Below are 72089 nucleotides of genomic sequence, written 5' to 3' on the forward strand. Positions count from 1 at the left end.
ACAAAAACCTGTCAAATTCACGGAAAAAACATTGTTAAAGGGACATTATGGTTAAATTGCACTAATAAAAACCTATGAAATTCAATGAAAAACGTTGTTAAAGGGACAAAAACCTCAGAAATTTGACAGTTGTGGTAAGCTAAGCAACCATGACTCACGTCACCACCGTGCACTGCTAAGGCTAACACCCAGGACATCAAAGATGACATCACTGGGCTTTCCGCAAAGCCCTCTAAACATGGCTCTTCAATTAAAACCTCCCTGATTCTGTGGCCTTCTGCGTGTACTCCTATGACTATAACGCATGTACTTCTATGACTGTATGTAACACTGTAACTATGAATACTATCTACTTTGCCGAAGGGCTTGTGCGTGCTATACAAATGAATAAATAAATAAATACGTATTTTAATTCATAATGCACTGGGTGTCACTAGATATTGCATTAGCAGCCCCAGCCTCCTTATTCTACAATTGCCTCTCTTTTAAAACTAAACATTCTCTGGCACCCGCATTGCAGGTGGTTTTAGGAACCTAGCTCACAATACAGAATCTTGTGCTGGCGGATTCTCTTACATAAATAGTAACTATTTACATGACAACAGTTTACCTTCACACATGTAACACACCTCCTTCCCTTTCCGAATCACAACACACTTGTTTCAAAATGGCCACACTATCATTGCCCCACTTCTCAACGTTCATCAATCTGACAGCATTTACCATTGTACCTCTGGACATTGCTCTTTCCTTAACACAAATCTTCCAATCATACCTCTCTTTGGCCATCACCTGATTGCTCGCGATTCATTTCTTCACCACCTCTTCTGCAACCACTGGCCTCACACGCAGGCATTGCCCCCGCTTTCAACTGTATGAGGTGCACAAACTCCATCAAATATTCTGTCACTACCTCAAACACGCTTGGATACCAACTCTTCAAATCTGTGCCTCAAGCACTCACCTTGCTCACCTCTACATTACTTTTGTGAGCTGATAACACCTGAGAAGGGTGATCAGCATCTAATTTTATACAAGATTGCCCGCGTGTCTCATGATAGCAAATGTTCCCCTTTTCGAGTTACTCTCACCCTGCCAGTGGTCCAACATCTTTTGAACCCAAACTCAGCCCTAAACTTTCCCAGAATATCAATCAACACCTCCCCATAAGCATGGGCTGCCACTGTGGGCTTTTGTCATTCACAGCAATTAGGTGTTTGCCTCCAAGTATCCACATTCACCAAAGTATAATCAGCTCTGCTGTCAATTAACAATTTCACGCCCACATTGCTTATCTCAATCTCTACATGCGGCTTACCTCTCTTGGGCATCTACAGCATTCACTATGCAAGTCTCATCCTCATCCTCATCACCAACCTGCCAATGACCCACATCATCTTGCACGCATTTCACACTCCCAAATGTGGACCAATGTTTACAGAACCGGGCCAAATGCCCCTTTTTTCCACATTCTCTACATACATGTTAAGCAAAGCAATGTTTTTCATTTGCCAGATGGGCTGAGTTCCCACACCAAGAACACTTTTCTCATTCATCCTTTCTCCAATTCTTTTAGGCTCTGCTTTCCTCTTAAAGGTTGTCCAATCCTTCTCTCCAGAGCACCTCCCTCGCCTTGTGATTGCAACAACTGATCATTAGTTGATCTCTTAAATGCTCATCTCTGCAGTGATCAAAGTCACACTTGATAGCCAGTCCGCAGGACCATCATAAAATCATCAAATGATTCACCTGTCTTCTCATCTCACACTGCAAAGTGATACCTGGTGAGAAACGTATTCTCTTTCTTTGTAAACTGTTTGTCTAGCTTCCTCAATGATATCTTGAAACTATTTAGGCCTCCACCTCAGCAACAGGCAGATCTGGCAGTTTTCTGAAAACAGCTTGCTTCTCCTGACCAAAATAATGGTACAACAGTGAAAATGTTCTGTCTGCTGCAAATATACCCCCATACAACCCATGCATATACTTCAAAAAACCTTCTCTCCAGTCACACCACTTGATCTGTGACTCACCTGCTGCTGGCCACAAAAACATACATCCTGGAATATTCATCCTTGTATCAGTCAACTGGATTAGTGCTCCTTGTATCAGTCAACCAATACCAGTCACACCTTGATCCCTGCACGAAAACCACAATCAATCCAATAATGCTAGGCTCCATGCAGGACACGATCACCCACCTAACCCCAAAATAGCCACCCTTCGGGGAACTCCTGGGACGTCTTGGGGGTCCCTGACCTAAATATGGTGTCCCCAACCGACCGGCTAATGATGTCAGACCTGGGACCTCCCCCAATGGGCTAGCAGGAAGCACTGGTATCGCCGCACCCCGAATACACCCACCTCGGGTCCCGCAACACATCAACCGATGAGCCAGCAAATTACCTCTTAGCAGCTGTGCATGTGCCTGGCTGAGGCTGCTGTCCAGATGCACTGGGTGTCACTAGATACAGCGTTAGCAACCCCAGTCTCCTTATTCTACAACCACCTCTCATTTTATCTAAACATTCTCTAGCAGAATGATTCCAGCTGGTTCTAGGAACCTAGCACACAATCCAGAACCTGCTGTTGGTGGATTCTGTTACATAACGAATAACTCACCCGGTGGTTGAGCTATATGGCAAACAGGCTATTCCGACCGCCCTCCATTGCTCAGAACTATGGGGTAACTCAAGCGCACTCAGTCTTGTTAGAGTGGAAAATATTTATAAAACAACTGTTACAGCTCCCCAGTTCAACCCCTAAAACCCTTATACACTTGGAACTCGATGTACGTCCAATCAGTGATCTGGCTTCTTTCTCTCCAACATTGTACTGGGTCAGGCTTTGTAGTTCCAAAGATCTGGGGAAGTATCTAGATGCTTTGCAACATCTACCGGGTCTTGAGGGTGGCAAAACCATTCCTTGGATGGCCTATGTGAAAAAAAGCTTGTATGATCTCATTGAGGAAAGACTGTGGAAGGTCACCAAAGAAGAATTAAGAAGGGTGCCATTGTCATGTCAAGGAAACAGATGATTGAAAACACACGGAAAGTGCACTGTGGCTCGAAGTATCTCTGCCTAAATCTGAATTTCGTCTAGAAAGCTATCTCAACTATCTATCTCCCCGTACGCAAGATCGCTTTTTGTAAGACTGCGGCTTGGGACCTTACAGATTGCCACTCTGACCAATCGCTGGGCTGAGGGTGGCTCAAAGGTTTGCCTTGCATGTGACCTGGGAAACGAGACCCAGTCCCACTTTCTGTTCTGATGTGCGGCCACAAAACCACTGAGGGTGAGACAATTATGCCCCCTGCTCAGGGAAGCTGGTGTTTGTTCAACCATTGAGGCCCTGGAACTATGTAAAGGGACCATAAATACATTTATAGTAAGTTGTGTTGCCAAATACGTCCAAATATGTCCATAGAGCCTGGCTTTTAACACGAAAACAGATGGGTCTAGTGATAGAGGAAAAGTGACGCTGAAATTATTTTAACATGAAGTATGGCCATTATTTCTTTAAGTGATAATTTGACAAAGTTACCAATTTCTGTCATTTTTAAGAACCAGTGGGGCTGTTATTATAATCTCCCCATTGGACTCTAAAAAGATACATGTTTTACATCCTCTTTTCATTTTAGTGGGCTCTTTGCACTTTTACCATATATATTCTTTTTAGTTGTCATTAATGTTGATTGATTGCATTTGAATTCTATTTATTCATGTATGTTTTTATCTTTGTGACTTTTGGAACACTTTGGGACACTTTCCCCTGTAAATTAGCACTATATAAAATATATATATATATCTATATATATATTATATATTATGTATATTCTCCTTTCCAAGTGTTCCTCTTCACTCGAATGATGTGTCTATGGACTGAAAAAGCCATATTTTGACATACACAATGTATCTGATGCAGGACCAATCATCTAAAACTAACATCCTTTTTAATGCCAATGGCGCATTAAGAAGTGCTCAGAAAGTCCTGTTTGCTGCATTGCTGGAGATGCTGGAAGTCAGCTGCTGGGAAGTGCTCAGGTCTGTGTACCTTTAACTGCTGGATCAGACTTTTAACTCATTTTGTGGACTATAATTATCTGAGCCCTTCGTGAGGGAATTATACATTATATACAATATATATATTAATTAGAGCTTGTTTAAATTTTCTTTTTTTTAATTCAATTTTTGGCACATCTGCGCACGCATCAAGAAGTGCTCATAAAGTGCTGTTTGCTGTTTGCGGGGTGCAGGTAAGGGTACTTTTGTTCAGGCAGTAGTATCATTATTCCATATCTTGATTTATCGAGTAGTGTGTTGATGTTTTATTAGTTCTGATACACATCCCACGTCCTACAAACTACTTTTCTAAACTCTCTCATCCCTTTTGCTTCTCTACTTGTGTAATCTAAATTGACAATAAGCGACCTCAATGTTGCGTCTAACATTGTTGACAGTGCGGGTGAGTGCAGCCTAGCGGGAATGTTAGTTGGTTGTCAATCGGCGCCCATTAGAGCGGGACATGAGACAAGAGTAACAATGCTGATAGCATCTAAAGGGGTTGCAGACCATGCCAAGAGTGTCTCACTGAACCCGTTGAAGCCAGTGAGCCTAACACTGTTGGCGACCGCTCTCTCCAACGGAAAACCAACCGTACTTGTGTTCCAAAAATCATTAGTAGATCTCTAACAAACAAGAAGGGTGCGAAGACCGCAAACAATGCGAGATCAACAAAAAACCGGATGGCAATCCCCAAATTTTACCCAGCAATAATCACAACTAATCTGCAATTTATTGACAGAGAAGCTGCAGTAATGGCGATTACAGTTTAGTTAAACGCCTCACTCTTGTGTCTGGACTCGACAATGATTGAATCAGTTATTAAACCTTCTACTCTAAGTAAACCTAGTAAACCAAAGCAGCGTACTACTACTGATTGTAAAACAGGAGTCGAGATGACCTAATCACAGAACCAAATGGAGTGCGTCATACCGACAGCCTTTTATGCTAAAATCAATGCCACCTTAGGCAACGAAGTATGTGATCATTGTCTGCTCAACCACAAGAGTGAACATAAACAAAATTGCATCCTCTCATCTCAAGATAATTGAGCAAACAACTATGCTAATTCTATCAAGAATGGCCGCTAGCATCAAACAAAATAATTGAGGGTGTACTTAATACTATCAGTACACCCTCAATAACCAGCAACCAAGTGTTTACCGACAGCACTGCTAGGAAATGTGATGCAGCTTTAAAGACACCCCATAATACTAACCATTTGGAAATGTTCACCACAAGTATAACCACATCTCTGCTACCAACTGCAGAGTGCCTCTCTCCCTCTTGTAGCACCTCTAACATGGCGCTTGAAGAAAGTCACCCAAGTTTTTCAAATGTTAAATAACTAAATTGTGCTATGACGATGGAGAAGGAACTCCCTAAATCCCTGAATTGCCTGACGACTGACAGCATAAATAACAATCCCCTCCCTGAAGATAATGATCACGACAATCTCGATAATTCTACTCTTAGTAACAGCAGCAATAATTCGAGTTTATCTTCCTCGGCCATGTTCCAGATTTTTGAGAATCTGTTAAACAACATCGTTAATATAGCTTTATAGACCTGCAGCAAGGACCGTACCGGTCGTTATGGGCCCTGAAGGCCGAGTTAATCCTTTAACGAGGTATGAGGTAACATAACGCCCGGTACGGCCCTCGCTGCAGGTCTATAAAGCTATTAGAACACCCTCAGTGTGTCATGCAGGTAGTGCTTAAGTGTTGTAAATGGGGTGTTGTGTGTATGTCCTATTGTAGCCCCGCTCAGCTCTGTATTGATTGGAGAAACACCATTCTTTTTCGTGGAAGCTGAGCTTCATTTGTGCACGCCTTTCCAGGCTACTGCTGATGTTGCTTTCAAATCACTTGCAGTTCATTCACTCTACAGACAAAACCATCTCTAGGCGTGTTATGACCCTCTGCGTTCTGTATTTGTACCTGTTACCCAGATTAGCGAAACCCACACTGCCACAAAAACCTGCTTTCATGCACTGCACTGAATGTCGTCTTCTTGCGAGGTAATTAGCAGACGTTTTTATTACCCATCTCATCTGCATTCATTTTACTTCCAAATGGAGTCACGTTCTAGGATGCCTACCTGTGAGCATTGGATTCCATGCAGATGTCTGAGAGCAGCCATTCGCCTTCTGAGCTGTCTTACTGGAGGGAGGCTGAATAGTGTGGCATGGCTCACTTTGCAACGTGCATTGGATGGATTTTGTTAGTAGTGATGGGCACACGATTACATTGTAATGCGGGTGACCTGCCACGCTTTGCAAATGCTACTGTAAAAATCAGAAATGGATATAAACGCTTTTGTTGCGACTTGCAAGCGGAAAGCGTTTCCTTCAGGTGAATAAATGCAACCCGAACTGCGGGCTGTAATCAATCTGTGGGATATACCAGTTAGTATAGCCCGCAGATTGACCAATCAGGATTGCTAAACACCCTACTGTGTTCTAATAACTGTGAGCGACTTGAAAGGAAATTAGATGTACAGTCAGTGCTACTAAATAAATGTGTGAATCGTCAGAGGAAAACCTACAAAGATTGTGAGTTAAATACTGGACCAATTACGACCTATCTTAACGATAACATTATGAATGACCGAGTGAATCCAAAGTTGGAGTCAGACACAAACGTTCCGACTGTAACTGTGATACTGAACAACACCCAAAAGAAGGCCACAGCTGATCACATCATCCTCACAGCCGCTTGCATAGCGAGCATGGTAACACCTATAAGATCTGATAAGAATAGTGATATTAGTGACAAATCACCTAAGTGTAACGTTTGTGGCATTACAAAAAACAGCAAAAAAAGAAAACAAAGCAATTTCTCAAGCTGTAATGTATATATCTAGGAAGCAAAAAGCAAAAAAAAAACAGCTGAATCAGCCATGAAGTGGACCTAATCGATCTATCTGAACCTAGAAACGCAAACAAACTACTTGACAATTATCAAAGTGCTGTGTGTACAGTTGGAATGCCTACCAGCAAAAACATATTGCCTAAAAGCAATATCACATTGTAAGCAACTGATATTCGACAATACCTAAGTGACATCCCGACAGAAGCCAAGATGAAAAAACAAGTTAGAATTGATCTTACCAGGCTGAAGACAAATAAGAAAAACTAACGTAAACTGAAACCCGGGGTTCGAGATTGTGTCCTGCGGGTGGTACACTATCTATTTGAAACAAACATCTCTATCTGAAATGATAAAGACTCTGCCACTGTCATAAACACACCAATGGAGAGAGCGGTTGGCAATGACAGGCATAAATGGTGATTCCAGCAAATTAAATGCTACTTATCAAACACACACCTTGAGCTATAATGCAAGCAGCACTGTGAAGGACAACTTAGAGCAGGTGAATAAACCCAAAGAAGCCGCTGAAAGGATTAGGGTTCTACAACTTAAATTGATACACAGCATTGATTTACATCCACCGCTAAAGAGAGCTGCAGTTTTGTCAATCCTGCATAAACTAGTACCTCTTCGTACAATTACTTCTGAAGACATTGTGGTAGTTGACCAACTCGAAGATCCCAAAAATGTCATATGTAACCTATGGTTCACTTCTGAATGTACAATCAACAATATTTTACGTCATGAAGACCACCTCTTTAAACTGGGTTATCGCTGTATCGACACTGCAATGAGTTTTTATCAAATACTACATCGAACCAAAAATCCCCCAGTTTCTAATACAGAATTTATACAACTGAACAACACCAGAACCACCCCAGTTACCATAAGTGAAAATGCACCGACTTGCACATCAGCTATTGAATTAATAAAAGCTAGCTGTGCCGAAGCTCCCCAGGTTGACACTGACGGCTATTGGCAATGGCTACGAAAAGCCTTTAAATTTCACATTGTGAACAATAGTTGGTAGCTACAACATTGTTTGCTCTTGGAACTCCAGAGGGTACTGCCACTACACTGATGAAGACGGCTTATTAGCAAACCTTGATCACTTCAGCATTGTAGCTGTGCAAGAGGCATGACTAACGAGCGAATGTGATTTCGATGATCGCAGTACCCACCAAATATTGGCCAGTAAGGGACCTAAAGGGCGTCCTAAAGGCGGGCTCTTGATTTCAGTTAAACATCCTTGGATCATTTGAGAAAGCAGTTAGCATTAAATGTAAAATGATTGACCATAAGGAGATTGTCTTGATCAATATATATATGATCCTCCAAATCTTGCCGCACACGCATCTAATACTACAACTGTAAATAAAATACTTAAATCTATTCCAAATGGCATACCAATATTAGTGATGGGTAAAATTATCAGCAATATAGATACATCCTTTGATTCACATAAGTCAACGCGGTGCCAACGCGATTAAAAACAACAAACAAGGGTTAGGATGGGCCGAGGTGTTCTACTCTCATATGTTCAATGGCCACTGTGAAGATCACGCACAGAGCTTAAACACGGATCAGTGATAAAAGTGCATCTACGATACATTGTATATTCATTAATAATACAGCATTTCATCTGGTGAAAGACATGTCAGTCCTGATCCATGACGAGAGTGACCACCTGCCAATCTATATTCTACTCACTGCTTCTATCGCAGAGCCGAGCTATGCACCGAGCTATGCACCTTGTGCACTGTTGTGCTCTTTCATCCAAGCTCTTCATCTCATTCAGTTAATTATTTACTACTTGTTTTTGTCTCATTCTGTCTTGTCTGCTTGCACCCCACCTTGTGTCTGCCCTGTGTCTCCCCCCACTGTGCTTTTCCCACTCCTCACCTCCACCCCTCTTCCTCTCCCCTATTTCCCCCACCTCCCCTATGGTGCTCTTTGTGTCTCCTATCTTCTCTAACTACTTCTCTATTGACTATCCTGCCCTTCTCACTAAGTCTGGTAGGAAGAAGTTCATAAAGGATATCCTGGTCTCCAACCCAGGCCTCCCTATCGATGATACCTATACCAGTAATTCCTCCAGAAAGACCCTCACCAACATCCTCTTTGTCGTTCTTTTGCCAGACCTATGGACTCCTCATATAGTCTCTGTGCTCTCTCCTTTTTCTTCCTCTCCCATTAATGGTGGCACCCGGTGGAAGGCACTGCTGGCTCCCTTGCACTCCTTTAAGGTCATCATTAATGTTTACCTGAATGGCACCGTCTTTTTCCAAGGCCCTCAGCCCAATGTCCCCCTCTCTGATAGATGCTTCCTGCGCCTTATCAATTTCATTTCCTCTCCTGCTGTCCCTTCTCTCCCTTCTTCGGCTTCCTTGCCTCCCCTCTCTGGCACCCTCATCCTTCTCCTTGGCTACCCTGCCATTTCCTCCTTCCTCTTCTGCCCTCCCTCTGGCCCTTTTTACACGTCCGCGGGGAGTAACTCTGATTTATACCCCTCCCTGGAAGTCTTTCAAGGGTGGCAACAGTCTCCATATTGTCACTCTCAACTCTCCCTCAGTTGTCAAACACACCTCTGACATCTGCCGTCTTCTGGAAGAACTCAACCTTGATGTCCTTGGTCTCACCGAGACATGGTTCATGGGCAGCTCTGTCACGAGTTTTGATACTCTCCTCCCTGATGGCTACAAGATCATCTCTGTGCCCATATCCAACGGTTCTGGGGGGTGTAGCCTTGATCTTCCCGGAGTGGATTACTGCCTCTTTCATTCCTATGCAGGCCTACAGCTCCTTCGAATGCCTTGTTTGCAGGCTTTCTCTCTCTCCTGGCCACTCTCTCACCGTGGCTACAATCTAGCGGCCACCTGGTCAGACCACCTCCTTCTGCTCAGAGTGGGTGGACCTCTCCTCCTTCCTCCTGACCTCAACCACTCAACTCCTCCTCCTTGGAGACTTCAACGTCCAGCTGGATGCTTCCTGTCCCTCCCCTGGACTCATTTGTGACCTCTGTGACTTTCTCTCTCTTTCTATTCTTCCCTCTGGCCCAACTCATACTGCAGGGCATACTCTGGATGTTCTGATCTCCACATACCTCACCCTCTCCAACCCTCTCTAATCCTCTCACCACTCCTCTCTCCAGGAGTGATCACTTTCTCCTCTCCTCTCATCTCTCTCTCTCTACCCCTCAGGCTGAGCCAACCCACACACTGCCACCCACCATCTCGGTCATCCAACCCATGAAGTGTGTGTCAGTTGAGGCTTTCACCGCCACTTCCCCCCACCCCCTCCACCTCTGGCTGACTCACATCCTGACAAAGTCCTTTCCATGCTCCACTCTTCTATCTCTGATACTCTTGATGTACTTGCCCCTGTCATGAAGATTCACTTGACTCCAAAAGCCAAGTGCAACTCCTGGTACGACTCAGACCTCATCACCCTTAAACGTAAGTGTAGGGTGGCTCAGAGGAAATAGCTGGCATCTTGTGCATCCTCTGACAAACCGGCCTGCCACTTGCTCCAAAGGCAATACTGACTCTCTGTCCTCACTTAGAAGAGAGCTTACATCCAAGCCCGCATCTCAGCGGCATCTAACAACTCATCTGAACTCTGCAAGGAGCTGGCCAATCCTGCTGCAGTATCTACCTCTACTGTCCCCTTCTAGGCCCTCCGCAAGGCCCTGGCTTCTAATTTCATCTCTAAAACCCAGGACATCTTGTCCACCCTCTCGTTCTCTCCTCCTTCTCCCCCTATTCTCTCCTCCACCTCTGGCCTCCCTGCAGCCACCTCTCCTCCTCCCTTCTCTGGATTTCCTCTGTTCACCCCTGATGAGGTTTCTAGACAAGTCTGATCTTTGAAAGTCTTGTCAAAACAGGTTCTTCCCTGTTCTATAAAAACCATCAAGGACCATATTGACACCATTGCCCCAGTCTTGGCTGACTTCTACAATCACTCTTTCATCACTGGAACCTTCCCTTCCCCCCTGAAGCACTCTCTTGTTGCACCAACTTCTCAAGAAACCCTCAACTGACCCCTCCAGTCCGGCTAACTACCTACCAATCCTGGGCAAACTCTTGGAAAAGCTCTCCATCTCCCAGCTTAATCTTCACACTGAATATGTTGGTTGTCTATATGACCATCAGTGTTGGTTCAGAGCAGCCAGAAGCACAGAAACTGCGCTCCTGAACATCCGTGAAGACCTGCTCTCCAACGTTGATGCTAATCACCCTTTTGTCCTCATCTTACTCGATCTCTCTTCTGCTTTTGACACGGTCAACCATGCCATCCTGCTCAACCAGCTCTGTGATAACCTGGGTATCACGGCTCAGGCCCTGGCCTGGCTGACCTCTTTCCTCTCTGACCGACCCTCCCATGTCCAACTTGGGCCCTTCCTTTCCTCTATCTCACTCTCTACCTGTGGTGTTCCGCATGGAAACGCTCGTCCACCACATTGCTGCTCTCTGCCTCAACTTTCAGTTTTATGCGGATGACAATCAGCTCAATTTCAGGCACCCCTCTGCCGCTCCTTTGCAGGTCGAAGACATTGAAAGAGCTTGGAAGGAGAGTAAGGAGTATGTTTGGAATAGTGTGGAAGGCAGGTTGATAGAGTGCAAGGAGGAAGGCTGGAGGAGATTATAAGGAGCGTCGAAGCAGAGTAAGTAGGAAGGTTGGAATAACTGGGTAGGAGGTTGAAAGCAGAGCAAGATAGATGGGTGGAGTATTCTAAAGAGAGGACGTAATTAGCCTAAATGTGAGTGTTGGAGGAGACCGTAACAGAGGGGATATGAGGATGGCTAGTGATTAACAGGTATTAGGAGGAGGTTAACAGAAAAGAGGTAGAGGGAGGAATAAGGTGTTGGAAGAACAAGAAGGAGGAGAGAGGAAAATGAATTACATATTATAAACAAGCAGAACAGGGTTGAAGGAGGCGAGGGATGGTAGAGGGAGAAGAAAGGAGAAAAGAAAAAAAACTCTGAGATAGTCTTAGTAATTAGACAGTTGTGGAACATTGAGTAGGATGCAGAAGGAGGCATGGAGGAAGAAGAGACTGAGGCATGGGAAGAATGGAAGGAAAGATGGGAAAATAAGAGGCTGTGCTAACCAACCTTTGGGAAGGAGAGATTGGTGGAATGTTAAGGAGGAGAAAGAGGAAAGAAAGAGGCTGTAGAAAAACAGCATAAAGCAAGAGGAAAAAAAGGGCTAGAGGAAATTGATCCAACATCTCATTAGGAATGAAAAGATTGTGATCCTTTTAGGAGCCAGACAGAGAGATAGAGCTGAGATAAAGTGCCAGCACTCTGAGATGGCAAATTGGTGAGAGAGCTCCGCAGGAATGTCCTTGCTATTTGAGATCCCTCTTAATTCAGTGAGAAGCCTTAATCCCAAAATCCAATCCCAGACCAGGCAAATTGCTGCAGAGGTGAAGCCCAGTTCCCGGTGCTGAATTCAATTGCTTCATATCATGAAATGCAATACCTGACTCTGAATGGAGAGTATCCAACAACTCGAGGACGAGAAGCAGACATGAGAAGTTTGATAATCAAATGTCAAGTAGGACGCTTGGGACTACTTAAAAGCCTGAGACTGAAAGTAGATCTTTGTGCATCTCGGAAGGAGGGAGGATTTACAGGGCATTACGGGTGGATGTATGATTACATGCCCTTAGAGGAGAAGCTATCCTAAAATGTGTGTTGTATTTAGCATTTGCTTTATCTTACACATTTCCCCAACCTTGCAAATGCCCCAAATAAACCCTGTTTTATGTTTGCAATAATAGTCTTCATGGCAACACATAGTCCCAATGTCTTTGGTGACATTCGCAGGTAACAAATCTGATTGTTTGTATTGTTGCTTAGATTGATATCCCGGAGGGAAAGAAATCCGAGAGAGTCTCCCATGTAAAGGCCCAAATAATAGTTGACTGAAAAGAATCCATTGGCAACGCAGGGGTTACCAAACAAAAGTTGAACAAGGGTTCTAAACACAACTTGGAAGGTTGTGAAATCTGACAAATTGCCCAGCAAAATGGAACTAAGGGGCATTCTTACACATAATTCTGGCAGAACCTCATAAACTGGCTCAAAGACTCGGACCAGCAATATGGCATATGACTCCATTGCACCGCCTGCTTTACCCTTGCTCATAACAACCTGTTACCATAATTGTATATTGTATTTTATCTGTATCCCTACTATGCAACATCATCTTATCCTGGTTTGTATACCTTGTATTATGTTGATGTACCTATGTACATGTACTTTCTGTAACCAAGCAAGTTGTCTTATGCAGAGTGCCCTGATACCCTCGGGACCGGTGCGCAATACAAGCAATAAAACAAACATAACAAACAAAACAAACAATGAAACAACCACAATTGTGATTAGATTCAGGTGTGGGGACCAACTTGCACTGCCTCCATATGAATCTTCCAAACCTAGTCATTACATATCACTGACTTTGTTTTCAATTACATTTAACATGTTCTTTGTCAGAACGGTGGCCCCAGCGAACGTATAACCGTTTAACATAACATAACATAATCATCACAAAGCCATTGTACTCAGCTGTTTACATAAGAATGGATTATTCTCTGTGTGGACATCACCGTATGATGATGTGCAAACAGGACACCAGTTTAGCTCAACATATGCACTGCGCCCAAAGTACAAAAAATAAACCATACACAGTATAATACAGTTCACCATAATATACTGCATGGCTCAAATAACAATTGCCAAATGGTAAACTAAAAACCACTACACCACTGCTGCAGTGAGAATATTATAGCAGATAGCTCAGGGGCAATGTGCTCCCCTAAGTAACAAGACAAATCCTTGCAACGTGTGTTTTAATAAATGGGAGAGTTTATTCTGCTAAATAGTCTCCCCTTGAAAGGGGAGAAACTATTCTGCTGTAGAGTCTCCCATTCAAATGGGAGAGTTTATTCTGCTATGAAATCTCCCATTTGAAGGTAAATGTGTCTCCTGCTACAAAGCTTCACCTTCAAGATGGGAGAGTGTATTCTGATATACTACCTCCACTTTCAAGGGGGAGGGATTATTCTGCTACGGAGCCTAACTCATCAAGGGGGAGAGTTTATTCTGATACAGAGTCTCCCTTCAAGGGAGAGAGTTTATTCTGCTACAGAGCTTCACCTTCAAGTGAGCAAGTATATTCTGATACAGTTCCTCCTCCTCAAGGAGGAGAGCCTATTCTGATGCAATGTCTCCCCCATCAAGGGAGAGGTTTTATTCTGTAACAGTGTTTACCTTTCAAGGGGAGAGTTTATTCTGATACAGAGTAAAAGGGGGACATTTCATTCACCTATAGAGTCTCCCCTACAAGGGGGAGTGCTTATTCTGATCCACAGTCCCCCCCATCAAGTAGATAGCTTTAGATCCACTGCTCAAGCACTGGTACTATTCCACCTGGATGGGATCAATGCACTCCTCGAAGGCCTCCTGTCATCCTCCCTTGTGCCCCTGAGAAGTTTCATACATGTGACTGCACGCCTCATCAAGGGCTACACAGATATGACCACATTACCCCAGCCCTCATCGACCTTCACTGGCTCTCACTGCATGCAGAAATCACCTTCATGACTTGCTACATCATCTATAAGGCAGTCAGCCTCAAGTCACACAGCTACCTCACAGAGAAACACAGCATCTCCAGTGAATAATGCACCACCAGAAGTCAGGACACCTACAGACTGGAAATTCGCTGCTGCAAAAAGGAGAGGACCAGAATACAATCCTTCTCTTCCTACGCCCCAAGACTATGGAACCTCCTTCCTGTCGGCATCAGACTCGCCCCAAGCACTTACAATACAGAAAGGAACTCAAGACGCACCTCGTCAAGGAGTCTCTTCTCCTCAACACATAGGCCATCACATCACCCCCTGGCCACCTGATTCGCTAGACGCCGCTTGCCCCTCCCGGCCACACAGTACCGTTGTACCCCTCCTGAGTGCCCCTAGGTATCCTACCCCCTGCTGTATATCTGTTCTGTTGTTACCACTGAAAAGCACATCTGGAATATTGTACACCTCTGTAAAGCACTCTGTTATGTATCTGTATTGCTGTATACCTCTGTAAAGAGCTCTGTTGCTTCTCAAAGCTAGGTCTATGCTCAATTAATACCATAATAGTAATAACAATAATAATAATAACAAATAATTATCAAGGAGGAGAGTTAATTCTGCTACAGTGTATCCCCCATCAAGGGTGAGAGTTTATTCTGATACAGAGTCTCCCCCTTCAAGGGGGAGAGTTTATTCTGTTACAGAATCTCCCCCATTAAGCGGAAGAGATTATTCTGATACAGAGTATCCCCCTCAAGGAGGAGAGTTTATTCTGACATAGAGTCTCCACCTTCCACTAGGGGATGTTCATTCTGCTACAGAGTCTACCCTTCATGAGGGAGAGTTTATCCTGATGCAGAATTTCCCCATCAAGGGGAGAGTTTATTCTGCTACAGAGTCTCCCATTCAAGGGGGACAGTGTATTCTAATACAGAGTCTCCTCTTCAAGGGGGAGAGCTTAGTCTGAGACCGTGTCTCCCCTATCAAAGGAGATGTTTTATTCTGCAACAGAGTTTACCTTTCAAACAGGAGAGTTTATTCTACCACTGAGTCTCCCATTCGAAGGGAATGGTTTATTCTAGTACGGAGTCTCCCCTATCAAGGAGGGGGGTATTTTCTGATACAGAGTCTCCCATTCAAGGAGGAGAAGTTATTCTGATATAGAGTATCCCCCCAACAAAGGGGAGGGGAGATATATTCTGTTGCATAATCTCCCCTTCAAGGGAGTTTATTCTGACACAGTGACTCCCTATTCAAGGGGCAGAGCTAATTTGATACAGAGTTGCCACGTTCAAGGGGAGGGGGAGGGGATTCTGCTACATAGTGTCCCACGTTAAGGGGGAGAGTTTATTCTGTTACAGTGTCTCCACGATGGATGTTGAGTCCCTATAAATCTCCATTCCCCAGATGGAATGTCTTGAGGTGTTGGGGAATTTCTTGAATAAAAGATCAGAACCACATGTCCCTCCCACAGAATTTATTCAGGAGTGTGCTCGGATTGCAATGACCGAAAATTTCTTTTTGTACAAAGACTCAATCTACAAACAGCGTAGTGGAATAAGTATGGGCGCAACTTTCGCCCCTGATGTTGCAAAGAAAAGTATATTTTGGGGAGACATAGTTTGCTCAAACAACAAGATGATCTGTGCGATGGTTTGCGAGCTTGGCATAGATACATCGATGATGTGTTCATGGTCTGGAGGGGGACGAGTGAGACATTAATACAATTTCATCAATGGTTGAATACTTGCGATAGGAATATCAGATTCACAATCGAGTGGCACCATACACAAGTCAGCTTCTTGGATTTGTTGATTCAAAGGTCTGGTGTGAATTTGATCACTACTCTTTTCCGAAAACCTACAGATCAGAACACTTTACTTCATTTTTCTAGTTTTCACCCGGTAGGTTTGCGCCAGAACTTACCCTGTGGCCAATTTCTACGTATACGTAGAAATTGCACTGCGAAAGAAGAGTTTAGCAAACATGCAGAAGATTGAAAGAAAGGCTCTTACAGAGAGGGTATCCTAGGTAATTAGTCAAGGACAATCTTAAGAGAGCACTAAATACAAATAGAAAACTGTGCCTGCAACCACGAGAAAAACATAAACATGAAAGGTTAGTCTGTGTTACCACATTTAATCCAGTAAGCAATTAAATTAAAAAGATTGTGAACCAGAATTAGGATCTAATTAAACAACCAGGGAGTTTGTCCCAAAAAAATGTTTTTGCTTTTAAGAAAAATCAGAACTTAAAGCAAAGATTGGTGCATACTTACACAGATGCTAATTATGAACAAACGGTACTTAATCAGTGGGGTTTACCACCCATAGTGGGTCATCACAAATGTGGGAATTGTGTATCTTGTCCATTGACAGAAACACGTTATGAGTTTAGCCATGGGGCCATAAAATGGAAATTGAACTCTCATACTAACTGTCGAACTAAAAATGTAATTTATATCATCAGGTGTCCCTCCAATCTAATGTATGTGGGCAAAACAATGAAAGAGGTTAGACAGCGTAAAGGGGAACATCGTAGTTGCATTCGTAATAAAGTAGCCGATAAGCCTCTAGTTGAGCACTTTATTCAAAACCATCCTAATGATACAGATCTTAAATGGCTTGTCCTGCAGAGTGTTAAACTGCAGAAAAAAGGCGGAGACATAGCAACAGTGTTAAACAAAATAGAACAACGGGGGATATACCGTTTGGATACAGTGAAATATGGACTCAATATTTCTGTGGAGTGGAATGCGCTAGTCACTCATTGATTTCCCTGTGGGTTTCAAAGTCCAATTTCACTAATGGGGTCTCTATATATCTGGTCTGTCTACGTTTACATACTTATTTATGGTAGACTCATCGTGAGCAGTGGGGTTGTGTAATACCCATTGACGAAATCACCCACGTTTGTGATACATGTGGAGCTAATATTCATTTACAGAAATATCCATGACTGATTTGTGGCATACAAATGGGTTTTGTGAATTATTGTAATCAAACCAAGAAATATACTGGTTCAATTTTTGATGCCCTGGTTTGGAGATCAAGTAGGGCGAGATTACAATATATGCTGCCTTTATCCACATCTTAGATATGGCGATCTGTAATATGATTTAGTGTGAAACTGTGTGATTTAGTGTGAAACTCAATCTTGGGCGTTTGCGCCGATGATGTGAGATGCGGGATAAGAATACTCCTTTTTCTAGTTCTAGTAGACATGGAGAGGCTGTGTTCAGTCAAGTCTTCTTTCTATACCCATGATTATGGGTTTAAAATGGGCGTGCTAGTGACTAATGGCTGATATCGTGATCACGCCGGAAGTTGAGTATGCGAGGAAGCCCGGAGGCGAATGTACAGATCCTAAGGTAGGCGCGAGTAAGATGCTAGCATTGCTTTACCGCCAAAGTGGTTTTTGAATTGAGTAATTAGTTGTATACAGTGAGGCAACATTAGATAAACTTCAATATGGTGGAGGGCTCATATATTTGCTGTACCACATGGATGTGGGTATAGAAATATGTTCGAAGGCGTATATGTGTATGCCTTGCACCAAATGGACTTGGGAATAGAAACATGGTGCCCAGCCTAGATGGGCTACTGGTCCCTCGGTGATTAGAGAATCTTAGCATTACCGCAGATGATAAATTACAAATAGAGTGGATAATAATTACGAAGGAAAGGGAGACAGAGTTTCTGAATTCTAAGAGGGTGCAGTGATGACAAAGAATAGGGAGTGTGGGGTGAGCTAAAGGTGAATTTGGTTTGCCAGCATGAGAATAAGAAGAGTTCAGGGGATGATAGATGTATAATAGGATGGGCAAAGTCGATGGGGAGACCATTGATCAATTTTCTTCAAATTTTGTTCAATTCTGATTTATTGCAGAGATTTATTAACACAGAAGATACGTTTGGAATTCTATAACAATAATTTTAGGAAATCCAAAAAATCTTAAAATTGAAAAATGAAAATAACATATGGAGATGTAAGTATGCAAGTACATTCATTAGAGTATGAATCTCCCAGGCCCTGAGAAATTTCAAATATAGTTTCCCTATTATAGGAAATAAACCACGATCTGAATCACCCAATGACCTATTCATACAAGATATCTCATCACGACTTTGGCGGTAACCCTTAAATCCGGTGGTAGCGCTATTACCGCCGGATTTAAGGGTCTGCCAAATCAGGACTTCGGTGGATTTCACCCCAGCTCTTAGCTGGGGGGAAATCCGCCGAAAATTCACGCTCATACCGCCGGCGGGAAATCCGCCGGCGGTATTAGTGCAAAATTTCCCCATTGAGCCCAATGGGGAATGGGGCATTCCCGAATGGGCTCAATCGGGAATGGGGATTAACATTACTGCCGAACTCGTGATCCGGCGCTATTAGCGCCGGGGAGTTCGGCGGTAGGGCTAATACCGCTGGCAGTAATACTGCCGGCGTTACCGCCCAAGTCGTGATGAGGCCCATAGTCTGGAGATTGAAGAACCTCCCTTGAAGAAGAAAAGGATATGTTCTGAGTAATTTTCATCAAAAGCGGTTTTGACGTTTTTGAGTAAGTATAAGTGGTACATTTTAGAATACTAACATTGAAAAAGAAGTCCCAGTTGCAGATCTTGCACTTTTTTGCATTCTTGGTGGGGTCAGATGGTGTTGACTATCACTCAGGGATGTGAATAGGATTAATCCATTAAACAACGTAGCTATAGTGTCATCAAATATCACTAAAAGCACGTTGATCCAATAATTACTATTTAGAATCATGATTTCACAATGATATTGACTAAACAAATAAGAGGGAATGGCCATACAGATTTGTTATATTTGTTGTGTTGAATATTTGTATAGTAGGTTTCTAGACTCTGATATTGTGTATTATTTTTTAGGTGGTGTAACTCAGCCTACTTGTTTTTAATGGGGATGAGGAAACTCCCTATATTGGTACTGACAAAGGTTGCATTAATAAGTGGGCGGAGGTGTATGACGTCCTTATAGACAACCGAAACACGTATATACAGAGAGATCTGTGTGACTAGGAGTAAACGGATAGAGCCATCAAACATTTGGTGGAGGACATTATTATAATGCAAGAAGATGTGTTTTTCGCTGGCTAAATTGGTCAGAAAGATATTTGTTATTTGTTTGTTTTGGATAAGAACAGCGAATGAATGGTAGGAGTGAATCAGTATGAGTTGAATATAAAAATAATTATTTTGTGTTTAAATGTTTTAAGTAAATACATTTTATATTTTGATATGATAATAAAAGATTTAGAATCTAATATGTGGCATTTATTGGTATATGTAAAAAGATAAATGTGTTGATTTGGCTATTAAGTATCCCAGTGGTCCAACTTTTTTGGTATTGCTAGTGTCTCCAGAGTCAAGGGAGAGGTTTCATTCTGCTACAGAGATAACCTTTGAAGGGGGAGAGTTTATTTTGATAAAGGGCACTACCACTCAAATGGGAGGATTTATTCTGATACAAAACGTAACTTTCAATGGGGAGAGTTTATTCTGATACAGTCTCCCCCTTCAAGGGCAAGCGTTTTGATGGGGGAGATTTGATTCTGATACAGAGTCTCACCCATCAATGGGGTGAGTATATTCTGCTACAGAGTCTCTCATTCAAGTGGGAGAGTGTATTCTGCTATGCAGTCTACCCTTCAAGGTGTAGAGTTTATTCTGATACAGTGTCTTGGCAGTCAATGGAGAGGTTTCATTCTGCTATGGAGATTACCTTTCAAGGGGGAGTGTTTATTCTGATATAGAGTCTCCCCGTTCAAGGGGAGAGCTTATTTTGATACAGCGCACTACCCCATCAACTGAGAGGTTTTATTCTGCTACAAACTGTAACTTTCAATGGGGAGTGTTTATTCTGATGCAGTCTCCCCCTTCAAGGGCAAGAGTGTATTGTGATACAGAGTCTCTCCCATCCAGGGGGAGACTTTATTCTGATACAGAGTCTCCCCATCAACTGGGTGAGTATATTCTGCTACAGAGTCTCCCATTCAAGTGGGAGAGTGTATTCTGCAGTTGAGTCTACCCTTCAAGGGGGAGAGTCTATTCTGATACAGACTCTCCCCTCAAGGGGGAGAGTTTATTCTGATAAAGAGTGTCTGAAATGAACAGGGAGAGTTTATTCTGTTACAGATTTTCCTCTTCAAGAGCCAATGTTTATTGTGATACAGTATGTCCTCTTCAAGGGGAAGCGCTTATTCTGATACAGTGTACCCCCATCAAGGCAGGGGTTTTATTCCGCTACTGAGTTTACCTTTCAAGTGGAGATTTAATTCTGATACAGAGTCGCCCCTTTAAAGGGGGACAGTATATTCAGCTATAGAGTCTCCCCTACAAGGGGGAGAGTGTATTCTGATACAGAGTCTCCCATTCAAGGAGGAGAGTTTATTCTGATATAGAGTCTCACCCTAAACAAGGGGGAGGGGAGATATTCTTCTGCAGAATCTCCCCTTCAAGGGAGAGAGTTTATTCTGATACACTGACTCCCCATTCAAGGGACAGAGCTCATTTTGATACAGAGTCTACCGCATCAATGGATGGGATTTATTCTGCTACAGAGTTTAACTTTTAAGGGGAGAATGTATTCTGATGCTGAGTCTCCCCCATCGAGGGGGAGAGTTTATTCTGATACAGAGTCACCACCTTCAAGGGGAGGGAATTCTGCTACATAGTCTCCCCCATTAGGAGGCAGAGTATATTCTGTTACAGAATCTCCTCTTCATGAGGTAGAGTTTATTCTGATACACTGTCTCCACAGTAAAGGGAGAGGTTTCTTTCTTTTATGGAGTTTACCTTTCAAGTGGGAGAGTTTATTCTGATACAGAGTCTCCCCCTTCAAGAGGGAGAGATTATTTTGATACACTGCACTACCCCATCAACTGAGAGATCTTATTCTGCTACATAATTTAACTTTCAATGTGGAGAGTTTATTCTGATGCAGTCCCCTCTTCAAGGGCAAGACCTTAATCTGATACAGAGTCTCCCCCATCAACGGGGTAAGTTTATTCTGCTATGGAGTCTACCCTTCAAGGGTTGACGTTTATTCTGATACAAATTCTCCCTTCAAGGGGGAGAGTTTATTCTGATACAGAGTCTCCCCCATCAAGAGGGAGAGTTTATTGTGTTACAGATTCTCCTCTTCAAGGGGAAGAGCTTATTCTGATACAATGTCTTCCACATCAAGGGAGAGGTTTTATTCTGCTACCAAGTTTACCTTTCAGGGGGCAGAGTGTATTCTGCTACAGAGTCTCCCATTCAAGTGGGAGAGTTTATTCTGCTACAGTGTCTCCATCATCAAGTGGGAGAGTTTATTCTGCTACAGTGTCTCCATCATCAAGGGGGAGAGTTTATTCTGTTACAGAGTCCCCCATTCAAGACAGAGGGCCTCATTACGAGCATGGCAGTAGCCGTGCCTGTACGGCAGGTACAGCTATCGCCATGCTCGCTACCGACACCGCCTCCCACGATTGGGCAATAACCGGCCGCACCGTGAAGCACCGCAAAGGACTATTTGCTGTGCGGGGGACTTGCTCGTGGATTCGGCGCTGGGATTTTGCACGGCTTCCCTGTGGCCCTCGCTCTCGTCGACCTCGTTTCTCCTGGCATTTGTATTGCTGTTGGATAAAGAGGAAGTCTTTGGAAGTGACACCGTCGTGCCTGACCTGCGTCCGAGAAGGAAACAGGTGTTGTGGAGCTAATCACGCCCCCTCTTGTTTGTGCAACGCCCCATCCGTCTCCATAAATTCATTGGCCTCCAGCGCACCCGCGCTGCGCACCGCGAAGCACCACAAAGGACTGTTTGCTGTGCGGGGGACTTGCTCGTGGATTCGGTGCTGGGATTTTGCACGGCTTCCCTGTGGCGCTCGCTCTCGTCGACCTCGTTTCTCCTGGCATTTGTATTGCTGTTGGATAAGGAGGAATTCTTTGGAAGTGACACCGTCGTGCCTGACCTGCGTCCGAGAAGGAAACAGGTGATCTGCAGCGTACCTCTTCCTCCGCCCTTAGGGTCCTCCGCCCTTAGGGTTTTGAGGCTGTTTGAATAGTAATGGACTTGCAAAATATACTGGACAGTGAATATGAGGCAAGCAGTTACTAAAATGTATTTATTTTCTCATTTTTTCTAAAGGTGTTGTGGAGCTAATCACGCCCCCTCTTGTTTGTGCAACGCCCCATCCGTCTCCATAAATTCATTGGCCTCCAGCGCACCCGCGCTGCACACCGCGAAGCACCGCAAAGGACTGTTGGCTGTTCGCGGTGCGCGGCGCTTGGTACTGGGCTGGTTCTATGCTGCAACTCTTATGTTTTAGGTAAGCCTTGCTTGGCTTTGTTTTACTTTTTGTTTTGTTTCTCCCTTGTTTTTGACTGTTTAACTAAGACACAAGTCTAGGTACCTTCTTTCATTTTCCCCTGTAACTTTTAAAGGGAAAAGGGAGGGAAAAGAAAAGGGGGAAAAAAAGGAAAAAAAATAAATAAAAATAAAAACTTCACATGTCCTCTTTGTGAATTTCTATTGGTAAGAGGTTATAGCATGTGAGGTGTTGTACTTTCAAGAACCCAACTTTATGGATTCCCCCTTACTTACTTTAAGGAACGGGAAGCGCTTGAGGGAATCCATTAAAAAATCGGGAATTAAACCATTCCCTAAAATAAAAATGGAGGGACCGGTTATATCTAAAACTAGCCAACAGCCCGGTCTATCTGCTGCTACTCAAACAGCCTCCATCGCGAACTCTGTAGAGCAGTTGACTTCTCAGAATGCTCGCGAACACCACATAGACATTGAATTGTCTGCCTCTTTATCAGAAGCACAAGAAAATACATCTTTCAGTCTCCAAACAGCTAATGATATAGATATTCAAGCTAGTGTTGTTCTGGATGTGACCGGTAATGCTCCAATGCCCATTTCTGACACCTCTATGCTTGCACCAGGCATACTCTCTGCCCTAGAAAGGCGAATTAGCCTTTCACTAGGTCCATCCACTCCAGTTGCATCCTCATGTGGACTGCGAGAACAAGTGCATTTCCATCCGACGCCTTGCCCGCCTTTGGCTTCTTCGAATCAGCCCGCAACATCTAGTAGCCCCTCGAGGGAAGTGTTTGCGTCGAGTAAAATGAGAAGTTCTCCCACTTTTGAATTTCAGTCCCTTAGGAAACTTCAGCGAGATGATCCGACTCGTTCTGGCCCTTTGAATAATCAACTGCCACAAGTGGCGACCTTTGACCCGATCACCTCCCACTCTCCTCTGTCCCGAATACCGATTAATGAAAATTCCTCAAATTCACTAGAGCAGGAACTACATTCATTTCCTGTACTTACTCGCATCCTCAATCTACTTGTTATGGGCCACGAATTTACACATGTGCTACTAAAGGATATAAAAGACTCCATTGTAACTAATTCGATCAAACTTTCAAAAATTGAAGGATTTATGTTAGCTCAAGAATCATGTCACAACTTTCATATTACTTGTCCTGAACGCACGGCTGAGCTTGTAAAGAGGGGCCTGCCAGCTACTCTTGCAATGCATGCTTTGACCTCGCAAAGCACTGAAACGACTGAAGTTACTTATTTGTTAAATGGCATGCCAACCTCTTTTGCTAATGCCGCTGCCAAAGCTCACTTGATGGAGTCTTCTACGACTAGTCCAGAATCAATAGACATTGTCGAAGTGGCGAAACTTCAACACGAGCGAATTCTTCAAATTGAACAATTGCTATTTAAATCTGAGCTGTTCTCTGCCAAATTGTTAAATAATCATACAATAACTTCGGCTGTTATTCCGGCCGAGCCAGCTCCAGACAGTCCTTCTGCATTTACGAACCTACTTGAGGAATCTACCTCTCCAGATTCAATTGAGATGTCGACTAATATTTACCATCCTTCTCGCAGGATGAAAAAATCCTATCAGAGAGCACTGAAACGCAGAAATAAATCAAAGAGGAACAATCCCTCTATTCCTAATAGTAGCAAAGCAGCTACCTCAGTACAATGCTCAGCCAAAAATTGTAACAATGTTGATGTGACACTGAACACTTCGCAAATTGGAAGCAAAGATTTCAGGTTTAACTCGAGCCAATTGAACGAAGAGAGTTTAAATGCTCTTCAAATAAAATCTTCTAAAAAAACTCAAAAAAAGGGAAGAAAGGTATGCAGCTAACCTCTCTTAAACCAATTGCTGAGAATGTCCCTGCGGATCTCACTCACAATGGCGAACTAGCTGGTTGTGAAGGTATTGGTTTTTCCAATATGTTGGTTCAGGCAAACTTAAATACCTTTTTTCCTTTAGTTGAAAATAAAAAAACATCATGTTGTGGTGGGTCCAACAATATTAACAAAGAGGCTCCGGAAGCGATTACCTTATCTTCTATGAGTGTTCCAGCTGTGATTCATCAACCTTTGTCTGTTATACCATTGCTGGAACCCCAGATAACTACCTCGCAGCACATGGTTCCTCAGATGCCTCCTCCAATTACAAGGTTAGACATCTCTAATTTTTCAGGAGTAGATTTAGCAAAGCAATCCGGTTCATCTTTGAACAACTTCCCCTTTGCTGGAGATAATCAAGTTCCGGCTGCAATATCTTCGATAGAAATGAAAGATATTCATGGAAAGTCAACTTCTGAATGCATTCCCTCCGCTCCACAGATCATAATTAATCACGAGTTACGATCTTTTAATGAAATTCCTGAGGAAATGCACACCTTAATTGGCTGGGCCAGTAACCAACATACCAATGGAGTGGCCCCTATCAACCGCTCCTTTTTGATGAACACCCTATATAAAATTCCTTCCTTGCGTAACCTAATTTCCCAAGATATAGATTGGATAAAGTTACCATTAATCAATAACAATCGTATGCTCTGCAAGGTAATTTCGCCCATTATTGCGAAGTTGATTTGGGAGTATAAGTCTGACTTAATCTTTTTAGGATTTGAATTGCAAGCATTTGCTTCCTTTGAAAAGGCTATACAATTTTTAGAATTCATGCCTCCACCAATTTTGACAAAGTGTCCTGTTGCAATTAACTCCACCTCAGCTTCTTCTGAGAATGAAAAAATACTAGGACAGTTGGCTTCCCTTACATCTGCTTTGAATGGATTCTTGGGAATCTTGCCACTTTTGCAAAACTCCTCCCAAACAGCGGGTATGAACTCTACCGCTACGTTAACATCATAATGTAACAAGCTCATTATTCAATCCTGGAATTGTTGCGGTCTGAACAATCTTCTAACTTGGTTCGCAAATAGAAACTTAAAAGATCTTCCTGCTATTCTATTTTTGCAAGAAACCATGTGTTATAAAGAATTTTGTCTCGACGGTTTCACAACCGTTCATAACACCGCAACTCAGCCCGGGTCTGGTCGTCCAGTTGGAGGTATCTCTATTCTATTGAACAATGATCTGGCTTTTGTAATAAACTCAACGCTGTCCTCTCAATTATTCTTAATGACAAATATTGACATTAACATTTTAGGGCTAAAAAAAGTGGTATTGATATCTATTTATTGGAATCCCGCTACGCTTGATATTGAAGAAGCCATCTATATCTTAAACGAAGCATTAACAGAAAGCTTCTGCAAATATCCGGCCGCAGAAGTGCTGATCTGCGGCGACTTTAACGCTTACTTATTTGCATCCGTAAAGATGCCTCCTTCTCATGTATCTTCACATCATTTCAAAACAGCTTATGTAAATGGGATAAAATGGACACAGTTCTTCCTCTCGTGGGATTTAGTAGTCTTAGAACCCCTTCACCCACAATCCTTTTTAACTTGGCGTAGGGGAAAGGCATGTTCTACCATTGATTACATAGTGGCTTCCCAATATCTTTCTGGTATCATCTCTCCAATTACTTCCTTTTTTCCATCGTATGGTGATCATGCCATCCTTTTGGGTGTCATATTTGCAGAAATTAAGTCCTTTGGTAAGTTACAGACTTTGAATTTAGTTCAGAGCGATAGACAACGTTTGTCTATTCGCTGGAATACATCTACTTTTCGCCGATTGACATTTTTAGTCAATCGGGACTAGTGTCCTGACTATGATTATGGGGCGCAATCTGCCCAGGTTATTCTTGCATGGAATTTACAAATGATCAATAACCATTTAATTACCCTTGCAGAACTGGCGCAGATATACCCCAAAATCAAAGACCCGGCTTATATTTTGACCTGTCGAATTACGAAATTAAAATCGGAAAGAAACCGTGAGTTAAGAACTCTGAAAAGAAATTTTTGCTCTAATTCTTGTAATAGTTATCTAACAGCGACAAAGCTATTGCTACGTAACTATAAAAATAATTGTAACGCTCACCTGATTCCCGTAGAGGCGCCGGTCTTGACTGGGCGTATACCGTATCCTCAAAGGTGATGTGTAACACATGGCTGGCTCTTTGGGCTGGACCTCTGTGCACTGTATGTCTGACTCGAAGGGTAAGATGTCTGCAGATAGAAAATATGGGATTAATGAACTGGGTTATTGAATGTCTCTCTCTTCTTCCCTTTCTCTTCTCCTGTAGAACCCCAAAGGTTAACGCTCTCACCTTAGGTAAGTGAACGCCGTGCTCTCCATCTGCCTCGGGGCAGGGTGCTGTAACCAGTTTCTTCACTGGATAAGGGGAGCAGGCCTCTTGACTTCAGAGGACTGCTGTCCGTCGTTTACTGCACGAACGGTAAGTTTAGAGTAATTCTAATGTCTTTAAAAGTCTTTAGTAATGATGTCTCTTGTTTTTGCAGGGTTCCGGCGATGGCGGGTGACGGGCTGAAGTGAGTTGAAGATGGAGCCCGTGTGATGAATGGAAGCGCCTGGAAGCACGTAAGTAAGCGCTTGTTGCCTGCTTCACGATGCGCTCTAACTGTCTTTTTATTTTGCAGGTACAAGTTCGGAGCGGCTGCAGGGTGCCGGAATACCCACTGGGTTAGATGTGGAAAGGAGTAATGGCACGTGAGTATTAAAGTTCTCCAATGTCTTTAAAAGCACCTTTGTTTTGTCTTTCAGATGCTGGATGCAGCGCCGAAGGCCTCCGGAGCGTGCGAAGAGCTGGTAAGCTTTTGTCTTTCAGATGCCGGAATGCAGTGCGAAGACCTCCGGAGTGCACGAAGAGTAGGTAAGCCTTTGTCTTTCAGATGCCGGAATGCAGCGCAAGGCGTTGGTGACAGCCGATGGACCAGGTAAGTGAAGCGCTGTCACTGAAGACCGTAATGCTAACCTGTTCTTTCTTGTCTTTATAGGTGTTGCTGAAGACTGGATTCAGGATGGTAAGCCTTTTTCCTTAGGCCCAGCATCAGATGCAGAAGACACGATGAGCGTTCTGCTGCAGAGGATGCAGAATAACGCAAAGCAAGATTCATCCATCGGGTGTGGTTTAAATAGCCTCCTGTAGTGCTTAGGTGTCTCCTTCCACAGCCACGCCTAGGTAAGAAAAGAGTTCCTGCTTTCCAGAAGAGTTCCAGTGTTCTGAACCTAGGGAGTGGCTCCTGCCCCACCCAACAGGAAAAGTAGTTCCAAACAGAAGAGGATCAGAGGCTCAACTGGCAGGCAAGTAAGCAGCATGGTCTGCTGCAGGTAAGTCCACCCAAGCATTATGAGCCCGGCGCTTCCAGCGCTGGGACTGGGCATATTTATGAGCCTGGTGCCACTGGCGCCAGGACTGGGTCCAAAAGGTCCCAATTGGGACTGGTTGGCACTCGGAACCTGGGTTATGGATCTGCTTCCAAGGGAGTTGGGAAAACCCTGACCTTTTGGAAGCAGAGATCATGACAATAATATAAGAGCAACCAGTGCCTCTTTCCATTTAATAGGTAATCAAAACATGGTACGCCTAATTTGTAAGCACAATATTCGCGATATTTGGAAATTACTTAGGACAGCAAACAAAAATACTATGCCTCCATTCGAATCAGCTATAGATGCCACTGCATGGTTTAAATTCTACGAACAAAAATATCTGTTACCACCACGCTTTCTCCCAGTTGATATCGAGGACCTAGTCATCCGCATTCCTTTGATATGTCCATGGTCCAGCGAGGACATTTTGTTTGCTATTTCCAAACTCAAATCCTCGAAATGTGCAGGCCCTGATGGCCTACCGCCCTGTATAATTAAGGATGACCCTTTGTTTTGGGCCAATATTCTCCTGAAGATATTTCAATCCATCCTTACCCTAAAATATCTTCTGCCCTCTTGGGTTAGTTCAATCATTATCCCATTACATAAAAGGGACCTCTAAATAATCCCCTTAATTTCAGACCTATTGCCCTTATGGTTGTAGCATCCAAAATGTTTTCTCTCCTCCTATTGAAGGAGGTTGAAACTCATATTACTGTCAATCACATTTTAAATAAAGTCCAGACTGGTTTTCGAAAAAATATGGGGACACAGCTAAATGCTACGATTCTTGCACATCTAAAAGCTGAGGCGCTTCGTCCTCATCATGGTCCAATATTTATTGCATCCCTAGATTTATCCTCCGCTTTCGATTGCATTATTCACAGTAGACTTTGGGACAAAATGCTTAAACTGAAATTTCCACCATACTTAGTAGCACTTATTGCGCTGTTACATCATAAGACATCTTTCAGAGTACGCATTTCGCGTAAAGGCAGTTTGACTGACCCAATTCCCACAGCAATTGGGGTTAAGCAAGGATGTAATCTAGCGGCAGTCCTATTTAACTTATACTTATCAGACATCGAAGGCTTATGGGACTCCGCCAAATCTTACTCGGTCCGACTTGGCAAACTTCAGCTGTCTTGGCTGGCGTATGCCGACGATGTGCTTTTATTCGATAGTACCCAATCAGGTTTGCAGACAAATTAGAAACCTTTCAGAACTTTTGTAGAGAAAATAATTTGACCATAAATTTCTTAAAATCTAACATCCTTGTGCTTTCTTCAACAAAAAAAAATTCGTAAATTCCGATGGCAATTGGACTCTGTTGACATTCAAATTGTAACACACACTTCCTATCTCGGCTACAATCTTGCAAACAACACTTCTGCCATCTTCTGGCAAAGAACACTGGTGGAAAAAACCTTACCTCTACAAAATCAAATGAAAATTATTTTCCGTAACTATTGCAAATTCTCCTTACTTCCGCTGTTTCAATTTTACTCTAAAAAGATAGAGGCAATCATTATGTATAGCTAAGACCTATGTTTATTAGATATGTCTAGCTTCTTAAATAAACTTCAAGCAAAACTGTGGAAAGTCACTCTTGGTCTTCCTACTTATCTGCCCAATGCAATATTACTCCATGAATTAGGACTAAACTCCCTAGCAGTGCGTCATAATTGGCGCATTCTAAAGAATTTCACAAAAATGTGTTCTCCGATTGAAAACTCTATTTATGAGGACCTTTTTATCATGTTGAAGGAATCCAAACCAACATCTATTAGAACCTTCCACATGCGCATACTTGCTATATTAGAGGGGATTAACATCTCTTCCGTAGTATTACCATCTAAACTAATCATAGCTCAGAAACGCCTGTTTTGGAATGATTGGGCTGCTACCTGTTCCAAAATAGCATCTTTTGCTTCATTTACTGAATATGAAAAATTCAGACACAAGCAATTGCCAAGATTACCTTATCTTATGCTTTGCCCCAGTGCTGAAATCAGGGCCTTATATATGCGATTTCGATTAGATCTATTGCACACTAAATCGAGAACGAAATATTGGAACAGTACTGCTATTAGTACTCATGATACCATCTGCAGATTTTGCAACAAGGCCGAATCATCTGAAACTTTAAAACATCTTTTTCTTTTATGTCCATTTTTTTAAATTGAAAGAGTAAACACGATCACTGCTTTTAGCTTGATGCATTCAATCTTTGGAAGAGAATTAATCTGGTCGCGTTGTATGTGGGGCTCTTCGAACTCTATAATCATGGCGACAGTACGCCTAGTGAAGATTATTGTTACAGCGTTATCAGCTATTTCAGAGACTGAAAATTGTGAAATTACAACTTTTACTATTTAAGTCTTGTTTGTGTTTTATAGAATATATTGCTTTTTCTTTTTCGTTTGATTTAGTCACAAGTAATGAAGTGTAAATAGTGAATTGTCTTTTTCTACTTTTTTTTTATTTGATGTGTTAATTAAGTGTTAATTATGTATTATACATCACAACGTAGGTTAGATGTTTTGTTTATCTGGCTCATTTTTAATTTTCGTAAGTGTAATGTACGAGCGCTGAACTGTTTTAAATGTAGTATAAGGGAAAGAATGTAAAGATGTAAAGATGTAAAGATGTAATGATGTTTATTGAATGTAATTCTTACGAACAATGTTATAATTTTGTAAAGATGCGTATGCATCAAAAACAAAATTTCAATCAATAAACTTTAAAAAAAATAAAATAACCGGCCCATTACGAGTTCAATGGGCCGGTAATTGCCCATTCGCGGGTGGCGTTAATGCCGGGCTCCCGATCCCCATTCTGCCCCATAGGGCAGAATGGGTGTGGGGAGCATGATCATGGATGCACTGGCACCGTTCGTAACGGTGCCAGCGCCCTTACGAGTTATGCTCGTGGGTGCCGCACAGCCCGCCAGGTAAGACCTGGTGGGCTGTCTGGCACCCGCGACCATAACTCGTAATTCGGCGGGACGGTATGAACGGTGCCGGTGCCTTACCAGCACTGTTCATACCGTCACGCCACCCTTATATGAGGTCCAGAGATCTTATAATGTTACAGAGTCTCCCTCATCAAGTGGGAGACTTTATTCTGATACAGAGTCTCCCCCATTAAAGGGGTGAGTTTATTCTGCTACAGAACCTCCCATTCAAGTGGAAGAGTGTATTCTGCTATGGATTCTCCCCTCAAGGGGAGTGTTTATTCTGATAAAGCGTCTCCTCCATCAAGGGGGAGAGTTTATTCTGTTACAGAATCTCCTCTTCAAGAGGCAGAGTTTCCGCTTAAAGGGGAAGAGCTCATTCTGATGCACTGTCTTCCCGTCAAGGGAGATATTTTATTCTGCGGCAGAGTTTACCTTTCAAACAGGAGAGTTTATTCTGCTACAGAGTCAGCCATTCCAGGGCAAAGGTTTATTCTTGTATTTAGTCTCCCCTATCAAGGGGGAGAGTTTACTCTGATACAGAGTCTCCCCTTCAAAGAGGAGAGTATATTCTGATATAGAGTCCCCTAATAAGGGGGAGGGGAGATATACTGCTGCAGAATATTAACTTCAAGAGAGAGAGTTTATTCTGATTCAGATAATCCCCTCAAGGGGGAGAGTTTATACGGATACAGAGTCGCCACCTTCAAGGGGAGGAGGAGGGAATTTTGCGTCATATTCTATTCTGTTACAGACTCTCCTCTGCATGAGGTAGAATTTATTCTGAGACCGTGTCTCCTCTTCAAGGGGGAGGACATATTATGATACAGTGCCTCCACAGTTAAGGGAGAGTTTTCATTCTGCTATGGAGTTTACCTTTCCAGGGGGATAGTTTATTCTGATAAAGAGTCTCCCCCATCAAGGGGGAGAGCTTATTTTGATACAGTGCTCTACCCCATCAACTGAGGGGTTTTATTCTGCTACAGAATTACATTTTCAATGGGGAGAGTCTATTCTGATAGTCTCCCTCTTCAAGGGCAAGAGTTTATTGTGATACAGAGTCTCCACCATCAAGTGGGAGACTTTATTCTGAGACAGAGTCTCCCCCATCCAGGGGGTGAGTTTATTCTGCTACAGAGTCACCCATTCAAGTGAAAGAGTGCATTGTGCTATGGAGTCTACCCTTCATGGGGTAGAGTTTATTCTGATACGGTTTCTCCCCTCAAGAGGGAGAGTTCATTCTGCTACAACATCTCCCCCATCAAGGGGGAGAGTGTATTCTTTTACAGAATCTCCCTTCCAAGGGAGAGAGTTTATTCTGATGCAGTGACTCCCCATTCAAGGGGGAAAGCTCATTTTGATACAGTGTCTACCGCATCAATGGATGGGATTTATTCTGCTACAAAGTTTAACTTTCATGGGGAGAGTGTATTCTGATGTAGAGTCTCCCCATCAAAGGCGAGAGTTTATTCTGCTGCAGAGACTCCCCTTCAAGGGGGAGAGTTATTCTGATACAGAGTTGCCACGTTTAAGGGGAGGGGGAGGGAATTCTGTTACATAGTGTCACCAATTAAGGGGGAGAGTTAATTCTGTTACAGATTCTCCTCTTCATGAGGTAGAATTTTTTCTGAGACAGTGGGCCTCATTACACGGTAGGCGGTAAGGGTTTACCGGTACCGGTAAGGGCATCGGTACCGGTAAACCCTTACTGCCTTACTACGAGGTCCCTTTGTGGGGCCCGACCTTAACGGCTGGTGTAGACCAGCCGTTAAAGTTGGGACCCGCAAAGGGACCTTGTTGCTAATTACGGTACCACAATTTGCGGTACCGTAATTAGCCCCTTCCCCATTCCCTTTGAGCCCTATGGGGCAAAAATGGGAATGGGGAGGGGCCATGGAGAAAGGGGGAATTATCGCCCCGCCAACATTGGAATGGGGTGGTAATTCCCCTTTTCTCCATGATGGTACCGGTATGGTACCGGCGGCAACCATGGTGGTAATAGCACCATGGTTTACCGCCTACCGTGTAATGAGGCCCACAGTGTCTCTACAGTCAAGGGAGAGGTTTCATTCTTCTACGGAGATTACCTTTCAAGGGCGAGAGTTTACTCTGATACAGAGTCTCCAAGTTCAAGGGGAGAGCTTATTTTGATACAGCGCACTACCCTGTCAACTGAGAGGTTTTATTCTGCTTCAAAATGTAATTTTCAATGTGGATAGTTTATTGTGATACTGTTAAGGGTTTCAATCGGGCCACACACACCTTGGTCTCGGGCAAGCATGTAGCGCACAACTGAGATGCTTTTCTCCTTATTTTATGCAGATACAATTTGAGATGGTACACAACTCATATCACACCCCCTTTTCAAATACCCCCTGTCACAATGGAGCATGAAGCAGGCTGGTTGGTAAAATGTATTATTTATTTATTTAAAAATTCAAAATAAATCATACACATTTTAATATGGGGCAGCAATCACCAATGGGGTGATAATTACAGTGAGAATGGAAGAAATGCACTTAATTTAACCTTTTAGTGGAACATATACAAAACACTAGGGAATAGGAGCACTTTTTGATTTAGGAAAGATAGCAACCAACTTAGGATTTCCCCCTGCAATGTTCCCTCAACCCACAAATAATCAATTCTGAATGGATAGAAAGACACAGCTGGTAATCAGGAATATGAGGCAGAAAACAGAATCAAAATCTGACCTTCCCTCACCAAATAAGAGTGGAAAACAGATTTTAAACCCCTTGCAATGTTATGAAGTGACACTCGGAAATGGACACATAAATAATTAATGTGTGGTTAAAACTTTAAAGTAAATACAATTTCTCACTAAGGCAACAATGCATAGACACTAGCAATCACCAGCAATGGATTAGCAAGAACATACAATTGAAAACTGAGTGGAAAGTTTAAAACGGATTGCAGCAAAATGACACGTATAAGAGTTGCATTTCCTTTCAATTTCCGTCTAAATTCACCCAAACGGTTTTTAATAAAAACGGGTGAAATACTCTAATTTAGAGATATATATCACAGGTACAACACAGAGGTGAAAATAGGTCTTTAGCTGGTAAATTGAGAGAGATTTGGATGGTAGAGTGAGGTTCGTTTTTAGGAAAATATAGCAGTGAAAAAGAGAAAATCGATTTTTAAAAGTGAAAGGCTAATTTTACTTAAACTAGATTATATGGCTAAGAAAAGAGGAACGCCACCCATGAATATAAAAGTTACGCTGCAGTTGTAACCCTTCACGCAGTGTACCTTTTTTCTTTAGGGAAAATGAATTTATTTAAACACAATATCGCTAATGACTTATGATCTATGCAAGACAGAAATGAAGAGAATAGGGGCGCTAACACTTGGAGATCAAGGGCAAGAACACAGAAAATTCTGACAGTTTTAACAAGTTACCAGGATACGGATAGGATGACTTAGAGAGTGGGACAAGGACAAATGCAAGGCAAGATAGACTATGGATTGCTATGGGTTAGGGATAATACTTACAGTCCACTTTTAGTTTGGGATTTGGACCGTCAATGGTTCTGGTCACTACGCAGCAGCGCACCTGGCAAAGGACAGCTGGGCAAAAGACAGCTGGGCAGGTTCGGGTCACCGGATGGTAATCATGGTCGCTGGATGGCACAGGTACCTCTGGATGCATTTAGTGCGCAAGCAGTTAGAGGACAGCAAGCAAGGCTGGTTCAGGACGCAAAAGGTACCACAGCTTTCCCCTTTTTAATGGAAGATTAGTGGGTTAATTCTGGATCAATGGCCTTGCTGGGAATAGGATCAGCAAAGCTTGGGTTTTGCAGTGGGCCCTGGAGTAGGTTCAGCAATGCTTTAGCCTTTTAGTTGGAATCTGGACTTAGCAGGATGAATGGGACAGGAATGCCGATACAGGAAAATCAGGAAGAGTGTGTGTATTTAGAGTCTTGTCAGGACTCTTATGTATAATGCATAGTGGCATCATCAAAGTATATGGCTGGGCAGGCTTAGCTAAGCACACCTCTAACTGACAGGATTGGTCAGGGGTGCTAGTATCTGCCCCGCTCTCAGCTGGTTGGATTTCAAAGCAGGAGGGCAGAATTATGGTGTGAGTTTACAATGTTCAAAAACCTCCCACAGTTCTTTTAACCAAAATTGATTTTGCCACAAATGGTACATTTATACAGTGGAAATCTCTTAGCAAATTATTGTTAGGAAAGATTTCATAATTGTAGGTATTTTTTCTTCCATTTGGCAACCCCCAAACTTTTTGCTGCTGTTTTACACCCTGATCTAGACTTTGCCAGAGAAGCGCAGCCTTCCGCCGCACTCCTCTGGGCTTTCGCTCAATTCTTACGGGGAAACTGACATGCCCTTAAGCCAGTCAGTACCTGGAGACTTCGTTTCCCTTAGTCCTTTTCTCATGTTGCAGCTTTTGAGCAACATGAAACAAGAGTGCACCGTAACTTACATTACCGCGCTCTTGGGTCTCTAGTCATTCCAAAGGCCCTAGAAACTCTCGCTGGACTTATCATGAAATGTGCAAGTGTGTCACGGACGGGACTGGTGGCAGCTATCGTTTCTTTGTGTTTTGAGCCGCTTTTTGCCATTTTAACCGCGCTTCCTGCGTTTGGCCCAAATGGGTGGCCTGGCCTCCAAAATGGCCATGCCACAAGGTTCTTTGTCCTGTCCGCTTACCGTCTTGCCCCTTCACCTTCCCCCAGGTCGAGCCGACCCAGGGCAGTCCTTATTTGGTCATGCACTTTCCCGCGAAACACAATGCTTTTGCCGGCTTCTGCATGTCTTGTGTGTGCCTCCAGGATGTGGGCTGGGATGTCTGTTCCCAATACACATCCTGGGTGCCAGAGAGTCTAGAGTGCCCTGAATGCCTGTGACCACCGTGATCCGTGATAGGTCCACGTATGGTGTGAGTGTTTGTGAGCGGATCTCCCATTGGGCCCTCTCCGTTTTGGCACGAAGGGAACTCTGGAGGCTGAAAACCCCACTACCATGTCGATCTCCTGAGTTCTCACAAACAAAGGGTAAGGAGCTAAATATCCTGGAACTAAGAAGCTGAGTCGAGGAATCGCTGGTGATCCGCTGAAGGTTTGGCACCCTGCACTGCTGTCGTCCTGCGAGACCACTCGGCCTCTGATCGAACAAGAAGGTCTGCAAAGGCGCTTCGACCCTTTAGAATGGTGGGAACAACTATTCTTGGCATCTTCACCAAATCCTGTACGTAAGCCTTTGGAAGCGTCCCTGGGCCATCCAGTGGACTGACCAGCCTACACAGGAACCTTGCTCTGTCACCGCCGTCTGGCTTACTGCTAAATTCTGAGTCCTCGGCACTCTCACACAATTCGTACACTTGGCGTTCCCAGGTCTGAAGTGAGACATGTGCTTTGGGACCGGAATACACGCGGTTGCTGAGTTGCCCTACTGTGGTAACAATCTGTGCGTGTTCGCTGCATTTGGGACACCCTCTACCTTGACTCATGCTGTTGCGGAATCTTCACGGCGTCGAGACATCCTGCTGATTGCATCTGAACCTGCCAGTACCGAAACGGAACCGGAGAAGCCTGGGTCTGCCTGCATCGGGGACCGGTGAGTAGTCAATACCTTAACCGGTCGCCCTCCCGCAGGAGCCTGTTGCTTTCCTTCGCTGTCGTAAACAGCAACCCTTTTCCGCACTCGCGCCCTGCTTCTGCCCACAAGTGGAGGCCATGCTTGAGTAGCGGGGATCTGTTCATCATCGTTTTGTTCACCTTTCTGAACTGCCTGATTTCCCTGACGAGACTCCCCTTTGCCCGTTGGCACCCGCGTCTGCAGGTACTTTTGAGCACAAGGCTCCACTCTTTGTAGGGCTCAGACTTCCTTCTAGTTAGGTGGCCTTTGATGTCGAACTGGGTTTAACGATTACTTGCACTGCCTGTTTTCCTCCCCATCTAGGTGGTCTGCATATTTCGTGCTTCTAATTCCTTAGACCCCTTGGTCTTGTATATATATTGTATTGCTTGTGATGTGTTGGTTTATTGGAGTTTTACCGTGATTCTTTACTATGGTTGATGTTACAAAGGCCTTGTAATAAATGTGTCTATATTTTTAATATAACACCTGTCTGGAGTAATTTTTAAGCGTCCTTGCTTTGTGTGCTCATTGCGGGCTTTCAGTCACCCTCACCACTCTTGAGACCTAGTCTTGACCGCCACCATCGCCACCCTGATTGGTCTGGCTTGTCCAGAGGTTACCCTGTTCCACGAAACTAGGCTGGCCTTCTGAACCTCTGCCCCTCCAGGACAGAGTTCAGAAATCCATTTTAACAATTATATACACAGGTTACATATTTTGTCTAGAGCAATGCACTCCAACTCTGCAATCCATGAGACATTGTTTCGCCCTTCTAATACTTTTTGGTAATTTTGAGTATGAACAATTCGGCCTAAAATTTGCATTGGCATCACAAATACTTTCCTTGTAATCCCTGATTCTTTGCCATTTCTATTCCCAAGGTGTGAGTGAATTCTACCATGTCTTAAATGAAAGTCCATAAAAACACTTTTAAACTGCAAAATATTTACATTTTTACAAAGTCTTGCTGCAGAGATAACACTCTTTACATTTTTATTCATAAATAGTCTTTGGATTCAAATGGCAGTCCATTTTTTCTTTCTTCAGCTGGCACCAACTGTCATTTCCTCCAGAGCAAAGTTGGGGTTTCCCATCTGGATTGAATGTTTATTGCCCCCTCCCCACTTCACAATTCCTTGTCCTGGAAATTCCATTGTCAGTGGGTTCAGCCTAGCGTAGATCTGTCCAACCTAATAATTATCACTGGGGTGTTAGTATCTGCTGAGAGAGGCCCTCCTGTTGGTAGCATCCCCCCAAACAGAAACCTATTTTTCTTTTGGAACTTGCAAAATCCAGCCAATATAGTTTAACAGTTTTTCTCAGAGTTGGTTTGACAGGGCCTGTCATTCAGAAATCATGCCTGGTTTTGCTGAAGCACAATGAGATATACTGCACATGGCAGGGCCTTATTAATCACAGTCGTTTAAGGAAAAACAGATGGAAATAGCATCAGCAGCATTATTTTCAAAGTAAAAAAGTTTCCTTTTTAATGGGGATTTTGTGTTTTCAGCAAAGCAGTGCTGCCCTTTTTCACTTTATTCCATGTGTATAGGTAAGAACACACTGGCACTCTCCCTCAGTGTGTCCCTTTGTTCCATTCTGCCCCATGTATGCTTGGCAAGACGGTGCAGCCATCTTTTTGTTGCTGCAAAATGCAGTTTTAAGGCCATGGTGCTCACAGGAGCCAGCGCAACCCTTTTGCTGTTTCTGCCCAAATGCAGCTTGGTTTTGGTGAAATTCTGTTCAGTGGGTCAATGTAGCCCACAGATCCCCACCCCGACTCTTCTGAGATCCTTGTCGAGGGAGAGTGGGGCAAGGTGGGCTTCATCACTCAAGAGTCCTTCTTCCATCAGAGAGCGGAACACCCCGATCCTCTCACTGTCTCACATTGGAGCGTGGAACGACACCCCCAGCTTTCTCTTGGATCTTACTTTATGGTGCTGAGCGTCACTCCTAGATTTTCTTTGATTCACTGGGGAGGTCCTCCTTGATCTTTAAATAGGCGCAACCAGTACAAATCTATTAAATAAATCAGAACTGGTTACTTCATATTCCCACTAACTGCCTTCCAATAGGGTTGACAGCAGTGGTACACGCATTAATTCATTAATGACAATTGATAGTGAAGAAAAATACTCCCTTATACTTATGAATAAATCATTCCCTTCTGATTCTTCTTTTTCTTATTCTCATGCTTCAATTGTCTCCACTATTTGATTCTAGTTGGTCTCCTCAATTTGCTGCAAAGTGTGGCAAGGTTGACAACTCTTTAGCTGATTAATATGGACCCATTTCTCTTCCGTAAATTCGCCCTTGGGGATACGTATTCTGTAGGCGACAAGTATTTTTATCTACAATTTCAAAAGGACCACGCCAGCTGGCTAAAAATGTACACTCTTTGGTCTGGTTCCTTTGGAAATTTTACAAGTAGACCCTGTCTCCTGGGTACGCAAAAGCATGTTGAAAGTATTTTCTTAGATTCTCAACATACTCGTGAGTTGTGGAGGCGTGTATCAGTGTCTGCTCCTGTGTTCTATAGAGCAAATGCTGAGGTAACACCATCCTGCGTCCAGTCATCAGCTCAAATGGGGACATCTTGGTTGCAGAAGAAGGTGTAGATCTGATGGCCATCAGAACAAGCGGTAATCAGATGTCCCAACTTGGCCCAGAGTCTGCCACAAACTTTTTTAGAATGCTCACAATTGTTTTATTGTACCTCTCAACTCCACCACTAGAGGACTGTGGTATGCAATGTGAAGTTTCCTTTTTACCCAAAGTATCTCCCACATCTTTGTCATCACTTCGCTGGTGCAGTTACTACCTCGGTCTGACTCAATCCTTTGGGGTAGGCCAAAATGCAAGAAGATGTGGTTGATCATCAGGGCAGCTGCTTTTTCTGCCTTGCAATTTGGGGCCGGGAGACATTCCACCCATTTGGTAAACAAGCATGTTACCGTTAACATGTACTAGTTCCCCCTAGAGAAGTAAATCACGGGCCCGATGAAGTCTTCTTGTAAATCTGACCAAGGCGGTGCCATCCCCCTCTTCTGGAGGGGAGCTTGGTGTGTGAGTGATGTTGGCTGAAATTTTGCACACACAAGACACCCCTTCAAGTATTGGTCAAGGTCCTGCCCCATGTGTGGCCAGTATGCAACCTCTCACAAGATTTATAAAGTAGTGTGAAACCTCTGATGACCAGCTGTGGCTGCGTCATGGGCGTGACTTAGCATCAGGCTTCGGAATGAGGTAGGGACCACCCACTGGTCACAGCCAGATATGGATATCCTTACCAACAAACCGTCTTGAATTCGGAACATTTTTGGACATTTCATCAACACCCTGAGGTCCTCTTTTCCAATGTAATTGATATTCTCAGGGTCCTGAATGTGTTGATAAAATTTACCAATAATCGGATCACCTTTATGTGCCACAATCAAATTAACATCTGGGGTCTCCTTACTCCACTTGGCAGTTTAGAGTTCATTGTGAGCATTTGTCTGGGACCTAGTGATTGCAGTGACCTGGATTTCCCCCAACAGGGACTCGATCCCGAGGAGATCCCCCTGGATGGCTCTGGTTTTGGCCAGCTGATTAACCAAGTTGTTTCCAGTTTTCTCTGGCCCCTCTATTCTGATATGACCCTTGATCTTTTTCCAGTAGATGGTCATTCCACTAGAGGTGACCAGATCATCAATATTTTGGATTAGCTTGCCATGTTTAAGCAGTTTATTTTTAGCACATAGCATGCCTCTGATTTTCCAATTTACCAGGTGCTTCACAAACCCGTTCCGGACATAATCTGAATCGATGATTATGACCAGTTCGTGGACTTGGTGTTAGACGGCTGTGAGGATGGCCCGATGAACTGCCATCAACTCCACCACCTGACTACTATGGGGACTGATTTTGTACCCAGCGGAGGGTTGCGGGGCATCATTTACCAAGGCATTCCTAATGCCAGCCACCAGTTAATTTTCCCCGTTGTTGTCAACATGGTAGGAGCACCCGTCCACATAAACTGTGGGCATTCCCTCACACTTGTCTTCTTCGTAGACTTTGGGCCTCATTCCGAGTACGGCGCTAACCAATGGCGCTATTAACGCCTTGGTTGACGCCGTACCCGGACCGGCAGCGCCTTGGTGGATGGCGGAATCACTGCCCCATTCCAAGGTTGGCGGGGCGGTAATTCCCCATTCACCAAGGCTCTTCCCCATTCCCAAATGAGCCCCCATAGGGCTCAATGGGAATGGGGAAGATGCAAATAACGGTGACCGTTATTGGCTTGGAGGCCCCTTTGCGCCCTCGACTTTAACACCTGCTCAAAGCAGGCGTTAAAGGCGAGGGCGCAGAGGGAACTCGGAGTATGGCGGTAAGGGAATACCGCCACCGGTCTCGTTACCGGTGGCCGCTATCCCTTACCGCCATACTCGGAATGAGGCCCTTTGTGTGGGGAATTCAGGTACGCCTCCATGGTGTCCTTGGTTTTAAGACTTTCGTCCTCGAGACAGTTTTCTCTGGCACAATCATGCAAGTCAGCCAGACCTTGCGCGAGGGGACTCTTCTTGTTTTGGCCATATGTGATCTCCACAGGAAAGCCTTGCATTGACAGAATCCAGGAAGTAATTTGGGAATTACTCACATTTCCGGCCTTGATTATGTCACTTTGCAGGTATTGCAAAGGCTGATGTGGAGTCTCCACTATGGTGTGTTCCCCCTGGATGAACGGACGGTAATTTTTCAATGCCCACACCATTGCCAGGAGTGCCTTCTCACAATCATTGAATTTTTCCTCTACAGAGGATAAAGTCTTGCTTGCGTAGGAGATGACTTTATGACCTTGTCATGCTTTTTATATGCAGTTAAGCATGTATTAGAGAACCCTGTCTCCAAGAAGAACTCCTCTTTTCGGACAGGATAAGCTAGACAAGGCGCTTGTGAGAGGCTTCTTTTGAGTTGCTTTACTGCCTCGGCTTGTTCTGGACCCCACTCCCACTTGAACCCCCCTTCAACAGATGGATTAGGGTTCTTGTGATCTCTGAGTAATCCTCAATGACCTTCCTACTGTAATTAGTCAGTCCAAGGAGGCTTCTTAGCTCCTGCAGAGTCGTGGGGTCTTTAAATTTTAGTAGTGCTTCCACTTTCTTCTCCTGGGGACAGAGACCCTCAGGAGTTATCTCATATCCCAAGAAGTTGACACGGGTTCTGCACTACTGTGCGTTTTGGAAACACAGTTTTGCACCAGCAACCCTCAACTGTGTCAGAACATAGCGGATTTCCGCTATGTGTTCCTCTACAGTTGAGCTTTTTATCAGGACATCATTCACAGAGGCCAGGTTAACCCTTTCACCCAAGTCAGGCATGGCCTTATGTAGGAAAATGTTGAATTCATTGCCGGAGTTGATGTATCCGAAAGGAGTCCGGGTCCAGGTGTACTGCTATACCCCGAAGGTAAAGGTCAGCTTGTATTGGTCCTCCCTACTGACAGGCACGGTCCAGTACCTATTGGTCAGGTCAATGGCAGTGTATACATTTGACCCCTGGATCTGGGCCAGCCCCTGATGAATGTAGGGGAGAGGCCATCGGGACATGTGGACCCGTTTATTCAGCTCCCTCAGGTCAGCACAGAGTCTCCACTGGCCGTTCGGTTTTAAAATCCACACACCGGATTATTAAAGGTGCTGTGGTCTGGACAAATTCTCCCAGGTTTTTAATGATTTCCATCAAGGACTCCATGGATGCGAGAGGCAAGCGGTATTGCTTCACAAACTCTGGAGTAATTCCAGGGTCCGTGAGAATTGTTGTAGTGTGGATTTCGGTGCGACCACAGTCATACAAGTCCACCGCAAAGAGATCTTGAAAATCTAAGAAAACCTGTTTCAACTTTTGCTTTTACTGCGGAGTCTCACAGGCATCAGCTAGGTTGACCCGCTCTTCAACCATTTGATTGAAGCCTGAAAAGAATTCCGGCTTTGCTATCTCAGTGGCCTCCTCCAGCTGGGTAGAGAGGTCCCTGGTTAGAACATTGACCTGGACAGAGGGTTTCAGGTAGGAGAGGCAGTCATTGTGGACCTGAAATATCACCTCATCCTGCCTGATGTCACAGGTCACCTCTTCCTCACCGTAAGGGCAGGAATAGTACACCAGGGAATTCCCCCCTTGCCGGGTGAAGATCCTGTCTGGTGGCATGTCATTGTCACTATCACTGTCAAAACAGTCATTGGGGATTGGTCTTATCAGTTCATTACCTAGAACAATGGAAAAATATCGATCATCAACCGCCATTCCAATAATGGTGCCTGCGCCCAGAGTGATACACCTAAGGTCCCTGTTACCCATCAATATTAGAATGGTGTTGTGTTCTACATTGATTAATGGTGTTGGGTTTTACCCCAAACCATGCTGTTGGCTTTGAGGTGTACATATGCGTCAGGATTTTGCAGTTTCTGTCCTCTTTTAATTTTTAATTCAAGTGGGAATAGTCATGTCCGTCGTGGGATGGTGACCTCCTCTCCAATTTGAACTTCAACTGCATACAGCAGCAACTGGGCTGACCGAAATGCTTTTTCTGAATCATCAAAGTCCATGGGATTACCCCTTAGTTGGGACAAGGCTTTGTAATTTATCAGGGCCAAGTCAATGGCAAAACGATTGAGAATGTCACTGCCTAAATAGAACACAGCAGGGACATCTCGCACAACCCAACAATTATGTACTATGCTTTTGGTTCCTATAGAAATTTTGAGCATACACCTGCTAGGAAGGAGATGTTTCGAATTGGGAGTTTCCAGGCCCATTTCCACTTATCGATCAATTTAAATTTGGGGATAGCTGGATCGTTTGGGAGCTTTCGGAACATGGCTTTGCTGATGAAGCTCTTACCGTTGTTCACGCACACTCGGGCGTGAACAGATTCCTTCCCCTCATTTAACTGAATAGGGATGAATAACTGTTCTCTAATTTTCTGAATATCAGCTAAACCTTGAGCTGGTTTCTCATCACTTTTGACTATGGAATTGGGATTTTCAGATTGGGAATTGGTATAGAATTTCAAAGTATTTCCTTCCAGTGTGGAATGCCACTTGAAACTTGAAGGAAGGTTGATTTTCAGGAATGGGGAGGGGTTCCCATCACTGTTTGTTGTCCTACAGCAATTGCTGTCACGTCGGTATTTGATTGTTCTGGAAATGAAACTCAATATTTTCAGGTTTTTGTTCAACCATGTGGCATGTGCCATTTAAACTAACATGGTTGACACTCTGTTTCAATTTTATTGGTCCTTTTAGTCTGAGTCCCGAAGGACGGTGTTCACACAGTCTATTAGGGGAGACAACCTAAGCACAATGTCATTCCCTAGTAGACAGGGTGTGCCCTCTGGAGTCACGTCTATGAACGGGTGTTTCACATTGTGTCACCCAATTTTTATTTACAAATCCACAGTCCCCTCACCAGGAATTTCATTCCCATCGAAGTTCTGGAGTTGTCCAGGAAGAGGGGTGAGAGGGATCTGGTATATCTCCCCCATTCCTGAATTTAGCTGCTTAAAGGCCCTTTTTGACAGAAGAGTGGCTTGGGATCCAGTGTCCACCAGCGCCGAAAATGTACATTGCCCTTGCACTTGGACTGGGGCATAAAATCTACCCTCTTTCTCCTCCAATGGGCAAAGGTAATGTGCATTATGGGCAAGCTGGGTGGTCAATTTCCTTATTTCCTAACTCCGACACATGGGTAGTTTGGGCGTCATTCTGTGTTGGAGTTTGGGGATCTGAAAGAAAAATTTTACATTCTGATATTTGGGGAGTTTCGGGCTCCCCTTTTTCTGATTCTGGGCCACCCCCCCCGTTTTTGGAGGCAGGCAACAGAATTGGTTTGTGAGGTTTGAAATTCCTCTTTTACTATTGGGTTTCCTGGATGCTCATTCTGGGGGTCAAGGATGGGCGATTCTGACTCAGTCCCCACACCCACCCAGTCTTCATTTAGATCTCTTGGGACCCATTTTTCTTTGGGAGGAGTACCCCGTCCCCGAAGGAGAAGATCTTTTTCCCAGAACCCTCTAAGGATTCTTCCCCTTCAAATTGGAGGACACTAACTTCCTCCACAAAATGGGCCTTTTTGAGTTCTTTTTTTCTCCTACCCACCCTCTGTTCCTTGGGTTGCAGATTTTCAGGGGCAGGAGATTTTTAATCCGGTTCCTGGGTGTCCAGGGGCTTTTGACGAGTAAGGAAGGAAGCTTCCTTTAGGGCTTTACACCACCCTTCCCCCTGTGCCTCCTCCTCTGGAACCAGTGAGTTGTAAGGGTTCTCGCCCTGTCATTGTTCTGGGGTACCAGACCCTTGGTTTGTGGGGTTCTGAGCCGCCATGTTCATCTGAGGGTTCTGTTGAGCCCTCAACATGCACCCCAGATCCTGTGTTAGGTTCTGGACCTGGCGCTTCAGTTGGGACACCCGTTCCGGCTGGTATGGGGGTCTCTGTTCCAATCTAGGTGAATCACGGGAAGGGTAACTATCCCTTCTCCCGTAGTACCCTGGATATTGTGAATGTTGGTAACCCTCCACCCTTGGTCTCCCCTCTCCCGGATTGGGTTGTCTGGGCTCCTGAAAGCGGGGAATGAACAGAGGGTTGTCCTGCGGGTTGAGGTTTTGTGAGTCCCGGGGGAAGAAATTTAACCCAGCATTTGGGGAATTACTGCCCTCCTGAAGGAAGTTAGGAGGGAAGTTTCCAGGGCTAGTACTTACCTGATTGGACCCTCCTTGGGCTGGGGGAGTCCATACGTACCCCAAGATTGGTCGGTTGCCCTTGTATCGGGGTCTGATATAATCAGGGGAGTTAGGGGTCCCATTAGTGGGATTACCTCGCTGACTGCCACCTGTTTGAGATTGCCCTGAAGGCCTTTTAGGTCTCTGATTTTACTGATTTTGTTTAGGCAAATTTTTAGGTCCCCCCCCATCTCTAAATCTAAAATGAGGGCAACCTTCACCTCCGCCACCTAAGCAGCAGCATGGGTGTTGGCTGGTTTGGGATTCTTGGCCAGATTTTTATTTTCTGCAGGTTTTTGGACCTTATAAATGTGGGTCGCCTGCTCTATGACCCAGTCCAGAGATCTTTTGTCATGGAAACCCTCACCAGCTGGGTCATAATATACTTTGGGAGTGCATGAAAGAAGGTGGTTACAAACTCCCTGCTATCCGTGCGCACCCTCCTAGTGGTTTGTGGAAAGGCGCATTTGAGCTCCTGCACAAATTCTCGTGGGGCCTGATCTTCCCCGCACTGCAGATTGCAGGCCGCTTGGCGAGCCTCTTGGGGGTTTCTGTGGCCGGAAAATTGTTTCAAGATGGCCGCCCTCTAGGTGGACCATCTTGAATGGTTCTAGTCCTCCAGTCCAGCAAAGAAGCTGGAGTAGTCAGTTGAGAAGGTCCATTTTACATACTCTATGCAGTTCTAGTTGTCTTTCAGATGAAAAGTGTCCATCACCTGCTCGTAGAGTTTCAAGTGTTCCCAAACAGAATATTTTGTGTTTTATGGTATGAGGTTATGACACTCCTAGTTGCCTTAATCTGCCTAATGGAGTCTTTTGTCATAACTCTCTTGGATTTGTTTGCCTTCTTTGGCTTAGTCACCCAAGTCCATTCGCCCTCAGACTCAGAGGTGCTACTACTTGAGGTCCCCTCATGATCATCTGGGCACTCCCTTGTCCTGTGAGCTTGAGAGGGGCTCGCAGAATGGTGGGGCCTAGTTTCTCCACTCCCATGGTGCTCAGGAGAGTAGTCTTCGGACTTGTCCCTGCTCATAGGGTTGGCAGAGTATCCCCCACTGCCCTAATTGGGTAGAGGTCTTTAGGATGCTCTTTTTGGGACTCATTTAATTCGGTTTTTCATCAAATTGAACCAACTGGTCCCTTGGAAAGTAGTATTTCTGTGGATCTAATTCCCTGACTCTCCCCTCATAGGTGACTTCCTTGTCAGAGACATCAGCCTTAATGTTTGGGTATCTATACAGGGACGCCCGTCCATCACTTTCTAATCTGTCAGTTCCATCATGCTTGGCCTATTAAATTCTGATGGCCTCATTGCTTCCGGCTCATGTGAACCGGCAGCCATGAAGTCAGCAGTGCAAAAAGTGTTAAATGGGATTGAGTCCCTTAGTACAGAGGTCCTTATGCTATGATCAGGGGTTGCCCTGTCCCTCTCTACCTGTTCAGGGTCCCTTCAGTTAGGATTAAATCTAGCAACCTCTTTCTTCAACCTTGCTAGTTTCTCCTTCTCAGCCCCTACTTCTTGATAATAAACAAAGATCTTAGGCTTTGCTTATTATCAAGGCTTTACTGGCCTCTATGACCGGCTCTTGTGCTGCCATTTATTTGTTGAGCCCATAATTCTTTTCACAGAGGGCCTCATTGCGGGTCATTCCGAGTGAGGAGGTAAAGGGTTAACGGTGCCGGTAATAGTGCTGGAGCCGTCAACCCCTTACCGCCTCATTACGAGTCTGCTCGCGGGAACCTGCTAAGGGCGCCTAGTTTTATTAACGGGCCCATTGTTAGCACCCTCCCCATTCCATTGAGCCTTATGGGGGTTCAAATGGGAATGGGGAAGGGTTCCTCGAATGAGGAATTACTGGGCCCTTCAAGGTCGGAAAGGCCCGGTAATTCCTCATTCGAGGAACCCGGACTCGGTACACGGTAAGGGGGTAGCCATGCCACTAATAGCGGCATGGCTACTTCCTATCTTGTAATGACCCTCATTGTCTCTCTGCGCTTCCTGTATGGTTTGAGAATAATGAGACAATTTCTGTTGCAGGAGTCTCACCTCCTGAATTTGTGCATCTTTAGTTTGGGTGTTCTCTTCCAGAGCACCTTTTAACCATCTGGTGTTCTTCAGTAGATTCCCATACTCTGTTTTGAGTTCATTTAGTTTCTGGAAGGCTAACTCACTTCCTTGTAACTCTTTTTTCTAACTTGCTTATTTCCTGGCCTAGGGTGTCTTTCTCCTGACTTCGGGTGCCCCTCTGTTCCGCCAGGTCATCCCTTTGTTTCTTGATGGTATTGGATTTCTGGCACTCTTGATCGAATTCTGCTTGAGAGTGGAGGTGTCCCGTAATTCATTTATTATTTTCCTCTATCAATTTCTCTATCTGATCTTGTAGGGTAACTATCTGCTCTGCACAAGCTCTATTAAAATGTATCTGTTGATTTAACTTCTGTTGACTCTCGTGCAGAGAGGTAACCTTTTCCTTACACTCCTCTTTCAATGCCTCTAATTGGGTCTCTTGATCTGCATTATTGTGCTGTTGGAGAGCCAAACCTTCTTTTAATTTTATGACATAATTTCCAGATTCTACCTCCAACTCTTGGCTCTTCTGTAATTTTTGTTCTGCTAAATTTAGATCAGTTTGAATTTTATTTAATGGTTCAACTTGATTCTGCGCAAGATTTGTGTTTTCCTCATGCCTTTCCCTCATCACTCACATGTGGAGATACATGTAGGCCGTGATTCTTACAATTTTGATTTGCTTATCTTTAATTTTTGGGGTCATATATATTTCACTCAAAGCTTGGTGTAACAGGCCACCGTCCTGCCACGTGTCCAGGTTCATGGCGGTGACCTGTTGTGTTATTTCTTGTAGCCAGACTTTTTCATTCTGTTCTGGCCACTCACCTTTGAGAAATAGCTTGTGCAGAAGGTGCTCCCTAGCCATATTGATTTCTACTACAGTCATTTTGGACATGTTCTTTCTTTACTAATTTATTTATTTATGTAAGGGTAACCTGTATTCTATTGCTTTTCTGTCTATGTTGGGGTTGATTTAGCTTTCATTTTTAGACACAGGCCCGGTACTTAGAGTATTTGTTTTTGGGAGGCACTTGTACAGTGTAACACAATATTCCAACCATACTAAGTATCACTACCTTGCAGGTTATTCTGTGTGTTAGACTGCCACGTGTGGTAACCAAACTCAATCCCGGCTAACAAGCCCCCAAATGTGTGAAGGATTTCAATCAGGCGACACACACCTTGGTCTCGGCCTAGTATGTAGCGCACAACTGAGATGACTTTCTCCTTATTTTCTGCAGATTCAATTTGAGATGGTACACAAGTCGTATCACACCCCCTTTTCAAATACCCCGGGTCACAATGGACCATGAACCAGACTGGTTGGTAAAATGCAATATTTATTTATTTATTTTAAAATTCAAAATAAATCATACACATTTTAATATGGGGCAGCAATCACCAATGGGGTGATAAGTACAGTGAGAATGGAAGAAATGCACTTAATTTAACCTTCTAGTGCAACATATACAAAACACTAGGGAATAGAAGCACGTTTTAATTTAGGAAAGATAGCACCCAGGTTAGGTTATCCCCCTGCAATGTTCCCTCAACCCACAAATAATCAATTCTGAAGGGAAAGAAAGACAAAGAAGGTAATCAGGAATACGAGGCAGAAAACAGAATCAAAACCCGAACTTCCCTCACCGAATAAGAGTGCAAAACGGATTTCAAACCCCTTGCAATGTTATGGAGTGACACTCGGAAATGGACAAATAAATAGTGAATGTGTGGTTACTTTAAGGTAAATACAATTTCTCACTAAGACAACAATGCATAGACAAACAGTCAACAGCAATGGATTACCAAGAACATACAATTGAAAACTGCGTGGAAAGTTTTAAAAAGATTGCAGCAAAATGACACGTGTAAAAGTTGCATTTCCTTTCAATTTCCATGTAAATTCACCAACATGGTTTTTAATAAAAATGGGTGAAATACTCTGATTTGGAGTGTGGTTTATGGGCTGGGGGATAGATATATATCACAAGTACAACATAGAGTCTCTATAGGTCTCTATCTGGTGAATTGCGTTTTGGAAGGTAGGGTGAGGTTCATTTTTAGGAAAATATAGCAGTGAAAAATAGAAAATCGGTTTTTAAAAGTGAAAGGCAAATTTTACTTAAACTAGATTTAATGGCTAAGAAAATAGGAACACCACCCATGAATATAAAAGTTACGCTGCAGTTGTAACCCTTCACGCAGTGTACCTCTTTTCTTTAGGGAAAATGTATTTATTTAAACACAATATCGCTAATGACTTATGATCTATGCAAGACAGAAATGAAGAGAAAAGTGGCGTTAACGCATGGAGATCATGGGCATGAACACACAGAATTCTGACAGTTTTAACAAGTTACCAGGATAAGGATAGGATGGCTTAGAGAGTGAGACAAGGACAAATGCAAGGCAAGACAGACTATGGATTTCTATGGGGTAGGGATTATACGTACAGTCCGCTTTTTGTTTGGGATTTGGGCCATCAATGGTTCTGGTCACTACATGGCAGCGCGCCTGGCAAAGGACAGCTGGGCAGGGTGTGGTCACCGGATGGTAATTCTGGTTGCTGGATGGCACAGATACCTCTGGATGCAGATAATGGGCAAGCAGTTAGTGGGCATCAAGCCAGGCTGGTTCAGGATGCAAAAGGTACCACAGGTTTCCCCTTTTTAATGGGAGATTACTGGGTTGATTCTGGATCAATGGCCTTGCTGGGAATAGGATCAGCACTGCTTGGGTTTTGAGTAGGGTCAGCAATGCGTTGGCCTTGTAGTTGGAATCTTGACTCAGTGGATGAATGGGACAGGAACACCGGCGCAGGTAAATCAGGAAGAGTGTGTGTATCTAGAGTCTTGTCAGGGACTCTTATTTATAATGCATAGTGACATCATCAAAGTATATGGCTGGGCAGGCTTAGCTAAGCACACCTCTAACTGACGGGTTTGGTCAGGGGTGCTAGTCTCCACCTTTCTCACAACTGGTTGGATTTCAAAGCAGGAGGGCAGATTTATGGTGCGTGTTTACATAGTTCAAAAACCTCCCACAGTTATTTTAGCCAAAATCTGATTTTGCCACAAATGGTACATTTATACAGTGGAAATCTCTTAGCAAATTATATACACAGGTTTCATTTTTTTTGTAGAGCATAGCACTCCAACTCTCCGTGAGACATTGTTTCGCCCTTCTAGTACTTTTTGGTAATTTTGAGTATGAACGATTCAGCCTAAAATTCCATACCTTTATACACATGTGTGGATTATCATAAGGGATGTAAGTATAACAATTTGCATTGGCATCACGGATACTTTCCTTGTAATTCCTGATTCTTTGCCATTTCTATTCCCAAGGTGTCAGTGAATTCTACCATGTCATAAATGAAAACCCATAAAAATACTTTTAAACTGCACATTTTTTACATTTTTACAAAGTCTTGCTGCAGAGATAAAAGTATTTACATTTGTATTCATAAATAGTCTTTGGAAGCAAATGGTAGTCCTTTGTCTGTTACTGGACCATTTTTTTCTTTCTTCAGCTGCCACCAACTGTCATTTCCTCCAGAGCAAGGTGGGGGTTTCCCATCTGGATTGAAGGTTGATTGCCCCCTCCCCACTTCACAGTTCCTTGTCCTGGAAATTCCATTGTCAGTGGGTTAAGCCTAGACCAGATTCTGTCCAACCTAATAATTATCACTGGGGTGTTAGTATCTGCTGAGAGAGGCCCTCCTGTTGGTAGCATCCCCCCAAACAGAAACCTATTTTTCTTTTGGAACTTGCAACATCCACCCAATATAGTTTAACAGTTTTACTTTCTTATATTTGGTCCTGAATTAAACAAGCCAGTTGAATAAAATAGTATTTTCCCCAGCAACCCCTTTCACATTGTTAGGTAATGGCAGGCTTTCATTCAACAATTTACTTTTAAAACGGGCTTTTCTCTCCTTGAGCTTAAAAAGCCCATTTTACATGTGTGGTGAAAAGCTGGAGTTTCTTTTTAAATTCGGTTTTGCATCTCCCTCTCGATTCCCACACTGTCTTGCAGCTATAGTTATTTCCTTGTATGCAGGAGTTTTGTTTGAAGCACAGATGCATTGAAATTGACATGGCTCAGATAGCCGGAGTTTCTTTGAACTACTGAGCTTTGATACTTTGTAAAGAAAATGAACGTGTTTTCCCGTGCGGGTAAAAGTGGAGTTCCTTGTTGATTCCATGTTGATTTTTCTCAGAGTTGGTTTGACAGGGCCTGTCATTCAGAAATCATGCCCGGTTTTGCTGAAGCACAATGAGATATACCGGGCATGGCAGGGCCTTATTAATCACAGTGGTTTAAGGAAATACAGATGGAAATAGCATCAGCAGCATTATTTTCAAGGTGAAAAAGTTTCCTTTTTAATGAGGATTTTGGTTTTTCAGCAAAGCAGTGCTGCCCTTTTTCACTTTATTCCATTTTCTATAGATAAGAACACACTGGCACGCTCCCTCGATGTGTCCCTTGTTCCATCCTGCCCCATGTATGCTTGGCAAGATGGTGCAGCCATCTTGTTGTTGCTGCAAAACACAATTTTAAGGCCTTGGTGCTCACAGGAGCCAGCACAACCATTTTGCTGTTTCTGCGCAAATGCAGCTTGGTTTTGGCAAAATTCTGTTCAGTGGGTCAATGTAGCCCACAATACAGTGTCTCCCGCATCAAGGGGGAGACTTTATTCTGATACAGAATCTCCCCCATCAGAGTCTCCCATTGAAGTGGGAGAGTGGATTCTGCTATGGAGTCTATCCTCCAAGAGGAAAGTTTATTCTGATACAGATTCTCCCCTCAAGGGGGAGAGTTTATTCTGATACAGAGTCTCCTCTTCAAGAGGCATAGTTTATTCTGATACAGTGTCTCCTCTTCAAGGTGAAGCACTTATTCTGATACAGTGTCTCCCCCATCAAGGCAGGAATGGTATTCTGCTACAGAGTTTACCTTTCAAGGGGGAGAGTTCATTCTGATACAGAGTCTCCCCTTTCAAGGGGGAGAGTGTATTCTGCTACAGAGTCTCCCATTCAATGGCGAGAGCTTATTCTGATACAGTGTCTCCTCTTCAAGTAGGAGAGCTTATTCTCAGACAGTGTCTCACCATCAAAGGAGTGATTTTATTTTCCAACAGAGTTTACCTTTCAAAGGGGGGGTATTCTAATACAGAGTTACAGAGTCTCCTTCTTCAAGGGGGGGAGTTTATTCAGCTATATATTCTCCCCTACAAGGGGCAGTGTTTATTTGGCTAGTCTCCCCCATCAAGAGAGAGAGTTTATTCTGATACAGAGTCTCCCCTTCAAGAGGGAGAGTGTATTCTGATACAGATTCTCCACTTCATACAGAGTCTCCACTTCAAGGGGGAGAGCATATCCTGAGACCGTGTCGCCCCCATCAAAGGAGATGTTTTATTCTGCGACAGTTTAACATTCATACGGGCGAGTTTATTCTTTTAGAGAGACTCCCCTATCAAGGGGGAGAGTTTATTCTGCTACAGAGTCTCCCATTCAAGGGGGAGAGGTTATTCTGCTATATGCATCCATAAAATGGGAGAGTGTATTCTGGTTCAGAGCCTCCCCTTCAAGGAGGAGAGTTTATTCTGATATAGGGTCTCCCCCAAACAATGGGGGCTTATTCTGTTACAGAATCTCCCCTTCAAGGGAGTCCACCGGGGAAGGCCGCAGGGAAAGGCGTCTTGCCTGTCTATGACTGTCTCCCTCCTCCATACCACCTAGGAGTGAGGGAAGCAGGCTGCCCAGGATGCCCATTCATTCACCCCTACCTGTTGCATCTAGCCCCGAAGATCGAGCGAATGCTTTGCCAAGATGGCCACCACCATCGACATATGCCAGCACTGTTCCTGCTGCTGGGAGGAGTGCCTGATGTCTTCCACCTGATTGGTCCCGAGTTTCCACAAGTCCTGGGCCTCCCCGAAGCCGGCATGTGAAGCCCCTTCAGTCTGCCAGGGAAGGCCGCATGGAAAGGCCTCTTGCCTGTCCATGCCTGTCTCCCTCCTCGATACCACCCACTAGTGAGGGAGGCAGGCAGGCCACCCATGATGCTCCTTCATTCCTCCCCTACCTGTTGTATCCAGCCCCGAAGATCGAGCGGATGCTTCCCAAGACGGCCGCCGCCATCGACATACCCCAGCACTGTTCTGCTGCTGAGAGGAGTGCCTGATGTCTTCAACCTGATTGGTTCCGAGTTTCCACAAGTCCTGGGCCTCCCGGAAGCTGGCAGGCGAAACCATTTCAGTCCGCCGTGGAAGGCCCCAGGGAAAGGCATCTTGCCTGTCTATGCATTTCCAGGGCTGGGCGGAGGCTCAGCACGACACTCCCTTCTTCTCTACCCTTGCCCTACCTGCACCGACAAAGCTCTTGAGACTCATTCCCAACCCACAAGGTAAGGGGCATGCCGACCGCAAAATCAGATGTTTTATGCAGGCCACCCTCACTGTCCCGACTTCCCTATCCACCTGATTATATCATGCTATGCACTCCCGACCAGACCTACTTCACCCCCACCTCTACCATGCTCCCTTCTTGAATCTCCTGTAAATAGTCGCTCCGCTTATGTATCCTATTCCATACCACACCGCAACGCTCCGACTTCCACCTGATACAACATACGCATCCTACCTACCTGTTCATTGGAACCCAAACATGCTACTCTGCTACGACTCCACCGTAAGCCAGCCACCTGCAAATGACATTTCTCAGACCCTATAAGAAAGACTCTATACCTGTTATAACTCCCTGTATATGTTTTTTTCACCTCTCCAAACTGTATACTTGCACCTACCTTGTCCTATGTACGCACACCTGATGTAGCTCCCCGTAACATGAGCAGAGGCTTTACCAGTCTGTATAGTTATACCTACATTGTCCTATGTATGCACATCTGATGTAGCTCCCCGTAACATGAGGAGAGGAGCTACCAGTCTGTATATTTGTACCTGCCTTGTCCTATGTATGCACTCCTGGTGTAGCTCCTGTAACAGGAGGAGAGGCTTTACCAGTCTGTATAGGTATACCTACCTTGTCCTATTTATGCACACCTAATCTAGCTTCCCGTAACATGAGGAGAGGCTTTACCAGTCTATATATTTGTACCTACCTTGTCTTATGTATTCACACATGATGTAGCTCCCTGTAACATGAGGAGAGGCTTTACCAGTCTGTGTAGTTATACCTACCTTGTCCTATGTATGCACGCCTGATGTAGCTGCCCGTAACATGAGGAGAGAATTTACCAGTTTATTTATTTTTACCTACCGTGTCCTATGTATGCACGCCTGATGTAGCTCCCCATAACATGAGGAGAGGATTTACCAGTTTATATATTTGTACCTATCTTGTCCTATGTATGCACGTCTGATGCAGCTCCCAGTAACATGAGGAGAGGCTTTACCAGTCTGCATATGTGTACCTACCTTGTCCTATGTATGCATGCCTGGTGTAGCTCCTGTAACAGGAGGAGAGGATTTACCAGTCTGTATAGGAATCCCTACCTTGTCCTGTTTATGCACACCTAATCTAGCTTCCTGTAACATGAGGAGAGGCTTTACCAGTCTATATATTTGTACCTACCTTGTCTTATGTATTCACACATGATGTAGCTCCCCGTAACATAAGGAGAGGCTTTAGCAGTCTGTATATTTATACCTACCGTGTCCTATGTATGCACGCCTGATGTAGCTCCCCATAACATGAGGAGAGGATTTACCAGTTTATATATTTGTACCTATCTTGTCCTATGTATGCACGCCTGACGCAGCTCCCAGTAACATGAGGAGAGGCTTTACCAGTCTGTATATGTGTACCTACCTTGTCCTATGTATGCATGCCTGGTGTAGCTCCCATAACATGAGGAGAGGCTTTACCAGTCTGTGTAGTTATACCTACCTTGTCCTATGTATGCACGCCTGATGTAGCTGCCCGTAACATGAGGAGAGAATTTACCAGTTTATTTATTTTTACCTACCGTGTCCTATGTATGCACGCCTGATGTAGCTCCCAGTGACATGAGTTGAGATTTTCTTAGTTTGCCACGTAGTATGATGTCACGTATGATGAGTTTTTACTATAAAAGTGTTATTTTTTATGTGATCCATTGACATTATGCCATGAGACGGCTGTTGATGTTTGTTGTACTCCCTGTTTTAGACAATTGAGAATAAAACGGATTACTTTTGCCAACTTCCTGAGTCGGTCTTATTATTGGTATAAGAGTTATTCTGCATCTCCATGCATCTAACGACGCGTTACCTCATTTAAAAGGGCCTAACGGTTCACGTGGTAGCATGTCGGATGGTTCAAGACCCATCAATGAAGTAGAACTCCAGCATTTCGGACGATCGAGCACCCTTCGCCACCCAGCTGGAAGATCGCTGGGTTTCTTGTAGAGAGCGGCCGACATAGAATTCTTGCAAGAAAAATTGAGAAAGGTGGGACAAAATCCGTCCTGGTTTCCACACGCGCTTTATGGACAGAAACTGAAAGTGGTCCATTGGTGAGGGGAGCCGATACTGAGGGCCTTGAGCTGAACGAGCGAACGGTGAGTAGACTGAGGGGAATGGCAAATTGTGGGGATGGGATTGTGGTAGTTTAGAAAAGTTAACAGAGTTGATTATAAAAGTAACAAAGAGAATTTTTAAAGTGTAAAATAAGAGAAAAGAGATAAGGCCCGGGATTCCTAGCTCAAGGAGTTTTAGAAGAAATCATCTCACACTCCCAATCAGGGTAAAGTAGGCAGTGAATAAACAGGTTTATGTTAGGAGATGATTTACACTCTAGTCGGCGTATTTTAGGGGCGAGGTGATGAAGATGAGTACCATGGTTTAAATGTAAAAGAGTCGACTAAGATGTCTGTTTGTGTGCTTTGTGATTGAAAAAAGGTGTTGAAGAGCGACAAGAATAAGTTGTGTAAAGTTGAAGTAAAGATAAAAAGTTATTGCCTATTTAAGGTCATTGTCAGCGCCGACCAAGAAGTAGGTTGAGGTAATTGAGAAACAGAGGGTTTGAGCGGCGAGTGTTGGAGTGTGCTCATATTTGTTGTTTGTATAAATGCATCTGTGTAAAACACTGGTAAGTATGGATAGTCAATTGAGACGTGTCACAATGGGAGCTATTACTCCTCTGATGCACCTATGCAAGACATTGCCAAAACATATGCCCAAGCTCAAACAGTACAGTGCAGAGTGGGTAAAGGGCACAGCAGATAAAATGTTTATGCCATGGCCGCAAGGGGGCTCTCTGTCAAAAGCGGTATTGCAACACAGGACCACATACTTGCACGCTCCGTACACTGGGAAGACATTGAAGAAGAGGTTAGCTATTTGAGAGCTTTGGAATATGTATCAAGAGGAGAGAGAAGATCTGCCGCCTGAGGAGTGGATGCTTACTCAGTGTAGGGAGGAAGGTGTTGAGTCTTCTGCTCCTCTTACCTTGCCAGAAGTTAATGGCGAAAGTATAGAAGACGTAGGATTGTATCAGTTAAAGAAACTGAAATCGGAGACAGGGTATAGTAATCCGATATATGAACCACCTGCCTATACCAGTGACGAAAGTCCAGAAGAGACCAAAAGAAAGGAGGATATCTTTAAGATCTTGCAGAAAAAGGAGGAGAAAAGAGAGCTATCGAATATGACAACAAACCAAGAACGAGAGTTTAAGAGATGGAAAGTAGAGAAGGATAAAGCTGATGAGGTAACGCTCGTACAGAACAAATGAATGGGAGGGCAGATATTACTCAAGCTTGATGGGAAAAACATCAAGGAAGTCAGGCAAGGAAGATCGAGATGAACAGGACAGAAAAGGCAGAGAACAAGAAGAGAGATTGAAAGAGGATGAACTGAACACAAGAGAAAGAGCAGGCAGAGGCAAGAACAGATGTATCAGGAAGAGCACAAAAGAAGGAAGCCGAGGGAAGGGAGAGCAATCCCTAGTAACAGCGGGTGGATGCAGGTGGATCTATCAATTAGAGAAAATGACAGGGGAAAATACTTTGGCAATAGGGGACATTAAGGGTCTCCTAGCAGCCATTCTTGGGGAAAGAGCTGATGACATTTGGACGAGAGCAGGCTATTCAAGTGTCACAGCACAAAACACAGCGCACGATGGAGCACCATTTAATAATTGTAGAGCAGATGTCTGGAGAGCTCTCAGGGTGCAGTATCCTAACACATCAGATATGGGTGCAATTATGACACGTACGATGAAAGAAGACGAGGATCCATATGCTTACATTCAGGACATTCAAGAGCGCTGGACTCTTGAAACTCGCGAGCCGTGGGGAAAACAGTGGCAGTATTTTACCATAGTTTATTTCAGGGGTTGCACGTATAGGTACAGAGGTTGCTCAAGAAACTAGTGGGAATGGAAGTGGAGCCATGGGCAGAGATACCGTTGACTATAGTGCATCACTTTCGGCTGTTACAGGAGAAAAATAGGAAGCGAGAAGATGCTAGAAAACTTGAGGAAGCCAAGTTAGTTTTGAAGAAATTGTCAAAATATGCCATAGAAGGGACAGTATTGACAAGTGGAGAAGGAATGGGAATACAGCCAGCTGTGGGTACATCACAGGTGAATAATCAGCGCCAGATGGGCTAAGGAGGGAATGGATGTGTGCCACAAGGCAGAGGAATGGGAAATAGAGGAAGGGGTGGTAGTCATAATAATCAAAGCGGTTTTCAGAATATGCAGAATGATAATCGAATGTGCAAGGAGGATTTAACCAAAGGGGACTAGTCAGAAGGGCTCCTCCTGTAGGACATGTGGGATGACACGGCACATTCCGTGTGGATGCGGGAGCCAAGGGTATGTACAGAATGGGCAATTCTCAAGAGGGGGGACAGCTGATCCTCCAGAATATAGCTCACAAGCTAGGGATGGGTTTGCCCAAGATCAGACAGTGTAGCAGGCACGAGCGCCGCAAATGCAACAGGCATTGCAATCACAGCAATTACCATTGAATGCACTGAAAGGGCAGTCGCAGCAGGCATCCATCCAGATACAGCAGAACACAAACACGGGACAATTATTGACACCTAGAATAGGGGTGTCACTGTGGTGGGAGGAAGTCCTTTCGCAGGTACAGGGGCTTGTATGTATCCACAATAGGACAGCTCACAGGGCGACTTGATGTGTTCAATACTATCAGTGACACCAGACATCCCAGAGGAACCGAGGGTTGATGTGACGATAGGAGGCAAATCTTTTTCTTTTTTAGTAGACACTGGTGCAACTCGCTCATGTATATGAGAGGGAAAGTACCCAACGTCGGGAATTGCTCAGAGATTCTCTGGAGCTACTGGTCGAGTTCCTTTTACTGGCAAATTACCAGTCTCCATAGGAGAGTGTGACATGTCTGCTCCATTATTGTATTCATGGCAGACACCAGTTAACGTTCTAGGACAAGATTTAATGACGAAGCTTAACATGACGATTTCTTTCACTGATGAAGGCATAGTGTGCTCTACTCCAGGGATACATTATATGAATGTGGGTGAATTAATATTGGCATTTACAGGGAAAATGGGTCTGTGAGGGATGCCACTGGAACCAGGAGTTTTTTCTTTTCTTCATGGGGTACGCATTCTGTTGACATGACTACCCGGCTTAGTGGGAAGGATTATGAGATTACCTGATGAATTCTTGTTCAGGCCACATATACCAATGGATGAAGAGGGGGGACAGACTATTCCCCAAGAGTTAGATACAGCCATAGAACAAGGGGAAATGGCAATGCTCGAAGAAACATATGATGAGGGCAGGCCATCGAGAACAGTGATTGCCATTGGGGAAGGGTGTAGACTGACTGACGTCACTGATGATGACATGTTTAGAGATGATCCAACAGATATTAAGTAATGTTTGAGATGAGTATTACATATTGGATTAGAATAGAGAAAAGAGAGATCCCACAGCGAATGGCGATAGTGCGACAGCGTCTAGCATTTTTTGGTGAAGACTTAGAAAAGGTGCCAAGCGCTTTATGGACTACATGCCCCTATGATATAGGCCTATTGAAGGGAGTAGGGGAGGTTAAAATAAAGACCGTACCCCATGTCTTGAGATGTGGATGAATGGATTTTTAAGACCATTTGAGCAGTGATGGAACAATGTATTCTGGTACCGTTGGAATCATTGTGCAATACAGCGGTGTATCTAATCAAAAAATAGAAGGGGGGTCATGGAGATTCATACAAGATATGAGACCGATTAACAAGATTGTAGAGGAAGAGTTTCCTTTAGTTTCTAATCCAGCAACGATACTATGCAGTATCCCAGTAGAAGCACAATATTTTACGGTGATTGAAAAATGCGTTTTTCTCAATCCCATTGCCCAAGGACTCACAAGACTTGACTTCCTTTCCGTTCTGCCAAATCCATCAGGAACACACTTGTTTGCCTCAAGGGTACTGTGAGTCCCCGTCAATCTTTAATAGGGTCCTTCAGATGGACATAGGCAATATTGATTTGAAAAGCATTGTGATATAGTACTTAGAAGACATTCTGATTTATAGCACTACAGAAGATAAGTGCAGGCAAGACTAAATTTAGTTAATGTCTATCCTAGCAGACAAGGGATACAAGGTATACAAAGAGAAGTAACAGTACTTTCAAGAATAGGTGTTGTACATAGGCCAGTTGATCTCACATGAGGGAAAAAGGGTCACGTGTTCAGAGAGGAGACAGAGCTATAATGTAGATGCCACACATATAAAGGGCTCCCATAGTAGTGGAACCACAAAGGGACCAGTCGTGGTTAAAATGATAAACATCAGATTTAATAGAATTACGACCTAAAAAGTGATTAAATAGTGCGGTCCACAATACATACAATTCATAAACATTTTAACACAAAACAAACAGTCGTTACGTGATAAGCTAGGATTAGCTGATTGACAGTGTATCAAAACAGGGACACACTCAACATCAGGAGGTACGCTTTACAAATAGTGCAACGTACCCTACAGTAATTAGAATTAGTATGTCAACAAATTGGTGACTCTGGTGACAGTACAGAGTATTAACTCGACATGTTTCAGTTCCTACAGTTATTATGGAACATTCATCAGGAGGTATACAGGTGACCACGTAACCAAGACAACATTCAAAAGAAAAATAATGACATTTGAGGTATTCGTAGCATCTGCAAAGTAAAAGACAAAAAAAAGCGCAAAACATAAGCTTAAAATTAGCCATTATGGTTGCATGTTCAAAATACATGAACCAAGGTATCTAAATAGAGGGGAGTAAATACCTCCACTGATGCCTGTGGGTGCTCTCTACTCGAAAGGTAGTAGGCGGTGTAGGACCAAAGGTCGTCCCTACCTAGGATATAGAAAAAACATCCAAATGAGCGCTGAGTAGTAGCTCACTACAAAAGCAGGATCTGTGCTTGGGCTTAGTAACTAGTGAGACTAGTGTAGCATGAAAAACCATATGAAGAGGAGCCTGGGTGAAGGAAGCCCAGTGCTGGGAGACGAAACGAAATATCCACAGTGTGCCCCATATATTGCCAGAAGCTAAGATAAAGTCGGTGACTAAGACCTAAAGAGGTTATTCGTGGCATAGTCTCTAGTCTCGTGCGTCCCCAGAAGCAAGATATCCCAGTGTGGAGGGATCTCAAAAACCGAGAGGCGAGGTGACCAAGGTATGTAGCTACACGGAACAGAGCGTACCGTCCATAGAAGACGGCCAGTGACACTCAACAGTAAACAACTGATCATCAGGCAATACCTTCGATTTGGTAGTAAGAGCGTCGGTCGTGACCGAATCCAACGGATGGCCCCAGGATATGATCCTGCCACCAGCGCTAATGCTGTGTAGTTCGTACGGAGAGCGCCGTCTGCTACGGAGGCAGCAATGCAGCAGGACTGGACGACCGATGCGCGAATGGTAGTCAAGGAAATCCAGTAGTCCTACAACTATGTCGGGTGAGAAAAGAGATGTAGAACAATGTGGTTCGACACGGCAGCCATCATGGAATGGCTCAAACCGAACAAGGAATTAATAATAAACCACTGAGAAAAGATAAGTACTGAAAACAAGCTAACAGAGGAGACACAAAAGCTGTGACAGTAGGATCGGTACTCCTCGTGTAGATCAGGAACCATATAAAACGTAAAAAAATATTTTAAATTGAAATGTACAAAAAGATATATTTAATCGCTAGAGACAGTAAAGGAAAACAATTAAATCATCCTGCCGGCCTGTAGGGGGATAAAGGTGGACAGTATGCCTTACAGGTGTAAAAGACATAGTAGGGAGGACACGAACACAAGTTCCACTCTGCTAGACTACAAACTAAGCAGCACACAGAATACATAAAACGATGGTAAGGAATCAGGTGAGTGTGAGCGATTAGATGTTGTACCATTCAATAGAGTCATTAAGGCTCCTGATGTCACTCTGCAGAGTATATATCATCTTTTGTTCCATATAAAGCAATTTTTTCTCCCGGGTGGCATAATTAGATCCTTTAAGTGATAACAGTATTGTCCATTTGAAATCCTCGTGATGATGCTTCTGAAGATTGAAATGTTTCACCATGGGGGCATTTTCAGTTCTGTTCTTGAGACAGCTCCGGTGTTCCATGATACGAGTTTTGGCTTTGCTGGTGGTTTTCCCTACATAGTGCAGTCCACATTTACAAGTGATCAGGTACACCACAAATTCGGTGTTACAATTAGTCAGATTTATCTGTGTCCAGAGCTTTGACAGGCCAACATCTACATTTTTAGTTGTAGAGGTCAGTTTACAGACCCCGCACGAGCCACAAGGATAGTGACCGGTAGGTTCAGGTAGACCCCATAGGGTGGTTAATCTGGGTTCCTGGGTAGAAATAGGTTTAAGTTTGCTGTTGCTAACCCTGTTACCTATCGTCGTGCTCCTTTTATAAGCAAAAATCGGCACATTCATAGTAGGAGAGGTAGTTTGAAAGATTTTCCAATTCTTCTTGATGATGTTGGTGATATCAAAGCTCTGGTTAGAAAAGGTATTCACACACACAATACGATCATCTTTAGGTTTAACTGGCTTTGGTTCCAATAGTGCTTCTCGATTGTTGTTGAAAGCCCTTTTGGCTGATTTTTTCACCAATTTTTTAGGGTACCCTCTCTGTCTCAGTTTTTTCACGAGAATGTTAGCCTCAGCCTCGTATATTTCTTTAGTAGAACTATTCCTTTTAAGGCGTAGAAACTGGCCAAAGGGAAGGTTATCACGAAGATGTTTAATGTGATGGCTGGAGTAATCCAGAAGGGAATTTTTATCGGTGGGTTTATGATAAGGCTTAATTCTCAGGACTCCATTGGTTGCAAAAATGGTTAGGTCAAGAAAATTAATGAACTCATTGCTAGACGTCATTGTAAACTGAAGGTGAGGATTAAGATTGTTAAGCCAGTTGAAAAAATTGTTAGCTTCAGTCAAAGTGCCTCTCCATATGACCAAGATGTCGTCAATGTAACGACTCCACTTCACGATGTTATTACTGTAGGGATTGAGGTTGCTATAGATGTTACTTTTCTCAAAGGTCTCTACGTACAAGTTAGCAACACTCGGAGCCATAGTGGCGCCCATAGCGGTCCCTTCAATTTGTTGGAAAATCTTGCCGTTGAACTCAAAGTAGTTGCGTTTTAATGCCAGTTCAACGCACCAAAGGATAAACGAGGTGGGGACCGGATCATTATCAACGCGGCCCAGAAGTATTTCTTCAATCGCATCAAGGGATGCTTGTTGGGGAATATTGGTGTAGAGGGATACGATGTCAAAACCCAGTAGCAACTGGGTATTTGTATCGAAGGCCAAGTTTTCGTGACTGTTAATAACATCTCGAGAGTCTTTTAAATAGGATAGCATTTTTTGCACAAATCCTTTCAAGTAATGGTCCGCAAAAGTAGAGAGGGGTTCAAGAACAGAATTAATCCCTGCCACCGATAAAAATTCCCTTCTGGATTACTCCAGCCATCACATTAAACATCTTCGTGATAACCTTCCCTTTGGTCAGTTTCTACGCCTTAAAAGGAATAGTTCTACTAAAGAAATATACGAGGCTGAGGCTAACATTCTCGTGAAAAAACTGAGACAGAGAGGGTACCCTAAAAAATTGGTGAAAAAATCAGCCAAAAGGGCTTTCAACAACAATCGAGAAGCACTATTGGAACCAAAACCAGTTGAACCTAAAGATGATCGTATTGTGTGTGTGAATACCTTTTCTAACCAGAGCTTTGATATCACCAACATCATCAAGAAGAATTGGAAAATCTTTCAAACTACCTCTCCTACTATGAATGTGCCGATTTTTGCTTATAAAAGGAGCACGACGATAGGTAACAGGGTTAGCAACAGCAAACTTAAACCTATTTCTACCCAGGAACCCAGATTAACCACCCTATGGGGTCTACCTGAACCTACCAGTCACTATCCTTGTGGCTCGTGCGGGGTCTGTAAACGGACCTCTATAACTAAAAATGTAGATGTTGGCCTGTCAAAGCTCTGGACACAGAAAAATCTGACTAATTGTAACACCGAATTTGTGGTGTACCTGATCACTTGTAAATGTGGACTGCACTATGTAGGGAAAACAACCCGCAAAGCCAAAACTCGTATCATGGAACACCGGAGCTGTCTCAAGAACAGAACTGAAAATGCCCCCATGGTGGAACATTTCAATCTTCAGAAGCATCATCACGAGGATTTCAAATGGACAATACTGTTATCACTTAAAGGATCTAATTATGCCACCCGGGAGAAAAAATTGCTTTATATGGAACAAAAGATGATATATACTCTAAAGAGTGACATCAGGGGCCTTAATGACTCTATTGAATGGTACAACATCTAATCGCTCACACTCACCTGATTCCTTACCATCGTTTTATGTATTCTGTGTGCTACTTAGTTTGTAGTCTAGCAGAGTGGAACTTGTGTTCGTGTCCTCCCTACTATGTCTTTTACACCTGTAAGGCATACTGTCCACCTTTATCCCCCTACAGGCCGGCAGGACGATTTAATTGTTTTCCTTTACTGTCTCTAGCGATTAAATATATCTTTTTGTACGTTTCAATTTAAAATATTTTTTTACGTTTTATATGGTTCCTGATCTACACGAGGAGTACCGATCCTACTGTCACAGCTTTTGTGTCTCCTCTGTTAGCTTGTTTTCAGTACTTATCTTTTCTCAGTGGTTTATTATTAATTCCTTGTTCGGTTTGAGCCATTCCATGATGGCTGCCGTGTCGAACCACATTGTTCTACATCTCTTTTCTCACCCGACATAGTTGTAGGACTACTGGATTTCCTTGACTACCATTCGTGCATCGGTCGTCCAGTCCTGCTGCATTGCTGCCTCCGTAGCAGACGGCGCTCTCCGTATGAACTACACAGCATTAGCGCTGGTGGCAGGATCATATCCTGGGGCCATCCGTTGGATTCGGACACGACCAACGCTCTTACTACCAAATCGAAGGTATTGCCTGATGATCAGTTGTTTACTGTTGAGTGTCACTGGCCGTCTTCTATGGACAGTACGCTCTGTTCCGTGTAGCTACATACCTTGGTCACCTCGCCTCTCGGTTTTTGAGATCCCTCCACACTGGGATATCTTGCTTCTGGGGACGCACGAGACTAGAGACTATGCCACGAATAACCTCTTTAGGTCTTAGTCACCGACTTTATCTTAGCTTCTGGCAATATATGGGGCACACTGTGGATATTTCGTTTCGTCTCCCAGCACTGGGCTTCCTTCACCCAGACTCCTCTTCATATGGTTTTTCATGCTACACTAGTCTCACTAGTTACTAAGCCCAAGCACAGATCCTGCTTTTGTAGTGAGCTACTACTCAGCGCTCATTTGGATGTTTTTTCTATATCCTAGGTAGGGACGACCTTTGGTCCTACACCGCCTACTACCTTTCGAGTAGAGAGCACCCACAGGCATCAGTGGAGGTATTTACTCCCCTCTATTTAGATACCTTGGTTCATGTATTTTGAACATGCAACAATAATGGCTAATTTTAAGCTTATGTTTTGCGCTTTTTTTTGTCTTTTACTTTGCAGATGCTACGAATACCTCAAATGTCATTATTTTTCTTTTGAATGTTGTCTTGGTTACGTGGTCACCTGTATACCTCCTGATGAATGTTCCATAATAACTGTAGGAACTGAAACATGTCGAGTTAATACTCTGTACTGTCACCAGAGTCACCAATTTGTTGACATACTAATTCTAATTACTGTAGGGTACGTTGCACTATTTGTAAAGCGTACCTCCTGATGTTGAGTGTGTCCCTGTTTTGATACACTGTCAATCAGCTAATCCTAGCTTATCACGTAACGACTGTTTGTTTTGTGTTAAAATGTTTATGAATTGTATGTATTGTGGACCGCACTATTTAATCACTTTTTAGGTCGTAATTCTATTAAATCCGATGTTTATCATTTTAACCACGACTGGTCCCTTTGTGGTTCCCCTACTATGGGAGCCCTTTATATGTGTGGCATCTACATTATAGCTCTGTCTCCTCTTTGAACACGGATCTTTGTCCTCCCGGACTTAGACAGAGTATACGTTGCTAACCTATTTCAGTCAACCGTATACCGGGCTTCCTCCCTATTTAAGTTGTTGGAAAAAGGGTCACACCTGAAAGAGCTGAGGCGATCATGAAAACAGCAAAACTGCACACAGTGAAGCAAATGCACCAGTTTTTGGGCCTATGCAATTATGTTAGAGCATGGGTGATCGATTATAGTTTCTACACAAGACAATTTTTGCAAGCTCTAAAAGAAGCATAGATAAACAATGAGAAAAGAGTATGGACTGAGGAAATGGAGGGAGAGTTTGAAGAATTGAAGAAAGCGATTTGTACAGCTCCCCTTTTAGGAATTCCCAATAATGCTGAGGAGTTTTTTTTGTTTTCACACACGAATGGGACAGTCATGACAGCAGTACTTACACAGAGGACTACACTAGGGTATAAACCTCTGGCATATTACAGTGGGATTTTAGAACCCGTTATGAACGGACACTTTCTTTGCGAACAGTGGCTGGCGGCAGCCGCATTCGCAATTGAGAAATCTACCAGTATTGTAATGAGGTGTTCTAAGACGCTTTTTGTGGAGCATGCTTTGATTGCTGTTTTGGAGAAACCTAAGGGTACATTGACATCTCAGGGAGCTTCTGCGTATGAGGGGATCATATTGAATCCAACGATTAAAATAGTCAGATGTAGAATAGTGAACCCTGCCACGTTTGTAGCTGAGCCTGTGGCAGAGGGCGAGCATGTGCATGATTGAGCAAACACGAGGACATTTACGATGACATGCCGCGTGTACAAGATAATGCGTTAGCAGGGGCAGATTCTCTTTATTAATGGTTCCTCGAAAATCATCAAACTAGTGGAGAAAGGCATTCTGACGTAGCTGTGGTGAGCCAAAGAGCAAACAGATAAATTGAGGTTGTAGCAAATGCAAGACTACCGTCTCACTTTTCAGCACAAGCAGCAGAATTGGTAGCACTTATTGTTGTGCTCGAAAATCATGCAGGGCAGGAAATGAAAGTGTACAGTCACTCCGCCAATGTGACGTCAGCTGTGCACGCAGGACTAGGATGTTGGAAAAGAAGGGCTACCTCTGAGCGGATGGCACTGCAGTGCAACACGCAGCATTGTTGGACAGGCTTATAAAGGCACTAAAACTCCCAGTAGCCATAGCGATAGTTAAATGCGCAGCAGATACAAAGCAAACTGACTTTATTTCTCACTGGAAGAAAGTCGCAGACATAGAGGCCAAAAGGGTTGCATATTCGCTAGATATTTCAAGTTTTGATACTACAGATGTAAAGGAGAAAGTAGCCACGATTATGGTAGCAAATAAAGGCTTTCATCATTTACAGTGAACACAGTTTATGGAAATTCAGGGCAGTGCACCACAGTAAGGGAGGATAGCTCAGGGACAACATGCTCATCTTGGAAGTAAGACGACACGGAGCAACACAGGATCGATCCCCGGGTATACGCTTAGAAACCTCTGCATATTAAGCGCGTCATAAATAACCTATCATATCATCATCAGGAAGAACACGAATTATGGAAACGAAGTGGGTGTTCTTTATCCCCCTCAGAAGCATTATGGAGACAAAACAGCACTGGAAAGCCAATGATGCCAGTAGCATTGTTAAAGGTAGCGCTTGAACAGCTGCACTCCCATGTGCATGTAACTAGGAAAAGACTTGCAGCAAATATTGCGGAAGACTGGTTTGTACTGAACCTGTTAGAATATGTTGCATTTTATGTAGAAAATTGCATAGTATGTCAAAAGATTACCTCTGGGCATACACTGCGAACAATTAGAGGAGTGATTCCTCAATGGAATGGTCCTTTTCAGCATTAACATATTGACTATGTTGATTTGCTGCAAACATGTGTTGGGTATAGGTATATGATAGTGGTGGTGTGTCCCTTCTCCATGTGGATCGAAGCAGGTCCTTGCACACACCCTGATACCACTTGGACATCGAATGTTTTAGTACGAGAAGCCTTTCCAAGATCGGGAGTGTGTGAAGTGCTGAGATCCGATTATGGGCCACATTTTGTTAATGAAGTATTTTAACAGATTAGCCTATTATTGAACATTAAGATCAAGTTTTCTTCTGCTTATCACCCGCAAGCGAAAAGACTCTGTGGCAGACTCAATGGTCTTCTTAAATAGAGCTCAAAAAAAGCTCAAATTGACCCTGAAGAAGGGATGGGTATATTGCCTACCTCTAGCCTTGTATGCATTAAGGAACCAGCCTGGGTCAGACCACCACCTCACACCCCACAAGTTAGTGTCAGGGAGGTGAATGAGAATGCCTTTGTCTTCTCCATCGAGGACCAGAAGTGATGCCCAGAAGACTGCAGAAATGTTAGGAAATGAGTTATGTGCATACTTGACATGTATGACCGCTAGTATCTCTGTCATTTCAGATCAACTCAAGCACCAGGGGGGTCAGTTTCAGAACACAGATGAAGACCATTCAGCAACCAGAATTTCTGAACTACTATCTGTACCTAGACTTTTTGCTGGAGACACAATATTGATTCAGAACTTCACCAGAAAGGGGCATGAACCACAATTTATTGGACCTTACATTGTGGAGAACGTTACTCCCTCAGCAGTGAAAGTCCTAGGGAGAGGTGCTTGGATCCATCTGAACAACGTTAAACTCCATGCTGGCGAGACCATTGCACCCCTAATGATCGATTCAGAAGCAAAACAAGAAGAAGAAGTTCAGCGCATGCAGACCAATCAATGATGAGGAAGAAGGACACTAAGGTTGCTGAGTAAATAAATGCAAGTGTGCATTTAGACTGCGGCTCGCCCCGGACAATCTTTATAGATATTATTGCAGGAATGCAAACTCAGTTCTTGAGCCCCAGGAATCTTTGAAAAATTGAACTTTAGAAAGTTGTTGACATGTTGTGGATATGTTTGAGCGGCAACATCTACTAAGAGATTAGAAGATTCTTTTCAAACAACACACTTGTTTGGTTGAGTCTATGGGTCTGACAAACGACGATGCCCATAGGCTCCTACTTGTTGTTTTCATATTTATTCTTCAAGCTTATCCTGCTCTTGTTGGGCGTAGTGTCGACATACGTACTTTTCTGCATGATCCTAAAAATGGCTGTGCGATAAGGATGCTGCTTGTGGCAATAGTTGAACAGATCCTGCCGTTACCTGATATACCAGAATTGCCTGATTAAAAAGGTTTTTTCCTTCCTTAAAGCAGTATGCAGGCACAATGAGGAATGTTGAAAATGGTATCGTTTTTTAAAGTGAGCAAGCCCAACAACGTTCAGAGAATCGTAAATGGTCGGGGTTAATGTATTAGCTTATAATATATGAATGGTCAGCATTTATCCTTGTTTTCCTGGTTCTTTTGATCCATACTGTTTACTTAATTTGTCCAAGCAAAGTAGAAGTCCCCTTGATTCTTCCCACTCCAGTGACTCACGTAGAATTGTCTATTAATGATAGGCAAATACCTTTTGTGATTTTCCCCACTCCAGTAGCTTGTATAGGGTTGCCTACTGCTGAGACAAATGTTCCTATGGCTCTCGTTGGAAAGAGAACTCTTTCTAGTATGCTTCTTGATTATTATACAAGCCCTTACTTGGTGAAAGGTAGACACAGGAGAAGCAAACGGGAAGATGATAATTAATTAAATAATTATCAAGACAGTACAGCACACTTGGGTAATAACATGTGCTATCAACACATGAAAAAGGTGTGAGTGAGAATGTCCAAAGAGAGTTGCTATGTTTGTGCTCTCATACCATATGCAACGGGACCAATATATTTATATCTGTAGAAGTAGGAGTCCAAATAGCTCATTGCGTGACGCACCTTGTACTCTGACAGACAAGAGGTCAGTTCCATGGTCAAACAGCATCCTTGGTATGGGTGACTGAGAAGACATCTCCAAGAGAAGATGACTATGTTCAAGATTTAAAGACAAGAGAGAAATCAGAGACAAGAAATCGAGTGATACAATATGAAACACCTGGAATAAATGGAGCAGGGATCAGAAGAGAAGAAACCAAAATGCTAATTTGTCAAGGAAAGAACCATGAAAAAATATGAAGATGCAAGACAGAGGTCAGCTACAAATCAAGGGAGCAGTGCTGACTTCAGAAGGATGGTCTGAAAGCCTAATCATAAGTAAAGCATTAGCACTAACAGGATATTATGAGCCAGTAATAGATGCTGCAAAGAATGAATGCAATCATCATTAGGTGAACTTTGTGAAGTTGCTGACGTGGGTCGATGATAAAGGAGAACCTTTGCAGATAGTACCCCTAGCTAGGTCATCCTTCTGTTTCAGAAACAATGCCACCAGAAAGGTTGGAATTAAATCTGCTCTGTGACCGACTTTTCAATGTACCATGCATGTAGGATGGAACAGTAGTGCTTATGGATCACTACTGGGCCTGTGTATCCAGAGGTTATATGAAGTTGACCAAAGATTGGGGAGGGCTGTGTTCCACATTACTTATTCATGTTCCAGCATTATTGATTCCAAAGAGTGACCTGAATATTGGAGAGTTTCCAAAAGCAGATGCTTATACTAGGAAGAGAAGATCATTTGGATTTCTCAATCAGACAAAAAGGAAGAATTACTTTTCAGATAAGTCAATAGAAGCCTTTGATGCTATTGCGTATGAACAATGGTTGTTCAGTCAGACTGCTGCGGTATTCACGACTATCTTTATGTCAGGGATCCAGACGATGGAAAATACAAAGTGGTTGCAAATCACTCGCTGGGACCTCCTACAGATGATCAACACTACTATAAAGGGATTCAACGCTATCAAGGAAGAATTGAGAGCCACAATACCGATGACTCTCCAGAATAAGTATGTCCTGGACATGATTACAGCAATGGATCAAGGTGCTTGTGCCAACATCAGAGAATCATGTTTCACATTCATACCTTCTCACAATGACAAGAATGGGACATTGACAGTGGCCATAACGTTGCTAATGAACTTGCACATCAAGATGGAAGATGAAGAAGATTTTGCAGATGACAGCTGCTTTGCATTGATCTTTGCATTGGTGCTACAATGGATGGCGAATATCTTCAAGTTTCTTGGAGCACTACTGGTGATGATCATGTTTGGATTCTGTGTGATCAGGGTAATAATCACATAGTGTAAGAAGACAGCAAAGAAAGCAGTAGAAATGAAGGTCATGATCGATGTTGAGTCTGGGTTTTGACCCAAGGAGCTGACAGATGAAGAAAATATATAGAAGCAAGCATTCTAGCACTTCAGAGAACAAAGTTCCTGTATCCGAGGAACCACAAGACGTATGTGGGACAATGAATTTACTGCAGCCCAAATGGGCAATGTAGTCACATAACCTGGAATGTTGATGACCATGTAAAATCAGCAGTATCTCTGAAAGGAGTAATGAAGATATGGACTCCAAAGAAGCACTTTTTCAGACGAGGATGTCTAGATGTGAAGACGGATGGGGGAGTCATCGATGAATCAACCAGAGGGGGAGTAGATGAGGAGCCAAATGCACCTACCAGCAGTCCCACCCCTATTCTGCCTATATGTTGGAAGCCGGAAATTGTGATATGCACAACGCCAGTAATGATACATATACCGCAAAAGATCTTCGAAACAAGGTATCCATTGAGAAAGCCCTATAAAATGTATAGAGAGATGTGCAGAGAGATGACGGTCTCTTAAGAGAGATCCCTGAAAATGTGTAAAATGAATAAACGAAAAGATGGGTGGCGTCACATGAGGTGAAGACGACACACTAAAAAGAATGGTCAAAGAAGAGAATGTATAGACCTTTTGGAATCTGATGATGAAATAAAGAATGGAGTAACCTTTCATGTGCAGAATGAAGATTGCACGTGCGAAGAGAACTGAAGAAAATATAAATTGTTATATAACTATACAGATGCTGCAACACAAGTAGACTAAGTAATCATGAAAGCTGGCTATACGTAGT

Source organism: Ambystoma mexicanum, chromosome 1p, assembly GCF_040938575.1.
Source record: "Ambystoma mexicanum isolate Mex_15411 chromosome 1p, UKY_AmexF1_1, whole genome shotgun sequence".
Classification (NCBI taxonomy): Eukaryota; Metazoa; Chordata; class Amphibia; order Caudata; family Ambystomatidae; genus Ambystoma; species Ambystoma mexicanum.